The 72,089-nt window shown below is 37.6% G+C and overlaps 2 protein-coding genes across 2 annotated transcripts; one reads left to right on the forward strand and one right to left on the reverse strand.

Annotated features, from left to right (window-relative positions):
* The first annotated feature begins 17,638 nt into the window (after positions 1-17,638).
* Positions 17,639-55,080, forward strand: npas1 (neuronal PAS domain protein 1). Its single transcript, XM_060888709.1, has 12 exons — positions 17,639-18,140; positions 25,894-26,066; positions 29,571-29,809; positions 40,583-40,650; positions 42,209-42,298; positions 45,790-45,964; positions 47,625-47,737; positions 48,498-48,694; positions 50,604-50,710; positions 51,189-51,336; positions 52,061-52,173; positions 52,714-55,080. Exons 2-12 carry the CDS (start codon positions 25,972-25,974, stop codon positions 53,670-53,672), a joined length of 2,304 nt encoding a protein of 767 aa, XP_060744692.1. The 5' UTR covers positions 17,639-18,140; positions 25,894-25,971; the 3' UTR covers positions 53,673-55,080.
* A 3,473-nt stretch (positions 55,081-58,553) lies between these two features.
* Positions 58,554-65,512, reverse strand: tmem160 (transmembrane protein 160). Its single transcript, XM_060888449.1, has 4 exons — positions 65,250-65,512; positions 62,972-62,996; positions 62,356-62,448; positions 58,554-61,895 (listed from the first exon to the last, which is right to left on the reverse strand). The coding sequence occupies exons 1-4, from the start codon at positions 65,454-65,456 to the stop codon at positions 61,594-61,596; spliced, it is 627 nt and encodes a 208-aa protein (XP_060744432.1). The 5' UTR covers positions 65,457-65,512; the 3' UTR covers positions 58,554-61,593.
* Positions 65,513-72,089: the final 6,577 nt, after the last annotated feature.

Here is a 72,089-nt window from a genome sequence, read left to right on the forward strand (position 1 = left end):
AGAAAATACAGCTCATAGTTGTATCAATAGTTGTATCTTTTTAAAGAACACGTTATCTGATTATACTAAATAATGTACATTATACAGCCATAAGCATATAGGCACCTTATCATCATACCCATATGTCACTCTTCCCCAAACTGTTGGTACAAAGTTGGAAACACGCGACTGTCTAGAACGTCTTTGTATACAGTAGCTTTACAATTTCCCTTTATGAGGAACATTCCCTCTAAGAGGCACATGTTGCTAGATGATAATGCCCCGTGCACAAAGCGAGTGCCATGAAGACATGGTTTGCCAAGGTTGGCAATGAAGAACTTGAGTGGCTGTACAGAATCAATCTGTTCAATCATCCTATTGAACACCTTTGGGATTAATGTCCATCAATGTCTTCTTGTCTAACATCAGTGTCCAACCTCGCAAGAATAATAGGGGCTATAATACCAGCAAAAGTGGACCTAATGCATATTAATGCCCATGTTTTTGGAAAGAGATGTTAAACAAGCACATCTGGTTTTGAAGGTCAGCTTTACATCATGAAGGCAGTTTGAAGCTAAGAACATTCAGAGTGTTAGAAGAATCTCTGTTTAATGAACTGCACAAAACATCAAAATGCTGGGAATAAAGCAGAGATACCATGTAACATACCAGTCACAATTATCACAGTGTTGTGGAAGGCTGAACTGAAGCAGTAATACCAGCTAAGAAAAAGATCTAACCTGTTGGATGACTTGACTATTATGGAAGTTGCAGACTTCATCCTTTGTTGATTCATGACAATAGATGGCACACCTTTTGCCAATTTTTAAAATACTAGATTTTTATAAGACATCAAGAAATTGAAGCAAGTTGCTAACCACTGTGAACATATAGTCCATATATAAAGTTGTCAGTGGGATAGTCTGGATAAAGGTTAATACAAATTGGGCAGCACGTTTTTATATAATAGCTAAAGGAAGTTCTATCACTATACAGAGTAAAATTACAAATGAGGAAGAGCAAAAAGCAGGATAAGTGGGTTTATGCTTCTGCTTGTACATCCTTGTTCCCAACTAAGAACAACTACCAGACAAGCCATCAAGAGATTGAGAAAAGTGCTAGTAATCGCTCCTTTGTTAACTGTTTCACAAAATAATAAATTAATGTTTAAAACATTGTTCTGATTATTCATCTCATTTGATTAGATTCTGCTTATGTCGTCAAACTGCTGTGTTCATTTTTACTAGATGTTATCTCAAAACAAGTGGGAAACAACACGCCACATCAGAAATTAGTCCTCTTAATTAGCCCGATTAATTTTGCATCAGTTAAGTGCTTAAGAATCAAACACAAGTGAATGAATCAGCAGGCATCATTTTATTTTTATTAATTTATTATCGCATATTATTGTATTGTTTGCAAGTCTACTTTTTACTCCTAGGGGACATGGATGAATATGCTTTGCAAAGTATTATATTCTTATCTTTTTACTTGCGTTGTATTCATGTTTTGTTTTATTTCCTCTCTGCCATTTATCTGAACCAGATTCCTTTTTAGCTCACCCCAACACTCTTTCTATGTTTTATAGATAGATAGATAGATAGATAGATAGATAGATAGATAGATAGATAGATAGATAGATAGATAGATAGATAATTCTGCTCATCAGACTTGTTCTGCTGTAATCTGTCATTATATATGTGTATGTAGGAATGCTGTTATTTCAGAAGAATTTTGAATCACCAAGAGGAATTAAAATTCTTGCCAGCTTGGAGCCACAACATAGTAAGGTAAAGATTAGAATAAAAATCAGATCTTCTCCCTCTTTTTTTACTTTTATTTATTTTAGCTTCACTTGAAGTGAGGGAAATAAATTACTCTGTTTCCCTCTTGTGCGATTCATGTGATTCATAAGTATATATGAATATGTGTAATTATTTTAAATCATTATAATCTACTGTTCTTTAATGTCTTGGTAGAATACTAGGGTCTATATACATTTGACTATTTGGCTATATACTATTAGCATATGCTGTATATTAATAGCAAAATATAGAGGTTTCTATGCACATTTTAAACATCTTTATATTCCTCATAAGAATTTAGTTCTAATCAATTTCTCGTAATTCTCCAGGTGCATAGGCAATGTGGTATCCACTTTTTGGAGGTGAATCAGTACCACTATGAAAAATTGACATATTAATAGATAGATTAATATCGGATATTACATTGCACAAGAATTGTTACAGTTTCCAATAATTAAGATTTTCTGTTGCAGGCTTTTGGGTTAATATTGCTTACTTGATTTTCTACACAAATCTCCTTCAGCCAACATCTCATAAACCCCTTGGCCTGTGCCCTCTGTGGGTCAGTGGGTAACCATGGAGACTTGGTCCTATGCCCCCACCTCTGTTCCTAATCCAGGAGCAGACCTGCTTCATTGGGGATTAGAGAGTGATCAGACTCTAGGAGAGCCAAGAACCACCAGGGACCAGTAGCACCCTAACCTCTGATCTGACACACACAAAGGTTTAGGAAAGAGAGGGAGAAAGAGAGAGCAGGGTTATGAAAGTAAAATCTGTATGTATGGATTTACAATACAGTGAATGATAGAGTTTAGTGTATCTCTGGTCTCTGGTGAGTATGAGTATATACATTATCCACTCTGAGTGCTGTGAACATGAAGCCAGTATAGAGTGGATGTAATGTACAATGTAAAGTTATTTATTTATTTAATTTTTTTTGTTTTCAACTTTTGAGATTAAAGTGTTTTGTGTATGGTTCTGACAATATTGTAAAATGCTAAAATATACTGTATGTCAAATATGGCTTTATTTATTTATTACTGAAACTTCAGTAAATGGGTGATTCTTTTATGCATTTTAGACCTCAAGAGATTAGAATCTATTTTTTTTATTATTCATTTATGCTATTATATTTTTGATGCGAGAAGAACATGGTATGTGATATTGAAGCACAGGCTAATAGAGTGGAATATTACAAGGAGAAAAACAAAAGCAAGATTAGGCCTGGTATGAACAAACTGTTTCATTGTGGGGGAATAATGTTTAACCCATGTTTAACCCATGTTTAACCCTTTACCAGGGTTTTAAATATCCATATCTGACATATTTTACAACAAGCTTACTAGTTTATATTTTGGGAAATATTTTTTTAATATTGTGGGCTGGTACAAACAGAAATAATAATTTAAAGAACAGGGTTTGAAAAACATTTGTAATCTATAATAATGAAAGACACTCCTGCCATTTTTACACTTTGGGTATTTCATTCACTCACTCTCACTCATTTTCTACCGCTTATCCGAACTACCTCGGGTCACGGGGAGCCTGTGCCTATCTCAGGCGTCATTGGGCATCAAGGCAGGATACACCCTGGACGGAGTGCCAACCAATCGCAGGGCACACACACACACACTCTCATTCACTCACGCAATCACACAATACGGACAATTTTTCCAGAGATGCCAATCAACCTACCATGCATGTCTTTGGACCGGGGGAGGAAACCGGAGTACCCGGAGGAAACCCCCAAGGCACGGGGAGAACATGCAAACTCCACACACACAAGGTGGAGGCAGGAATCAAACACCCAACCCTGGAGGTGTGAGGCTAATGTGCTAACCACTAAGCCACCGTGCCCCCCGTATTTCATTCATATTAATCAAATTGTTGTTTTATATATAAACATAAAACTAAACATAGAAATAAAACAATTAGAAAGCAATTCGAAATCATGCTTTACAGTTCAAATCAGATGCTTTTTTTATTATTAAAATAAATTACCAAATTTGTAAAGACATTTATGATTTTTTATAAAATTTGAAGAGGCAGCAAATGGTTGTCACAGCTACATCTCAAAAAAAGGATCAAAAACCTCTTAACACTAACACACAGCTAAAATAATTGGGGGGGGGGGTGTTGGGAAACTTCATAAAGGGTAGAAGGATGATGGCTTATGTGTGTTTCAGTGGAGTTACATCATGCAAGATATGCCAACCAAAATGCTTAGTATTTTATACTGAACATTTACACTTATGTAGTGTACATTTAAGTATACTTAAAGGGTGAATTCTATACTTTATTCCTAATTCATCTTTTCATATTAATTCCAGTTAAAGCTGTTTTTTATTACCTTAATCCTCATTTTTACAGTAAATCCATGCAATCAAAATAACAAGCAATGTTTTTTAAATGAAAACAATAGTTTTTGTATTTCCACAAAATCAATGCTGAACTATGGGCTGTGTAATGGTACCAGAAACCCAATCTCACTGGCACGTTAAGAGAATGAATATCAGAGTCGCGGATCTGTGGTTTCACAAAAGATGTTAACAAGTCACCACTTTAGACCAGAGGGCAGAAAACAGGTCACATCTCTCAGGAACATTCTTCTTCTTCTGTTTGTTTATCGTTTGTTTGTCAGCTCTTTTTTAATCTAGCTGTGTGTTTTGCATGTAATTGGTCTCCCTTTGCAACAATTTGCTTACTTTATTATTGAACAAGACAGCCTTGGCCTAAAGGGCTTGGCTGAGTTCTTGTACAAATTAAAGTGTGCTTAGCTGTGTGATGTTGACATTTGATTTTACCGTAAAATGGCTGACTTAAATCAAATTTCACTCCCTCTGCTGGAATCAACCTTGAGATAATTTTCTGCAAATTAATGTTTTTTTTTTTTTGTCTTTTTTTTTGGCAACAGCTTTCCTCTATTTTGTGATGGTCTAATAATAGCTCCTTCATGTGCTCTGTCTGAATGTGTATTCTGTGTATGAGTCACCGCTCCAGTCAGGCTGGTAGCATTAGCCTAAGATAGGGACATCAAGTTAATTGCTTTGTATATTGCTAAGCAGTCAGCCATGTCCATTCGCATTCGCTGCATATAACATACAATCAAAGCAGCATCCCAGTCAGACACACTACACGCAATGCTAATAATGACTCACGTAATGTCCTGTCCCCCATTCTGTTTGGTATTATGTCTCTCCATGTTTATTGTGGGTCTTATTCATCAGCATGTGAGTAAATATGCATGTAAAAGCTACACATTTGAAAAATCTAAATATAAGGAAACCTGGTATAAAGAGTCTATAAGGATTAAGCCCCTTTTTAAGCCTTTTTTAAGTTAAAAAGACATCAGTTTAAAGTTTAATTTTTTGCCATCCCAATACACATATTCACTTAAAATGCATTATTATGATAATTATTGTTGTTGTTTTATCATCATCATCTTCATCATTATTATTATTATTATTATTATTATTATTATTATTATTATTATTATTATTAGCATTTACCTTTACATTTATGGCATATAGCAGACACTCATAAACAGTGTGACTAAAAGAATCTCATTTTATACAACTGAGGAGTTGTATAGATGCCCATAGTCCTAAATGCTGAGCTACCACTTGGTAGATACCTGGTTTCATATAGATATTTACATTCAATTATATATATTTATATATATATATATATATATATATATATATATATATATATATATATATATATATATATATATATATATATACACTATATAAATATGTTTATATAGGAGCAGATTTTGCTAACACATCTGTAACACTTGCTCAGCAGGGATTGAGAATCATTGTTCCCCAAAATTTACTTTGAATACTTAACTTAGAAAAAACTAAAAAAAAATATCTAAAAATGAATAAATAAAAGCAAATTACACAAAAGAAAAAAAGTAAGTCTACAGCATATGTCTCTGAGTGAGGAAGGAAACAGGAGTTCCCAGGAAAAACCCCAAAACCCACTGAGAACTTGCAAACTCTGTGAATACAGGACAGTGCTGGGAATCAAAAGCCCATTCCTGGATGTGTGAGGCAAATGTGCTCATGATGTAATGAGGTCTCCAACCTAATAGTTTCATATCCTAAATTCAAAACCTCATTTCCTAGCTATTGATAGGTCTAATATCACAAGCAGCTGTCACTGTATATCATTGTATAACAACAAATGTCATAATCAGCACTGCAACAACTTCTCAGCTTTGTCAATCATCTAGTCTCGATCCATGTCATTGCTATACTAAACGATATAGAAGTTTGGGGAATCACACAGTCAAAATGCTTGCTTGACATTTGGTTGAAGAGGACAGACTATTGAATGAGAAACGATATCCACAGGAGCAGTGAGATGGTTTTAGTTTAATGGTTCTGGCAGAAGAGAGGAAAGCTAAAGGAAGTTGTCATCCATCATGGTTTCAGATGTACTCTTTCTGATGCCACTCAGACTCCATGATTGATGTGCAGAGAAAAGAAGAATGAGTAGTGGGGGAGGATGACTGAAAAAGACAGAGCATTTTTTTCCAAGAGGTTAAGTGTAAATCCCTGATGATCAAGTTTAATCTAAAATGTGTTCACCGTATATAATTTTTTAATTGTAATATAATACATTTTGTTGAAATATATATATAGAAGCACAACGTATGCTGTTGTACACTTTTATATGCATAAAGTTTTCACATACTAGTTCAGATAAAGCCTACATCACTGCACCTGAAAGAAATACAGCCAAGGACATACTCCCAAATTTCTGGTACTAGAAAGAGCCAGAGCCAGAGGCATCAAAAAACAAAGAAGCTTTTCACCTTTAACAAGACTGTCCTTTAGCTAGCTAGGTAATGTTAAGCAAATAGCTTGTGATAATCAGTATCAAAGACACAGAGACCCACTTAGAGCTTCTAAATTCATTCCACAAGCCTATATGAGCAGCACACTGACTGATCATTCCCTTCAACAGGGCCTTGTTTCATAGATGGCTGGCTAGCATTAGCAGGCCAGCTTCTCTGTGTTGTGTTCTTATCTCATGGAGTTAAATCAGCATTGGCAGTCAGGTCAGTGATTCACAAACAATGCTCAGGGACCTATTACACACAAAACAGCCGATGGTAGTGAGCTATGAGCTTGCTTTAGTACTAAGTAACTGTGGCAGTCACATTGTACTACTAAATTAAACAGTAAATCAGTACAAAATTGTGTCTACACATTTAAGGAATCGTATTAGAGAGGATAGTATTCCCAAATTTGAAATTTAATCAATGTTTAGATTTGACTTTAAAAGATATACGATATGTTTTATCTTATCAGAGAGAATATATTTATATGTCTGGCATTTGGCAGACACGCTTATCCAGAGTGACTTACATTTTTTTAATTTCAGTTTGTACAACTGAGGGTTAAGGGCCTTGCTCAGGGGCAGCTGGGTGGACTTAGGATTCAAATTCAACACCTTCTGATCAGCAGTCCAACACCTTAACCACTGAGCTACCACATCCCAGAGAAGGGACGTGTTCAGTGCTGTTTTCTTCAAAGATGCATGTTTCTAATTGTATTTCTTTCAACTGAAGCATTTGTCTGTGTCATTGTATTTCCTTTCAGGATAAACATGTACCCGAGTTAATTCTTCAATTAACGTGAGCTAGATATTCAAAAGAGATTGGAGATTCTTGACAATCGATGTCTAATTAGCTAGGGCCTTTTAGCAAATGTGCATGGGGGTTGGGTGTAAGGCTGAGCCTCTAGTGGAATCTTCTCCAGCAGATGTTATGGATGCTGTGTTCTTCCAACAGACCTGGCTTGGAGGGAGCTATTAATCCAATGCAAATGCCAGATTGTAGATAGGCTCAGCCTCAGATGCTCCGCCCATGGGATAAGAAGCACCTGAAACCTTTTGTACACTTTTCTGTCCACAACCTTAAAATGTTCAGCATTCAGGCAATCTCACTTCAGTAGTCTCTGCACTTTGTGTGGTGTATGTTTTGTGTGAAGTAGAATCTTATATTTACTGACAGGCTATGGGAAAAAATCTGTGTTTATTCATGTGCCATGTCAGACAAATGGCCTCTTTCTGTCAAAGTTGGTGGGCCTTAACTACGTTTATTGATCAAATGTTAAAAAAAATCTAGTGAAAGCTTTTGAGTCTAGATTGTAGCTGATTTTGGGAATATAAGTGCATATGTGGAGAGAGAGCATGCTAAAAACCCCCATTCGCAGTTAGCAGAAACATCATTCACGCCTTGTGTATTTGCTGAAAATGAAGTGCATGTGTTTTTTTTTTGTGTGTTTTTTTTTAACATTTAGTTGATGCTGTTTCTGGTAAATCCTCTGATGATTTATATAATCAACAAATTGTTTTACCATGTAATGTATGCCAAGTGGGTTACAGTTCTTGAAGACAGAATTTCTCAGAATTTCTCTTTAGGGGTTAGGGAACTGGGAGACCTTTTAGTATAATGTGGCACCTGGTAACTATAGGAACCTAGTGAGCTAAAGTTAGCAATGTGTGCTACATTTGACTGGAGGTTATACCTGTTAATTCCTGACCTCTAATCAGTAAAAGCTTAGAAAACAACAAGTGACTTCAAATCAACATAAGATCATCATCGCTTCTTACCTTTGAATTAATTATGCTTTATATACAAGCATTTGCTTTAGATTATACAGCATACATACAGATTTACTTGTTAAATGTATAAGATTTTATACATCTATTGATGATTTGAGGAGAAAAATATACTCATCACTCATCTCCTGGTGCTGGCTCCCTGAGTGTTATTCAAACTATTGAATGTGGCTGTTCATTTGCACTCTTGGTTAAACATTTAATGACAAAGTTTCAGATGAATAGCAAAAGCTAAAATATGTTAGCATTTACATTTGTGTCTGTTATGCGATGGGGAGAACTAGACATTGGGTGTGAACTTGCAATGACCAAAGTTGGAAGAAGAAAAAAGGTATTCACACACTATTTTTAAAAACATATTTAAAAATCTGTTATTCTATACAAAGAACGTATAATCAATAGTGTGGCATTACATATTTAAATGCATCTATATTCAGAAGTACAGATTTATATAAAAAAGGGGGGGGGGTTTATTTATACAACTGGATTGTATAAATGTTTTCAGTAATAAAATATATGGAATTGTCCAGTGTTTAGCCATAGACATGGTGTTACTGGCAATCTCTGTTGTCTGATGTATTCAGAGTGACTGTCCCATTTATGTGGGAATGACATTGGCAGAGAGAGAGAGAGAGAGAGAGAATGAAAGAGAGAGAGAGAGAGAGAGAGAGAGAGAGAGAGAGAGAGAGAGAGAGAGAGAGATTTTGCTTGTCTCTCACTCTTACTCCACTGCCATAGGCACCCAGACGACTCTTGCGTTCTGGGAATGCTAATTCTTTTGTTTCAGCTTCTGTTTTTTTATTCCTGTCTGGGAAGTTGAGGCCATCACAGGACATGTTAAAGGCACAGGCAGGGCGGTCAGCGGCAGACACAGCCCTGCTACATCTCTCCAGCCTGACTGTGTGCGTGCGTGCGTGCATGCGTGTGTGTGTGTGTTTATGGCCAAGCTGTCCTCCCTATCCGACCCCTCCCCCAGCCCCTTATTGCCTGTTCCTTTCTCCTCCTTCCTCGTGGATGACATCATACATGTTTGTGAGTAGGTATCCATGGTGACAGTCGGGGCACTTGGGGCAGATCAGCAGGGAGCAGACACTGGTGACCTTTTTGACCTATGCTGTCTGTGTCACGGGTTGTCACCTCTGACCTCTGATCTCTCTCCTCAGAAGCAGCAACAGCACAAATCAGGTATATAATATACACATATATGTTAATAGTTTTGATTGTATTAAAAGCAACATCATGTATTGTTTATAGATATTAATTCCCACCTTTAGTTTTTCTCTATCTGTTTATTTTCAGTAACATATCAGAAATAGAACAGCAGGATGGGTTTCTGTAGAAGGGCTTCTTGCGCTTTGGTTTATTGGTTCTGTGAACATGCGAATGTGGAGAGAAACGGTTGCAGAGGCCTGCAGTGTGATCTATTTAGATAGCACAGAGTCTCCCTCTTTCTGTCTGTCTCTTTTGCCTGATAAGCATGAGTGACAGAAAGTAAATATTTGACAATGACTGGCTTTGGCCAAAACACTCCCTTTCTATTACTGTGTTTAGATAAACCCTGATTTTCATGTTTAAATAATAGCATTGCATTATTGTTTATTTTATTGTATCTCCTCACATCTAAAGGCATGCCATTTACACCCAATAATGTGTGCTTTGTCATGGAATTACCTGAAATTACAGTTCTTCCCCTCAAAAACGATTACATTTTGTCCCTGCAGTCCGCTCAGTCTCAAACATTTTATTTTGTTCCAGTGTGAACTTAATTATTTTATGTGTATTGTATTGTGTCTTCATGGCTTTTTATTAGTTATTCCAGTCTTGTTTACTGTCTCTCTCATATTCTAGGCCCGTGGCTCCCATGTCCCATCCTTCTGCTTTCTTATCTGTTTTCTTTTCCTCCCTGTTTTCCTTTCACCCCCCCCAACTCTCTCCTTTCCTCCTCCACCTCTTCTCTCTCTCTCTCTCTCTCTCTCTCTCTCTCTCTCTCTCTCTCTCTCTCTCTCTCTCTTCCATTCTCTCTCATTCATTCTCCCACTCCTCTCCCTGTCCCCCTGTGGCACACCATGTCATGTCCCTAATTTATTTATAATTAGTGCTCTTTGTCAGAATGCAGGGGGAATGTTAAAGTACATGCTGCTTCTGCCTGAGTACAAATGGCCCAGTCTTCTCTCTCTCTCTCTCTCTCTCTCTCTCTCTCTCTCTCTCTCTCTCTCTCTCTCTCTCTCTCTCTCTGTATTTTCCTTTTGCACCTCAAGCACAGCACACTTAAGTTTCCTTCTCCTCTTCTATCTTTTTCTAATCTTCTCTTTCACTTCAGTATTTCTTTAATTTGCTTCTTCCTTTCTCACTCTCTCTTTCATGCACCCTCAGAATGTTGCTTCTATTTAAGCACCCAATTGAAACTCATCTGTCTTTCTTGATATTGTTGTCACAATAAATATCAGCCATTTAAAATGTGTAAGAGAATGTCGCATGCTGACTTTTAGTGTGATGGCAGCACAACTACATGAGTATTGAGTATGAGTATGCCCATTACCTCGTATGTGAGCGATCAAGGACAAAAACCTTTCATGAGGTACTCCCTGATAAGTCATACCCTTTTTATTTTAATTTTGTATGGTGTTACTGGTAAGTGTGGTGGAATGCCATTCAATGTCATGGCAAGTTTTAATGCGAAGTTTATTTTAATACACCAGTGGACTAAATGACCAGTTCTACCTTTGATTTGTAACCATTCATTCATTCATTCATCTTCTACCGCTTATCCGAACTACCTCGGGTCACGGGGAGCCTGTGCCTATCTCAGGCGTCATTGGGCATCAAGGCAGGATACACCCTGGATGGAGTGCCAACCCATCGCAGGGCACACACACACTCTCATTCACTCACGCAATCACACACTAGGGACAATTTTCCAGAGATGCCAATCAACCTACCATGCATGTCTTTGGACCGGGGGAGGAAACCGGAGTACCCGGAGGAAACCCCCGAGGCACGGGGAGAACATGCAAACTCCACACACACAAGGTGGAAGCGGGAATCGAACCCCGACCCTGGAGGTGTGAGGCGAACGTGCTAACCACTAAGCCACCGTGCCCCCTGATTTGTAACCATTAAAATATAATTATGCCTAAATATAAATTTGTGTGTATGAACTATATGCCAGAACTAAATAAATGAAATAATCCTTAGAGGGACCATTACAGAAGTGATTTTTTTAACTAAAACTACTTTGAACTACTGATCTATTTGAACTCTGAACTACTGATCTTGAAGGTTGTGAGTTCAACCACCGAGCTGCCACTGCTGGGCCCTTGAGCAAGCCCAGAACCCACAAATGCTCAGTTGTATAATTTTTTTTTGCTCTGGATAATGATATCTGGTAAATGTAATAAGAATAACAAAGCTGCATTTCAATGAGAATAGTCTATGTTACATTCAGCTCAGCTTGAAGCGATTTACAAACAGTGGAGAGAGCCCAGTAATGGAGAACCGATTTGTTGATATTTCTGGTAATACTTTACTTAACAGCAGGCAAATTGGATGCAGTGAAATTGTTCAGTTGACAAAGAGAAAAGAAAATTGGCTATGGGCAATTTGGCTTAAGAGCAGTGTATACTTCAGTCCTACATAAAAGCCTAAGCTCTTCATGACAAATGAGAGAAACCTACATAAACATTTCTGAAAGCTTATTTCAACAGGTTTCAGCTGTCAAAGACTTCTTTTTTCAATTCTTATATTAAGCTTATATTACACCTTAGACAAAAAAAAATAATTTGTAACATAATTGACATAAGGCTGTTTAATGACATGTTTATAGTTGAATGTTTGGCCTTATCAGTAATACTTTATTACAGACTGGTGTTAATAAGGCTTTATGAGTCCTACATAAGCCATTCATGTAAACTTATCTAAGTCTACACAAACACAGCTAAAGCACAGTGTTGTCAGTTTATTTTCATACTTAACTGTCAGTATCCCAGAATGTGTTTGTGGTTTACAGGAAATGGGGTTAAAACCATGTGCCCCACATTCTTGCACAAACTGATTTAAACACTGATTTGCTATACGTTGGACTTTGAACTATTAGTGTCTTTTGAGCTACAGGTTGTAAGAAGATGTGTGCTGTAAGACTCATGAGAATCCATAAGTAAGATTCAAAGCATGTATGTTGTGCATCAAATTACCAATCAGTGGCTTGACTAACTGAAATCATCTCTTTGCCCTTGGAGTGAGGAATCACCTGGGTCCTCGCTATGCTCTCTATGTGATCTCTCTATTCGTTCTTGTGTGCTGCATCCCCCTGCCTGCCCCTCTCTTCCTCTACTCCTTCACCATCGATCCCTTCATCCCTCACTCCCGCTCTCCACTGCCCACGGCAATGCCGTCCTGCAAGCTTTGATCACAGGGCCAGGGAGGAAATAGGAAGTGGGTCAGAAAGTTGGGCTGGAGACTGCAGGAGAACAAGGCTGGCATATCGAGTAGGTGAACAGAGAGAAGGATGGAGGAAGGGATAAAAGGGAGGGAGGAGGGAGGAAAGAATGATGAAGGAGAAGGGGGGACAGGAGACACAAATCGTCAGAGCACATAACATGACAAAAATAATAAAACAAAAGGATCATGTGAAAGTCATGTGACGCGTTATTTATTTATTTGTTCAGTTTTCAAGATGGCACAAAAAGTATCACGCCAAGTAGCATAGCTGACAAATCAATACGGGTTTGATAGATGTGCCTATTATTTAAGCATTGATGATCCTGCAGGTTATGTATTTGGACTGTTTTCTGCCGCTGTCTGCATGCACTTCCCAACTCATTGAATTGCATATGTTATTTGTATTTAAAACAGCTCATTAATATTCAGAGCTCGTTAAGCCTCCTGATGTCGTCAGCTAACCTGGGACCAGGTTTGTGAGGAAGCAGCTCTGGGAGCAGCCTGGTCAGGGAATGGTGAAGGGGCATTCACATGGGAACATGAGGTTTGTGCTTGAGGTGCAGAGGGTGGATGAATGGATCGAGATTAAGGGGTTTTGGGTCAGAGGTAATTGGACCAGTGGGAGGTTAGCCAGGTACTATCATGCAATATGAGCACCCATTTATATGTACATTTACACACACACAGAGCTGGATACAAAATCGCACACAACACACAACCTGGCATGTTCACTAAAAGAAGAGTAAATTATGGTGGTAATTACTCTTTGTGCTGACAGAGCTGGTGAAAGGTACGAGATGTGGCGCAGGACAGCAATGGGTCAGTGCTGCATAGAGAATGAGAGAGTGCAGGAAGGGTCGAAATTAATCCAAATAAAATGAATCAGAAGAAGAGTTAGCAAAAGTGCTATGCTAACGTGTCTGATTTTGGCTGCTTGGATGTTCTTGCTTGTATTGGTAAAAAGGCTCTTCAGTATGAGGATGTTGTGAATAAGATTTCCAGAATAGGCACAGGATAGTCTTTATGATTATAGCAGCAGTTCTCAGGTACAAATCTACAGCATCCAGGTGAGATAGCATAACAGTTTGCATTAATCACAGAATACATTTGATTTAACATTCAGGAATACCATTTTACTGCAGTCCAGTACATAAAAAGAGTACATGACATACATTTTCAGCTGAATTACCTAGAACATTTGAGTGTGACTGATGCCAGCTGAGCTCGGCTGCTGAAATATTGACTCATTAAAGTCTTGTTTGCACATGTATGAACAATTGAGATGTGATAAGATATGGATCGTTATTGATCATATATCTGGATTATTATATTGTTTGGTTAGTTTAGAATTCTTAGCGTCCTAAATGAGCTTACATAGAGGAAGCCCTAAACTGTATAAACAACAAGAGATAAAGAATCTAGATTTATGACTGTATTGACAATGTACTGAAAGTGTATCATTTTAGAAAGTAAAAATACTTTGAGTAACGTACTTTCTAAAATCTAATGCAGCATTTTTTTTTTAGAACTGTGCCTTTAAAAATACTGAAATAATGAATTCAATTAAAGACAAAAGAACAGATATACAATATATAAATCCTGCTGAATGTCACTCTTTGTTTCTTGACATACATCTGATATTTTTTGTCTTTCAGTATATGTCAGTATGATCCTTGTAAGTGTTACAGTGGAACTGGAGCCAGTCATAGACACACTGAGGGCAAGGAAGGAACACACACTGGATGCCAGTCCATCACTGAGTTACGCACATACACACACAAATAGTTCTCTTTCTCTCTCTCTCTCTCTCTCTCTCTCTCTCTCTCTCTCTCTCTCTCTCTCTCTCTCTCTCTCTCTGTTATGCACTCATTCACCAGGTGCTCACATCTTTTGGTCCATCAATTTAAAGTAATTGTGGGAATCCTGCCTGTTGAAAGTGATCATTTTAGTTATACTGGTGTTTAAACTGAACAAACTATAGATCCTGATGATTACACCACAGTTTCTGGTTAGAGTGTTAAAATTGTGTTTTTTTCTATTATAACTTTGCGCTGCTTTGTCTCACAGGTAAAGGCAAAGAGATTACACAGATGATAACGAGATCTCTAGACAGCAGTGATCCAAGGACAGTATGAAACAGTGCTAAGAGTATGGGATCACATGTTTTTTCTTCTTGTATCTTCTGCAAACCAAAGATGACTCATGAACCCCTGTCACACAAATACATATACATTTACCTGAATAGACTGTCCCACAATATGACAGTTTTTCCCTCTCTGTCTCCGGGGTGTGATTATGACAAGCACAGATTTAACATGATTCTATATAGTAAGTGTAAGTCATTCATAAATGTGTCTGTCAGATGTGTCTATATTAAAGTGTAACTTTTGTCTTTTTAGAGTTTTTTAATAAACGTGTGATTCCACATAAACATGGATGTGCAGCAGGTTTACCACAAAAATGAATTTGTATTGAATTGCTTGAGGGTGGCATGCTGGCACAGCAGGTAGCATTGCTGCGACACAGTCCCCAGTTTGATTCTAAGCTTGAGTTAATTTCTGGGGTTTCACATGTTCTAATCATGTCCCCATGTGTGTTGGTGTGTGTGTATGTGTGTGTGAGCATGTGTGGTGAGTGTGTGAGTGTGTGAGTGTGTGAGTGTGTGTGTGTGTGTGTGTGTCTGAAGCAATAAAAGAAGTCAAGGATGAATTGCTCATACACTTGTAAAAGTACATTTACTACATAAGATCAGCTTTCTCACATGTCTGTCTCATCCTGTTTAGTGACACAGTTACAGTTTTGTATGTTTGTTATATCATAGATCCATATTTTAAATATTTAATGGAGTTTCTCAATTTCTCAATTTCTACATTCATATCTTATCTCTCACCTATATGCTACATATGCAGGAGATGATAATTTCCTGGACTAGTGCTGGCCTATATATCATACAATAATGATATTTGATCAATTAGGTATCAGAATTCATAAATCAGATTTAATTTGTAAAATATTGTGATTTATTTTTACAACTTTTATATGCTTTTATATACTTTTATAATTTTATAACTTTTATATACTTTTATATACTATTATATAAATCTACAATCTCAGATATTGTTAGGCATCCCATGTTTTGTACAAAATATGTTTTCATTTATATCTGCATTGTTGAATCAAACATTTTATATTATGTAACAGATCACTTTTCACACAAAAAGCCTAATGAAGGCTGCTTTATTTGCATGCAGGAAAGAAACAAGTGTGACACCCAAAGTCTCATGAAGAACTGTGGCAGATTCTCCAAAATGCTTTGTAAAAAATTATTTATAAAAGTGCAAAAGTTATTCATTATAGTGTTTTTTTTTTATTTTAGTGCAAAAAGGTTTACTTTCATTATATTTGCTTTAAACAGTACTGTACATACAATCAAATTTATTTCATTTCCCTCCTTTTCACTGTTAAACAATTTTTTTGTTGTTGTTGTTGACATTATATAAAAGTCAGTTTTTCAGTATTTATGTTTAAAAGCAACTTTAGTGTTGCTGGTGCTTTAATAGCAAACCTATACAGTATGTAATCATACGTCATGTGAATCATCTTTAAGTGTCCTAAGAATATGTTTTGTTTCCATCACTTACCCATATCTCGTACTATTATTTTGACTGTATGATTTCTTTCTTTATGACCTCTAAAGACCAATTCACTACCCTTTATTTTATTTTTAATCAACAGGGTATCTTCTCCATACCCCGTTCCTATATGTGTAAACCCATATTAGCTTCCTCTAAATTGAAATGATACTTTGAATTTTATGTTGAAGTGCATTAACTTCTGCTGCGTGTTCCAGTCTTTATGTTTCTTTGGGCCTTTTCATGATTGCAGAGAAAGTACGAAAATGAGAGAGAGAGAAAATTCAAAACCCAGACCACGAAGTAGACAGCCTATCAGTATTCAGTGGGGAAAGTGAGTGATGGAGAGAGAAGAGGGAAAGAGAGAGAGATGGAGAAGGCTAAAAAGGAGGGGGCTGACGTATCAATATTCTGAGAAGTGTTTGAGGGCAAGGGGAACGAACGGGGGAGGAGAGAGAAATAGCTTTCGCAAAAGCCAACTAACTACCCGAGTGAGATTATTTGCTTATATGTGTGAGTGGGATTGTATCTGGAGATCCTCTGATTGATGTGAGAGGATGCTCACTTCTTTGCGTAATGTCTGAGAGATAATGTGAAAGTGGCCACGGAAATGGTTTACATTGTGGTTCAATGTGATGGAATCCTCTCCTTGTTCTTAGGCAAAGCCCTCCTCTCTCTCTCTCTCTCTCTCTCTTCCTCTCCCTCTCTTCCTCTCTCTCTCTCTCTCTCTCTCTCTCTCTCTTTTTTACTCTGGGTGCTAATCAGCATTTGAAAGGCAGCTTTGACAGTGAGAAAGAAAGTAAGGGCCAGTCAGGAGGAGGAGGGAGGGTAAACGAAAGCGAGGGAGAGACTGAGAAAGAGAGGGAGGAGTAGAAGTGAGTGGAAGAGAGAGAGAGAGATAGAGAGAGAGACTGAGGCAGGGTCTGTACAAGCATGCCTTTTATATTTACTAGCAATTGCAGAAGAGAGCGCGAGAGCGACGAGGAGAGAGAGAGAGAGAGAGAGAGAGAGAGAGAGAGAGAGGGAGGTGGGGGGAGTGAACAGACAACTGGTGTGCATAGCTTTCCCGAGAGGAAATAAAGAGAATAAGCTCCTGCTAGGCTAGGATAGGATAGGATAGGAGAGAGAGAGGGGGAGAGAGAGAGAGAGAGAGAGAGAGAGAGAGAGTTTATCTTTCCCTCAAGTCATATCTGAGAAGTCTCTAAGCTGAATAGTAGGAGGAAAAGTGCAGAGAGAGGAAGAAAAACGACAAGAGTTATAGAGAAGGCGTGAGTGTGAGACACGCAGGTGTCTGTGCCATTGCTAACGCGCACACAGATGCAAACACACGCACACACTCTGTGTTGTGCCTGCGCTCGTGGTGGATAGCTAAGTGCGTGCGCGCGCGCGTGCGTGTGTGTGTGTGTGTCTGCCTGGTCTTTTGTGTAAACTGAATTGTTCTTCGTCCAGTCTGACCCCTTGTAACTCCCTAGAGAGAGTGTGTGTGTGAGGGAGAGAGAGAGAGCGAGCGCCTATGCGCGTCAGGGTCCTGGAACGTGTGGGTCGTGTGTAAGGTATTCTTACAAGTCCAGGGGCATCCGAGGAAAAGGAGAGGAAGGCAGCGTGCGCCCCCGCATAGCCGCGCAACACTGGACATGCACATCAGGTTAGTGCACTTTTACTTTCTGTTCTGGAAAGTGTACACACTTGTGTATAATTTCAGCACGTGCTATTTCACTTGGTTCACCTTCTGGCAAGTCATTATTTAATGTTTGTTCCATATAACAGTAGAACATTTCCTGTTCCTGACTGTGGCTGAGTTTATTCTCTGTTAGTCTCTGTGGCTTTGCTCTGCACTTGTTAGTAGCCATGTGCCTGAAGGTTTGATGGTGGGAAAGTTTGGGACTGTCGGCACACACACACACACACCCGGGATGATGATGATCGCAGCCCGCTGCTCACGGCTATTCTACATTATGTCTCTGTTAATTAATGGATTTTATAGGATTAGCTCATCTATAATGATGCCTCTTTCCATGTAAGCTACTTACCAAGAGGGAGAGGATAACACGGTTTTGTTATCCGATGCCTGTGGATTTAATCACTTGGATTAAGCGAGACTATTAAACATATTACTACTTGTAATGAACAAAACTGAACTTAGGTATTAAGCATTAATTAAACATTTTGACTGTGTGAAAAGATGAATGATTTCTGTGACTGGAGAATTTTTTTTTTTAGTTTTGGGGGAAAAAAACTCTAAAACATTATACATAGCCATAAGAGCTGCATTTAACAACATGCAGAATGTATTATTATTATTATTATTATTATTATTATTATTATTATTATTATTATTGCACTGAAACTGCTCTCAGTCCCACCTTAGGCTTTCTCCAGGCAGTCCAGTTTCCTTCAATCTTAATTGCACATAGGTGTATTGGCTACTCTAATATTTGTTATGCAAAAAAAATGTTATTATATTTTTAGGCCATTTGTTTTGATCAGTTTTAATCAGAAGCACCTATATTAAGCCATGATGCTTCTTCCATGAACGTCAGTTTCACTGTAATTTCCATTGTAAAAAAAAGTGTTTATTGCCAAATGAATCCCATTTTTTAATAAATATCTGAAGATAAGACCGGCTTTGGTATTCCTCCTGATCTAAGTAATAAAGACAAATAACAGATAAACACAACTACTTTGGTGAAAAGTTTTGTAAAGCAGCAGGCTGGAGAACAGCTTAGTGATGCGATAAAGACTTAAAAAGCTGAAGCAGTTAATCTGAGATTAAAGTGTTTACTGGTTTGTGCATGTGTGTGTGTTTGTGTGTGCGTGTGTGTGTGCACACACTCTGTTTTTTCTCTTTTTGTTGTCCATAACTAATTTTTGTTTTATTTTTTTCCCCATAAAAATGTCTCTGTTGCTCCTAAGGCTTCTGAGATTTAATCCTAAAATCATCTCCAAAAAATCTCTTTTTAACAGTTAAGGCTACTGTGTACCTTAATTTCAGGTCATATAGAATCATGAGGGTTTAGAATATACTGCTATGTAATTTCCTCCATGCTTTCCTGTACACTAAATGAGCAGTACATCATATATGTACTTATCCAGCATTATTATTGAGAAGTGGAAACTGTACAAGTGGAAGTAGAAGTGGGAAGAAGAATGTAAACACAATGATGGGGATTGTTGGAGTTTTAATGCTGTCATAAGCTCACACACAAATACACACATATACACACACACTCAGAGACACTGAGGTGAGGGAGCAATAGGACTGTTTATGGCAGATCACACCTACACACACACACACACATACATATGCACAGAATGGGACGGACAGGTTCAGTGACAGACAGTGTCAGTGGAGTGTCAGGAAGAGGCTGTTGGTGTCACACTCGGTTGACCTGATCTGTGGTCAGCCTGTCCACTGGAGCCCGCTGTGGCCCTTACATAACATCTTCTGCCATTCATAACCCGCCCTGCAGGGACACACACAGATATTTTTATATACATCATATACACTGTACTGTTCCTCCATACTCACAAAAAAAGCTGAAGCATTGTTTTCAGCCTGGGAAATACATAAAAGTGGACAGAGAACATACAGGTGCCTAAAGCTGATCAGTCACTCTCTTATATCTTGGTGTATAAGATAAATGGATGGATAGAAATATAGATGGATGGGTGTGTTACACATTGTGTATTCAGATATATTAATACATGGTATATAAATGAGATTTATAAATTGCATATCTATCACAGATCTAAATCACATATCTAAAATAAGCTATAAATATTAAAAGCAATAAAAATCATATTTTATTTATAAATTCTAACTTAAGATTGAGATTTTTTTATTAAATAATGGAGCATGTGTACTGTATTAATGCTAAGAAATATACATACACCAACCTATCTGTGTTTCAAGGTAATCTGCTGTGGTCATTTCTATGTGTTGTGTGTAATTTGTGTGTGTGTGTGCATCTGTCTGTTCTTTTACTTTTTATTGTGGCTATGTTTATTATAATGATATGTATGAAGTGTGTTTATAAACTCACCTACTAAATATTCCTTAATGCCTTAATGAATATGAAGATTTCCACTGAATGAGTTTCCATTCATGAAAAAAGAAAGAAAGAAGGCTTTAAAAGGCTCAGGAGCATTGAATATCAACAGTTTTAGGCAAAGTTTGAAAACATCTGCTTTTCTTTTCCTCTTCCACCCATAAATATCCGCAAATATACAGCTGCAAATGTTTTTTTTTCCACTTGTGCGAGTTACTGTTTATTCACTGTGAGGGGAAAAAGACAAGATCAGGAGCTCAACATGCTGATTGGTCTCACTCACTGTCCATTGCATCACCCTCATCATATCTGCAGCTGGTCAGGGGCGGGGCAGGGTCATTTTGATCTAATCGAACTGTGTATTGATTCCATTAGATAATTAATGGTGTAGGAAAAGCAAAGCCGTGAGCTCCAGCCCTGGAGAGATGAGGGGAACCTTGGAGAGGGGAATGATTGCGAAGCGCCAAGGTCGGGCATGAAAAAACATAGGAGTTTGCTCAGAAAGACAAGAGGACAGTCTACTTAAAAGAGTGAGATAGTAAGATGGACAGTGCTGACTGATCAGTAGTCAGAAAATATAAGATCCCGTCTGACTTTTTAATGTATTTTAGATGAGAAGAATAATTATCATTAGATATTTTTTTGTATATTTGGCTTTCCCTCTTAACTGAGTTTGGATACAACTAATCATAAAGGGTTCTTGTTTTATATTATTTACTACTATGTTGCATCATTTTAAATTCTGATTGGTGATGGGTCTTGGCAGCTTTGGGAAGGAGCTTTACTCTGGAGGCTTTACTTAAATTTCCCATTTTCTAGGCTCTTAAAGAAGAAGACATTATATAAAAATGAGTAAAAAATACTTTTCACCGTAAAAAATATATATTTTTTTTTATATATAAAAATCTTTTGAAGGTGATTAATCTGGTGTCCAAACCTTTGATTGGTAATGCATATTGTATGTGCCATATATCTTAAAGAAACAGGATTTTTCCATCTTCAGATACTAAATTTCTGTTCCATTTCTGATATGCTTTTCTCTTCCCAGAGTCTGATCGTACTTAGCTTATCACCTAGCTGGATAAGAAAACTGTGGCATATGTTGTGTCTTCTGTTTATCTATTCTCACAGCATTGAAATCCAGCTAGGCCAAATTTATAAAACATAATGTTAGTGTAAAATGTCCAGTTAAATAGTGAAGGAACAGACAGCACACAAGAAAGAGATGAGAGTAAAGTGAAATAGGAAGCATGTGCCTGAAGATTTGTGATAGGTTGATTGAGTATGATCCAGCTAACAGGGGAAAGTTTTGTTAAGAGTAGTGATGTGAATGGAAACAGATGGGAAATCTATCTACTACATCTAAAAACATTTAGTAGTCACTCAGCATAGGTTTAATATAGGATTTGGTACCAGTCAGTAAACCAAATCCTATATTAAACCTATGCTGAGTGACTACTAAATGTCTTTTTAAAGGCCACAGTGGATTGTAAGCTGACTTCAAACCATAGTGCCCTGTTTACATCTAGTTCAATGAACAACAGCAGTAGATCAAGATGAGTTTTATTACAATTTAGCATAAGCACCACTGCTATTACATTCTTTCGATGCCTTCGAAGTCTTCAGTAAAGTGCAAAGAGAAGAGAGTGTGGTTACTGAGAAAGATTCAACAAGTGCTTTATTTTACATGATCTGCCTGTACTCAATCAGCTAAAAGTGAAATGACCACCTGAAGGTCAAGGTCCTGAAAAAAGTTTCCACAGCTGGCTGAAAATCTGGTGGTCATCTCCATACAAGTGTGTGTGACATTTAAAAAACAAAATGGCAACGTAACATCTGGCATGTAAATATGGGGTGAATAACATTGGGATTTGTTTGTGTGTGTGTGTGTGTGTGTGTGTGTGTGTGTGTGTGTGTGTGTGATTGAAGCTGGATTGCTGCATTGTGTTCGTGCGAAGTGGCTTTAATGTGTTCATTTCCTTGTTTGGCCTCTCTGAGGGGTGGGGCGGAGCATGCTAACGAAGCTCTGACAGCTGGAGGCCCTAATTAATGATCCCTTCTGAAAACAAACAGACCAAGCTCTGCCAGACATAAACCCTGGCCTCATCCCCAACCGTTGTCCCGTCCTCAGTGTGCTTCTGTGTTTCAGCCACAGTGAGAACCCACCGGCCACAGAACCTGCCATTACTGCTCTCAGGGCCAACAGTTTAAGGCACAGTGGACATTTTAATCTTCAAAAAAAAAGAACAGCTTTACTTATTATTTGACAAATATCAAAAGAATAGGAGCAAAACCAAATTATACAGTGGTGGCAGTTTTAACCTAGATGTATAAAATACACTCAGACTCAGAGGTAGTGGTAAAAACAAAGAAGTAAAGATAAAATTTTATTTTGCTGCACAAAAAGGCATCTTCCATACAGTTCAAAGTCTACACAGTGAAGAAGCAAATTCTAGTGTTTCCTGTCACCCTTTTCTACCCCAGGTGTGGGTGTGTTCATGTTCATGCACCCGCCCTGGTTTCTGAAGATGTTTCTCTTTGAGTTATCATCTCAGACTTAGTCAGGCAAGGTCACAGTCCATTTTCAGTTCTTATCAAGCACATGCACACACACTCCCAACACTGGAACAGAAAGTTTCCATCTTTCAAGCATGTACACAGTCAATGGCTGGAACAAGGGCCTCTTGTTCTTTCTCCCTAGACTGACACACAGAATTTACTCTAAAAGCACATAACAATTATCATATACAAACACTCATGACATTTAAAATTTCCACCACTATATATATTATATATATATATATATATATATATATATATATATATATACAGTGTAATCTGGATCACATTGGTGCACATCAAATTTAGGCTTCTACATAGGCACATGCTTAAATATTATTATTATTATTATTATTATTATTATTATTATTATTATTATTATTATTATTATTTAATACCCATAAATCAACCATAGACATTTGCAGGATGGGACAAACTTATACATTTTAAAAATAGCAAGTTATAAGATAAGAAAAGTTATAATGAAAATCTTTTTCAAACAAGATTTAAAACAAAAATCATTTTACAAGATACACAAAACGTTGTTTAATCACATCATGTCAGGATTTTATTCTAAATACATTTTTGCCTGTCTAAATATTCTCACCCCAGAGGGTAGAATTTAAAAGGCTACAATTGAGCACATGTTTTTGAGTGAAAAAAGGCAAGTGTGACTTTGTAATTTATCCATGAAAAGAAAGAATTCTAAGTTGCAAAAAGAAGAAGAAGAAGAAATGTATTGCTACATAACGATACAGCAAACACAAACCGAAGACATAATCAACTGAAAAAGGTTTTAAAAGATCATTTAAGGACCCTTTCATGATTTAAAGAAGACAGAAAGAGCTATAGCATAGACATACAAGCAATAAGAGAATACTTGAATGTATTTTATCTCATTTCTAAATCATTCTGGGTGTCATATTAGAATCCCATTGAACAAGGGTTTATATTGCTTGTATGGAAACGACACTTTTGACATTATATTTGTCTTATCTTTGGTGATCAGCTACTTCACTGTTTGCTCATGGGTACGTCTTTGGGTGCGTCCATTTGTAAAGAACATGCATAGTGACACAACCAGCTACGAGGTTATAAAGTTAATTAAATGATTATGGAGGAAGGCACCTCCGCTATGTCTAAAGAATTAGTAAGGGTGGAGAGAAAGATTTTGATGATTAGATGGAGGAAGAGATAGACTAAATTCCAGAGAGGACTTTGATAGGGTTGATAACATGAGAGAGAGAGAGAGAGAGAGAGAGAGAGAGAGCATTTATATTATCTTACTTTGAACATTCACAAAAGAGAGATGTCATAGCTGATATTTTCATAGCTTATACCTTTGTAGTTTCAGTGACTTTTTCAGTGAAAAACAGCAGTCAGATATGGCTAGTAAAAAGATTACAGTCTATCATTGACTAGCTGTGAATTACACAGGTTTAGGCAACACTCTAAAACGCATTTGTTCAATTGTGTCAAAAAGACACTTTCTTCACTTATGACACAAGTTCAATCTTGACTTTGCCTCATTATATATTCACTATTTGTAATTATCTCAGCAGTTGTTTGCAAATTAGCTAACTACGTACCTTAGTCTTAGTAATTTGAATAAGAGCACTGAATGTGTTTACCACAAAGGAAATTTAGTTACATGTCTAGAATGTTGCTTGAAGGTATGATGCTAGCGAGCTATAATGAACTAGATTGGTATCTCACTAGCTACAGCTAGCATAGTAAATCCTTTTCTTGGTAGCTAAGCCACTTATAATAACTGTGAAGTAAATGCAGGATTACATTTGAAATTGTGCTTTTGTCTGATAGATATATATTTCTTTAGATTGCATTTGCTGTCTGCTCCCACAAGTTCGGTTTCACACGCAGATTCAATCAGGTGCAAAAATTCTTCATCCACAAAGATTCAGTGGTCCCCAGGCAACTCACCAGTGAAAACCTCCGGTCTGTTCTCTATCTGAGGCAGTGTATGAGCTACTTAGATCATTAACCACATCATTTCAAACCACATCATGTATATGTTCTTATTTAGTCTTTAAGCTTTTCCCAGTCACGATGAAGCAGATAGTCCAACGTTAAGCAGCTGCTAATGCAGGTTTAGCTGGGTTGAATGTCAGGTCATAGATTTCATCGACTCACACCAGAGGTCACACGGATGTCTGTGTGTGTCTATGCGTGTGCCAGGTAAGGTCAGAGAGGTGATGTAAGTCCAGGGCTTTATGCCAGAGTGGTTTAGATCAACGATAGTGCTGAGTGGCACCCAGGGCTGGCCAGAGGGTAGCAAACACTGGTGGGGTGACACCAGGCTGCTGGAGGGCAAGCCAGCCCTTTAAATGTCATACAGACTAGCCAAACACTGGGGATTCCACTGAAATGGCACTAGAAACTCTGGAAGCTGGACCGGATGAGTACGTATGGGTGTATTTGCATTATTCTGTGAGATAATTTGAGGGTTGCTGATGTTAAATAATTCATATGTATATTGCAGGCATTATGTATATTGAGATAATTTTGAGAAAAAGGTCTTTATTAGATCTCACACTTGTGCATGTCATGTAAACAATGTAAAGGAGTTTTGTGTGTCTGTTTCTATAAATATTATTTGTGTTCCAAATAGATAAAATATATATTATATAAAGTAATATAAATCCATTTTTTATAGAAAGTTTGGGACAAATAGCCATTTTGAACATTAGTAAACAAAAAATTATGTTTGTGACTTGATTCCGCTAACCCCTCTCTTTATCCCCCTTGTCTTCCATCTCCTCATTTGTTCAGCCCCTCTGCGGGAGATCTGGGTCTGACATAGCCTCGGCCGATCGCAGCCTGCATCAGCGGCGGCGCACGTAGGACAGGATGGCGGCCATGCCGTTCGTCAGTGAGGGAAAGTGTGTTAGTGTGGAGTGGGATTTCCTGCAAGGACTCCTCGCCAAGCCGCCCACCCTACCCTGGTGAGACAGCGTGTTATATATTTATTAATCATGCATGTATAGAAATTATGAATATGCATTTCTAAATATTCCTGCATCATTTCTGTTTGCAGTTACAGTTTAATCTGTTGGTAAGTCCAATAAATATGAATGTAAACTTTATATACACACAAATTACAACTGGTCCTATAAATGATCCTTCAAGCGGTGAGATCAGAAGCACATACAAAAGATAGAAACTAAACTGCTTAAAGATTGAAATGTTCCAAAAAGGTTTATTCTCCTAAATATACCTCATCTCACAAAAGCTTATTAGAACATGATCTAGCACAGGGAATCTCACTGGATTAAAAACCCTTCACCTAACTCTTACTGTAACACTGTGTCATATGAATTGTTATGAATTTAGAAGCCTGAATTTTAATCAGTTCAATTATATTAATAAGAATGTGAAATAAAAAATCACACCTCATCAAAACCAGAGAGACAATAGCAAGAAATGTCAAATAAATGCTCCATTTATAAAAAAAAAAAACAAAAACAAACAAACAAACCCAAAACTACATTTTACCACAAAATGCACTTAAATTAATAATCAGGTTTTACTGCCAGTCCTCTGGGGTAAGTTACATTCACAACCCCAGATCTAACAACACAACACAGTCAGGCCAAAATACTCTGAGATATAGTGCATGTGCATGGATAAACTTCCCTCTGTACATGACAGACTGTGTTTCGTTCCATTTGTGAGACATTAAAGAAATTTCTGTGGAATTATTAACGTCGCCTCGTCTGTAGGTGGATATAAAACTCAGCGTAATCGATGGTGCCGTATTGATTGTGCCTCTCCAGAGACGTTCTGGTGTAATAACGAGATGTTTTAAAGGGCTCTTTCACACAGAACGCTTCTGTTTTAAAGGCAGTGAGAGAACACAGCACAACTGTTGTTAGTAAACAGAAACAAGAGACAAATGTACAGATTAATAGACACATATTCTTACTCACACACAAATATGCACTTTACTTAAAGACAACATGACATTTTTTGTTCCCTTAGTTCTGGGATTCTGTCTAATGTATACAATTGATCAGTGTCAGTCTTATGAAAAAAAAACCATTTTTTAACACATTCTTTTGTCAAAATACAATGATGTCTGTACCCATCTCTTCTGGTATTTAGACTCCTATTCAGCTATCATGAAGTTATAATAAAATAATATAAGCCTTATAAAATAATCCCTGTCAGTGGTGCTGTATACTGCCTCAGGATGTGCTATATGTGGTGGAAATGACAGTAAAACCTACTTGACTTTTATTCCTCTTATACAGCAGCAGTTTGCCAGTGCTGAAAATGTATTTTATTTAAAAAACGACAGGTCATACCTTTTATTGCTTTATAGTTAAAGTAATAGCTGTCACTCCTTCCAAAAACACTAGATAAATGTCTTCACAGAACACATTATTTCATGTTTATATCTGTATTTATGAACAAATTGCCAAGTAAGTAATAGTGTACTCTCTTGTTACGATAGAAGCATTAACACATTAGAAACATGTGAAGTTAAACAAGTTAAAACAAAGAGTATTCATATAAAACTTGCAGCCGGAGCTGCTGTTTAACAAATCAGCATTTTGCACCACTGTGGTATCAACAGACACTGAGATTCATATTCAACATTCACATTCGACATATTGTTTTAAGTCAATTGTAGCATTTTAGTATTTGGGCCCTAACTAATAAACTATCAAGAAGGTATATACATTATACTCTGCACCAGGAAGGCCTTTATCCTGTAGGTAATTAGCACATACCTCTCTTTATTGTGCTTTTACCCATCCTTTGTTACACAATGCTATAAAATCTGGACACTCTACCTGAGGAAGAATAAATAACCTTTCACAATCCAGTCAAATCCCGATGACTTAATCAAACCTATCTAACCTATCATTTCTTCCCGCCTGAATAACCTTACAGATCACACATATTCTGTAGCTAAGCTCCTAGCCACTATTTACAAATGAAGCTTTTTTGAAGGCTCATTTATTTTTCCTTTCTTCTTTATACTCATACTGTGAGACACACGCATGCACGCACACTTCTTTTCTCTTTGAATTCCTCCCCTTTCTCTTTGCTGTTACATATCTACAGCCCCCCAGAATGAGAATCAATGTCACAGACATGGGGTGTGTGTGTGTGGGGGGGCATGTCGGCTCTTTCTTCCAGCACAGACACAAATTGTGGAGTCGCCGTGACAACATAATTCCCCCCACTCAGGCCCCACTGTGGGCAGGTCGATACCCAATCAGAGTGACAGGCTACCTGGCCTACCTCTCAGATGCTCCTTCTTCTCCATTGATCCCTCAATCAAGACTTGAGGCTTGCTACCCAGGAGGCAGGCTGTGAAAAGAGCTCAATGTTTGTATTCTTTCAAAAAATTAACCCCTAGAACTGATCCAAGACCAGCCTTTTCTGCAGCTTCCTGGTGTAACATCAGCAAGCCTTAACTGACTAGACTGATCTCAGTTTAGTGCAGGGCTGGAACAAGGCACAGCTAATGGAAACAGGCAGAGAACAGGCTGATCGCTCCCTCGCTGCCACTGTAGGTTAGCTCTGCTTTCTCAGCCTCGACCTGCTCCTGAGTGCTGAAGTATAGAGGAATTGTAGTGGTGTGAATTCAAAGCACTCTCAAAACAAAGGCTGAGACAAAGGCAGCAACAGCTACAGTAGGGAGCAGGAAATGTGTACATTTTGATACCACCTTCATTCATTTTTGTTGTTGTTGTTATTGTTGTCATTGATCTCACTGAGTGATCCTTGAGTCATTTAGAAATAAATCCAAGTATTTCTATGAGCAACAAGCTTCCAAATTTCTAAATGGGAAATATATAGTCTAGGGTTCAGGTCATGTGGAAAAAGAGATTACATTTCCCTTAAATCAATCTTAAAAAAGTGTAAACCAAAATAAAACTATCAGAATTCTCAATGAAGTACTTAACAAGATCCAAGAAAGTAATATTGTAGAATTCATGTTAAATTTTTCCTTTAAAAGATAATTGCTGTAATAATGGTTTGTTTCAGAATGTTGGTTAGAAAAGAAACCAAAACTGTTGCAACGAACCTTGTAGGAACACTCAAAAACCTTATAAATGTTAAGTGTTCTTAAAACTCAATAGTTGCTAACACCACGTGGTTTAAAGAATGTTACTAGCTGTGAAGTCCAGCAGGTTTTCCTCATTTAATGGGCTGTGGCAACAGTTTGTTTACTGAATAAACAAATAAAAAAGCTGAATAATGGTATATGAACCATTTTAACTTAATCTTAAATGCCATCTAAAGCCTGTAAACATCACAAGATTTGTTCATTTTTGGTTAAATCATAGGAAATGTCCTGGGTTTTGTTTTCAGAAACTAATTCAAATCTAGCTTCTAACATTTGTCTGAAAACAAATGCCTGATTTTATTCTGCTGCCCACAGAAATCACAAACTAATTATATCCTGACTTCCACTCTCTCCAATCTCTTAGTTTACAAAACCTGCGGAAAGAGAAGTCCCGCAATGCAGCTCGCTCTCGTCGTGGTAAAGAAAACTTTGAGTTTTTTGAGCTGGCCAAAATGCTGCCACTTCCCGGTGCCATCACCAGCCAGCTGGACAAGGCTTCGGTTATCCGACTGACCATCAGCTACCTGCACATGAGGCATTTTGCCAGTCAGGGAGACCCGCCCTGGAGCCCCCTGCTGGAGGGGGACAATAACTGCAACAAGGGTGAGCACTGACTACTCACATCTCTGATTGTCATAATTAGGAAATTTGCGGTGTAAAGTAAAAAAAAAAAAAAAAAGAAAGAAAAAAAAGACTAGAAAAACTATATGTTTAAAATATGTTTTGAAGTTTTATACACATTTTTCCAATATTAAAATGATTACAATTAATAAACATTTATTTTTACAAAGGTATACTGAAACCTGATTTTTTTTTTTTTTTTAGATTTTATGATGTAATGCCACTTGCTAGTTTCATAATCAATTAAAACTTTTCTGAGATTTTCAGCTTCATGTAAATTTAATCTTCCTTAATAGAGCTTCATTTCTCAACAACTTCTACATCCAAGCTTGATCATTAATCTCATTTCATACCAATTTTTTATAGTTTTTTTTAACTCACTGGCAGCAAATGCTGTTTTTTTTACACAAACAACGACCTGCTCAAACAACCAGAAGTCACGTTCAGACACATTTCATTCACTAGTATCAATACAGCTGATTTCTGTCAGTCTGAAACTCCATCTTCCATCCATCATCCTCAGTGATCATAAACTGTCTATGAGCCATTTTTGAAGTATATTAAGGGATCTATTTTGTCTTTTATCTTTTATTTTTTAGAGAATAATGGGTAATGAATCATTTGTATGTGCTGCTTTGCATTAACATGCATAAAAAATACTGCTTTCAGTAAAATATACATTTAATGCAGATATTTGCATTAAAAAGTCTCTCCATGTCCCAGCATGTAGGGAAAGAAAGTGAAATGTAAATATTTCAGTGGAATTATTAACGGTAAATACAAACAGAATTTCAAAATATCTTTGAAATTGCTATGTGTATGAGGCCCTTATTGACAATAGCATCAATCAGAGAGCCATTCACATACAAGAGCGCTATTAACAGCGGAGGTGGCTGAGAGCAAGCTGCAGCCAAACTCAATTCTAACATGACAGTGGCAGGCTGTCGATGAATACAAATGCGTTATTAATTTAAATTATGAATTTAAATGGAATAGGCTATTATTGTCTTATAGGTCGCCTGTGTATGTCACTGGGGATACTTTCACTTTAAAAATTGCAGAGATTGTAGAGTAGGGAGATGGAGTTCAGGCACACACACACAGTAAGAAAAGTAATTGAGATTGCGCCACAGGAGTAATCACTTGCAGTCATGCGGAGCTAAATACGGCTCATCTAAAATAATGCATTTACTGGTTGACTCGCAACTTTAGGTGGCAGAAAAATATACATCTAACTCTGTTTTTTTGGAACAAAAACTACAGTCACTTTCATGTAGTGTTTTTTTGTGTGTGAGGAATCATTTTTGAGACCATTTGGCATCATGGTCTCATCCTATTCAACTTATTGTTCATTTCATGCTCTGTAAACCTCATCACAAATGTGAATTGAACAATGGATCTGAGAGCCAATTAGCTGCTTCCTGTGGGCAGATATTTCTCAGAGCCGGCCGAGCTGGACAAAAGAGGGAGAGTCCTTGCTGAAGCTTGTTAACAAGTGGCCGGACCAAAGGAGTCTATTTATGTGCAACATCTCTGTTTTACTCTGTGTGTGATCCTCATTATGTCTGTCGCATTAAAGTTCCACACAGCTGCTACAATGGCCAGGCGTTGCTTTCTCCCTCTGTCTCTCTTACTCCCATGCATCCTATCTATGCAAACAAAATGACTGGTGAAAAAGAGACTGCACTCCAAAGGAGGAGGAAATTATCTGTGCAATTTGTAATTACGGGCATTAACTATGTAACGAGCAGAGCATAATTACAAGGGTTGCTTAATTGCTATTATTATAGAGGTGTAACAGCTTAGCTGCAATTAGCAGTCCGCTTGCATGGTTGTCTATTCCAGTGTTTCTGAAAGAGCGAAACCCGACTGTGAGACTCTCTCTGTGTGTCCGTGTATGTATGTTTGTGCGTGTGTGTGTGTGTGTGTGTGTGTGTGGACGACACACACACACAAAAATCACAATGTAAGCTAACAGTGGTGGCTCACTTATCCTCATTATCACATACCTACCAACACTTGATCTCACAGAAAAAGGAAGCCGTGCTTAAAGAGGCAAAACCAGGACCACATGTGCTCAGTCACTATTAATGCATGCTGTGCTTCATGTAGATGCAGGGACAGAGGGGCAGTACCAGCACATAGGGGGCAAAATTTCAGCACCATGCATACTGTCATATCCGCACACCACTTGGCCCATTTTAGTTATTCAGTTGAACAAACAGTAAAGTGGCTTTTTATATTCTGCCACAACACCAAACACGTGTTCTCCTGTTGCTGTCTGGTTGAAACACAGCCTAATACATAACAGATTCAAGGTCTAGCAAAAGCCAATCATTAAACAGCTGAAAAGATGTGTTCTTGCTTGTCAATCACATTTTTCATATTACTTATACATAATAATCCTATAACTATAATGACACAAAGGTCAATATGATTTGTCTGTACTAAAAACAATTGTCACCCATAGACAATAAAGATACAGAAGTGCTAACAACAACCTATAATCTATGACAAACTGGTCCAGATGCAGAGCAAGAAGTATTTCAGCAGACTGAACTGAGTATTTGGAAGATGACTGTAGCAGAGCCTAATAATGTAGGAAAAATCTCCACAGCGTTACACATTTTCTAAATATGAATCTTCGGCTAAAGCCGATTCTGTGTTGTGGCTGTTTTTGTAAATTATTTATCTAAATATATCTACAAGGCTTGGGGCATTAGGTCTTACTAACTCTTTAGAGAGTTTATACAGACTTCCGTTGATATTTCATTTTATTTACCCTCTCTGGTCTGATTAGTGAACTGACTGTGAGGCTTATTTTAAAAAAGTTGACGATGAAAACAGATTTTGTGAAAATCTGTCCAGAGTGATAACCAAAACTGGCAGTCTGAAGCACCACAACGAAACCAACTATCTATAATTTATAGCCATAAATGAATCATTTAAATCAGTTAAATGCTGCTCAGTCATGTTATTTGTTTATGTGGTCTTTGGTAAGAAATTAAACTGGACCTGAACGATTTTTGGCATGAAGTTTAATCTTCATTTGTTAAACCTGTATTACATGGCTTCATTTGCATATTGGAGCATGATAGGTTTTTTATTTTATGATGTAATAACCCTTTTGGGCAGCACATTATTTTAGTATTTTCTAATGATGATGGCATATCTACCTATTTCACTAATATTTTATGATATTAATTCCATAGAGTTGAGGAGACACCACCTAGGACTGCAGCGAGATAAAGGGAATAGGATTTAAGCCGATATGACCTTTACCCCACGCTGTTACGTGCACTTAGGTACTTGCACTCTGTGGTGATGTATTGTGATGTAGTGCATGGGTTTGCCAGCAGTGTAGTGTAGGAGTGTTATAACAAATGGGACACTCCTGATGCATTCTTTTTATTCTCTCACCATCTCAGTTTGATAAATTAATGCAATTGGTCAATTGGTTTCTGATACACATTAGACTTTTAGTTTTTATATATAATAATTTTATATATAGTTATTAATATATACACAATATTGTATAGTGCAAGAAAAGCACAAATAAGAGGATGGTGATAGGATGATAGGTCTAGATTTTGGGCTGTTAAACACAGGGTGTTTCTATGGTATGATTGTGTGGTATGAAATCTCACATAGACCAGTCAGCAGAATGCAGATAAAATGAATTATGAATTATGGTTGTCAGTAAATCATAAGTAGGGAAAAGTAAACCAAAAGTAGGGAGTGTTTTCCTCACAGGAAACATTCCATGAACAATTTCCAGCATGTTTCATTGAAGGACGTTTTTTTCATTTCTTGGCTACAGTTACTAGAAACGCACAGCTCCAGAATAGACACTTTTTTCTAAAGCATTTGTGTAGAGCTTTCTATATCAAACATTGCTCAAAATGGCCAATTCTCCAAAACTCTAACTAAAGTTTTTTCAATATTGTAAGCAGGACAGAACAACCAACAGTTTTGAACATTTCTTCAGTGCTTTGATTGAAGCACTAGGTTAAAACCATAGCATATTTTAAACTTTGCACATGTATATCTGGTTTAAATACGGAATAAAGCATAACAGGACATGCTGCTGTGAGAAAATAATCAACAAGTTGCCATGATGTGGACATATATTTTTTTTTATTCTAAACAACAATCTACACAATAAAGAACAACTCTATTCGCAGGCAGTTATATATATGTTTTGTTGCTGTTTGTGTTGTTTAATTAAATTGTTATTATGGTTCCTGCTATATTCCCATCTTCAGCAAACCAGAAACTCCTCCAGTAACATTGTAGTTCTTATTTATAGCTCTTTTCTATCTTAAAAGGTTTAGGTATATTTATAGAAATTCACCTTTTCAATGATGTTTAGCTTTAGTAATTTTGGGTGAGGTATTTCTTTAATTTAGCCCATAAATGTGTAATTGGTCTTTCCTCATGGCCTGACACAGTGGAGAACCATGACAAAGCACAGCTGAGAGGGGACTGAGCGTGATGCATGGCTGTAATTCCACTGCAGGAATGTGGAATCGGGTGCAGCATAGCCCCGGTTGTCCCCTGGGGCGTGATGTGTGTAGTGGTATCCCCCATCAACCTCACCACACCATACACACAGACACACAAACACACACTGGTTAGGTGGGAGGAGGCAGAAAGAGTGCAGAGGCAAAGAGAGGAGGGGGAGGCGGGCTTAGGACTGGCTTTTGTCTGCTTCCCACGTTTCAAAGCCAGTCTTGAAAAATGAATAGACAGAGGAAAATCAATTGCATGACCTTCACACAAAGTGAGAGAAAGAGCATAAGAGCGAGAGAGGGGGAGAGAGAGAGAGAGAGAGAGGACTGTGAAAAGATAGTTAATGGCGAGATTGGGGCGGTTGAGGGGTGCAATTGATGAGGAAGATAAGAGGGAAAATATTGTCTAAGATATATAGAATTCTCTTTGTGTGTGTGTATACATACATACATACATACATACATACATACATACATATAGATATAGATATACATACATTGTGTGTCATATATACAGTGTGTGTGTGTATATATATATATATATATATATATATATATATATATATATATATATATATATATATATATACAGTAACATAAATATATGTCTAGATGATAAGCTTCAGTGTCAGGATCCTGAAATTCAGGAAATTCCTGAAATTTGTATACATCACAAGAAATGGTCTCTTGGAAAAAGATTTCTGGCTGTCATTCTCAAATTATAGCTGAACACATGATTAAGTCATGTCACCCTGACAGAGGACACCCCTCCAACTCTTCCTCATACTTCATCCATTCTTTTAAATCCACCTTTATCTTTAGTTTCTCGCTACTGACTTTACATTATACAGCAGTTAACGAGGTAACCTGTTAATGAGGTAACCTGTTATCTGTTGCCTGGTAACCTGATCATTGGAAAAGGGAAAAAATCTAAATCAGTCCTGATTTTCAGGTATATCCCTCTTTAGTCCCAAAAGGTTTACCTGGAAATTTGCACAAAAGTACACAGAAGAGAATGCTTAAAAAAGGCCTCAAATTAAAGTAACCTGCATTGAAACCAACAGCCTTATTTTAATCTTAACTGATCACACTTTTTCTCTGAATATCTGCTGACAAGGTGACAAGTTGTAACTCAATTTAAGTTCTATGCTAATGTGTAATATCCTTTTCATGTCAATCAATATAATATGCAGATTGGAAAATATGTCAAACCCATTAACAATCTGATTTCTGATACTTGTGCCTATTTAATCATTTGTATTATTAGCTTAAAGGCACTTCAACGTTTTTCCACCAAAGTCACAAGCTGCTTTGGATAAAAGAGTGGCCTAGTGGCACGCTAAGAAAAACCATCGACTATTTCAGTGACTGAATTCTGGCAAACAGCCAAAAAAATACAAAAAAACATGTGCCCTAGTGAAACTGACATAAGCCTAATCAATTCAGCTTGTAATTACTGTAGGTACTGGGTGTCAAAATGTTTGCTATGCTCATGTGTCACAATTAAAATGGAATCTTTAAATGCAGTTTTCTCCCGTTTACAATGTTATAACATCAGCTGTGATACAGACTTTACTATACTATAGACTCTATAAGTTCAAACACTAACGTACACCTGACCAATCAATTCAGTTCAATGTATTTGTTTAGCGCTTTTAACAATTCACATAGTCTCAAAGCAGCTTTACAGAAGAATAGAAAAAGAATAGAAATAGATAAATAAATCCATACATTTAAAGATAAAAATTAATTTAAAAGTATTAATTTAAAATTTAAAATACTACAAATCTCTAACATATATCTCTAATGAGCAAGCCGGACATGACGGTGGCATGGAAAAACTCCATGAGATGATATGAGGAAGAAACCTTGAGAGGAACCAGACTCAGAAGGAGCCCATCCTCATTCGGGTGACACTGGACACAGTAAATAATGTAAATGTAAATAATGTCCTTTCTACAACAGTTTATAATAACAAACTCTGAGTTCACCATGTACCCAACATTAATTCCTGCCAAAGACTTCAAAAGATTGTTGATAATCACAATCACATCCCATTCCAGATTTAGTCTGCCTTTGCTGTTATAATAACCTCAACTCTTCTTGGAAGGCTTTTCACTAGATGTTTGAGTGTGGCTCTGGGGATTTGTAATCATTCAGCACCAAAAACCTTAATGAGATCAGGAACGGATGTTGAGTGAAAGGCTGAGAGGAGCAGTCACTGTTCCAGTTCATCACAATGGTGTTCAGTGAGGGTTGAGGTCGGGGCTCGGTGGAGGCCACTTGTGTTCTTCCACTCTACCCTTGGCATACCATGTCTTCACGGATCTCACTTTATGTGAAGCGATGTTGTCATGCTGGAATAGGTCCTCCAGTAGTCCCAGTGATGAGAAATTGTAATGCTATAACAAATAGCCATTCTATAACAAGTCATTCTAAACAATTGCATGATTCCAACTTTGTGGCAATTGTTTGAGGAAGAAGCACATACTGTATGGTTGTTGGTTCAGTGTCCACACACTTCTGTCCTTATAGTGCTGTAGAAAAGCATGTAGTAGAAAAGAATCTAAGAGACCGACTCCACTTTGAATGATTACATCTCTGCAGTATGAAAGGTTTGTCATTTATTAAAAACGACTCATTTATCACAGCCAACTATAGCACCGTATATCCTTGTGAAGTTTCTTCACCCACAGGCCTGAAGCTGTATAAGACACAGATATTGTGGAATGCTGAGAATGTTGAATGTTTCTTTGATTTTTTCAATCTCACTTTGCTCCTTGAATGGACTTTCCCTCTCAGTCTCTTTGCTGTTTCTGACTTTCATCCAGTCCCTTCTCCACATCCCCCAACACACACAAGCACACACGCTTTAGATGCCCATCTTCCCTAATGCTCAGCGTTTAAAGTGGCAAAGGCTTTTAAGGGACGTTAATTGCACTCAAATTATGTTCGACCGCATAAGGACTGAGTTTACGATGGAGAGAGAGAGAAAGCGGGGAGGGCACGAAGGGTGGCTGAATGAAAGCATAATTGCGCCAGAGAAGGACGTTGTGACTAGAGTCTCCCTCTCTCTTCCCCTTTCTCTCTCTGTCAGTCTCTTTTGGTCCCTATAGTGGGGGTGGGTTAGGGAGGGAAGTGGTGGTGATGGTTAGGGCATAATGAGCACCTCCCTGTAAAGAAGTTGCCAGGGGATCAGCCTGCGATTCCTATCAGCCAACTAGATTGAGCAAACTTAAGTGAAATAAAAGGCCAGTGTCACAGTTCCCATAGTAACCTCCTAACTTGGTTAATAGGATCTGGGCTAGAGGAAGGGTGAGAGAGAAGACAAAGTCATATGAAACAGAAGAGGTGAAAGAAAAGAAAGAAGCATAAGAGGAAAAAGTGAAATTTGCCATAGTTTTCTTTAATTTCACAACTTTATGATAAGTTGTTACATATTTAACAAAGATATTGTCTTATTTTATCCTATTTCTAACAGTTTTTTTAAAGCATGACATATTTTAATATTTATGATGACTGTAATGGTATTCTAATGACACTACCACAATATTTGTATTGATTAAAAAAATATGGTTTCATATTGAATCTATCTTTGATATCGAAGAAAGTCAAAACAATATTTTTTTACAGTTACTATTGCCTGGTTGTATAAAAAAAGTTGCATAAAGTCTTGTTAATTATTTATGTGATGTTGGGTTTGGAATTAAAATACAATAACACGTTTTTGTAAGTAAATTACAAAAACTTATTTAGTGTGTTGTGAATGACCATAACTGTGATACATTATACATTTCAAACTTCATAAACTGTATGATTGAACCTTTCTGCAACTTCACCCATATTTTATTAGAGTTTTGGTTCGGTTTTCTGTAAAAACAAATCTATGGTTTTCTTTTATTTAAAAAGAATTTTTATTCAAATTTCATTTCAAGACAATTCTCCTTTGAAATAGACTCATTCTAATCCTCTTCCTCCTCATCATCATGTTGATTTACATAATAATCATTGCTCTGTTTTTAGTCTTTTGGTAAACAGAAACTCATCTATCAGACAGCTTTCATGACTTATGCTCACCTCTTTATTTGTTATGTTAAGGCAGCATTGCTCATAGCCACAGCCCAAACTGTGTGTTTAGATTGAGGGTGCCTGAGAGCCAGAATGGGAACAAGTAGTGCTCTGTATAGCACAGCCCTCTGTACACACATCGAGGTGATCCTGGCCTGGGTGTGAAGCCCCTTTTGAGGCCACTGAAAGGACCAGACTCATTGATATTCCTGTTCTCAGTTGAGGAGGGGGACATCCCACTCTGACACTATGGCTTTGTCCGACAGTTGCTCCTGTGCTGGATTTAAGAGTATGAATGTGCATCTGTGTGTGCGTGTGTGTGTGTGTGTGTCTTTGTATGTATGTGTGTGTGTGTGTATGTGTGTGAGTGTGTGTGTGTGTGTGTGTGCATGAGACATCCTATCTTGTAGCAAGAAAATATAATAAACACCAGAGGTATCAAGGAAACAGCAACATTGTCACACTACAGAAGCACACTGTCATCCTGCACTTTGGAATAGACACACACACATACACACACATCTCATTACACCACCTACTGTGAAGACAGAAGCAAAGACAGAGCTAACACTTTGTAAATGAAAGGAGATGCTTGCTCGTAAATGTTACTTGTCGGATTTTCCAATTTGTTTGCAGTGTCATGACAGACACCCCACTGAAGCAGGAAGCTGAATAAGCATGTGGGTTTGTCATCTCAGTTACCCGTACTGACTCTGAAATACATTATCATTGCTTTCCCACTGTGTCTACATGACATACACTAGAGATGCTCTGTTATCTAGAACAGTGGTCTTGTTATCTAGAATGTGCGAATCGAGACACCCCAGGAGTCTATGACATATAGACAGCGGTTTTGTCATATTATTATTACTTTTTATTATTTGAAATGATTCTACACCAGTGGACATTTAGTATAGTTATAGATGACATTTAGATATTAGAGTTTTAATCCTAATTCTGTTAATGCTGTTTAGTTGAGACAAATGCTTGGAATCTACACTTTATTCCATTTTGTTTGATTTCTGCTGCTGAAAAGTTCAGGAATAAAACGTTCTGAGAGAAAATTGAAATAAATCCTTTCATGGATTTAAACTTATTTTGTTTTTAATGACCTATAACAGTTTTTACACGTTTAGAAAAGTTATTTTTTTCTAAATTATGTTGAGTTTCTGGGGGGCACGGTGGCTTAGTAGTTAGCACGTTCGCCTCACACCTCCAGGGTCGGGGTTCGATTCCCACCTCCACCTTGTGTGTGTGGAGTTTGCATGTTCTCCCCGTGCCTCGGGGGTTTCCTCCGGGTACTCCGGTTTCCTCCCCCAGTCCAAAGACATGCATGGTAGGTTGATTGGCATCTCTGGAAAAATTGTCCCTAGTGTGTGATTGCGTGAGTGAATGAATGAATGAGTGAATGAGAGTGTGTGTGTGCCCTGCGATGGGTTGGCACTCCGTCCAGGGTGTATCCTGCCTTGATGCCCGATGACGCCTGAGATAGGCACAGGCTCCCCGTGACCCGAGGTAGTTCGGATAAGCGGTAGAAGATGAATGAATGAATGTTGAGTTTCTAAATACATATACAATACTGGAGTTTTTCTTTCACTTGCTGTTGACTTTTATTTGCTGCATTTCTGAAGAAAATCTTTACTTTCACTTTAATCTTAAAACACTACATAATTCTATAATCAGCATCAGGTAGCATGAATGAGATCTAAATCTCTTTCTTGCTGTAAATGTACACTTGTTTGTAGTTTTCCTATGCTAACTAACATTTCTGAGATCAGTAAATTTGTTAGTTAGTTTTAGCTTCCTTGGAGAAAGGAGCCCTAATTTACCATCAGTAAATGAAATCAGCTTGTGATTTGAGGCAGATGTTTTTTCCTAATGAATCTTTCTTTTGAAACTTTTACTTTCAGTGTAAGTTGAGTATTTCTACTTCAATAATTTATCTTAAGTAAATTTGAAACTGTACTTGAGTGTTTTAGATTAGTAGTTTGGAATAGATTAGATCAGATTAGATTAGATTAGATTAGATTAGATTAGATTCAGGTCATCTGTTATTTTAGGCTTTAAGTCTGTAGCTGCGATGATATGTGATAAATTTAGTTAATAATTTTATGCAGCTCAGCTTATTTCTGTGTCTAGTTTTTGTTCTGATCTTTGTGTCTGTCCTGCTGTGTAGTGCGAAGAAACAGTCACTCACTGGCCACTGATATATTTGAGCAGCACCTGGGAGCACATCTATTACAGGTAAACTCTCAACATGTCTGAATCTACTGATGTTTCTATTTGGTTTCATTTACCACCTTTTAAAATCCCTTGGTAGCAAGTCATCAATCTTTATTTTTACTTTGAAGGTCAAGAATTTACTAGGACCACTAAGTGTTATGTACTAACACACACATTTATAGTTATTGCTGTGACAGCAGGGAATATTAATATGTGTAATAACTGTAAGCCCCAATATTAAAGCAAACAGTAGAGTGCTGTATTAGATACAGTTCACAATTTATATAAAAGACACTTTAAAGAAAGCTACATTAAATACCAATGATATTTTTAAACGAATAAAAGATCCTTACAGTTTTCTTGTTTAAACTGGTATTATAGTAAGTCAGAATTTCGACGGACTATTTAAAAATTCTGTGACAAATCAAGAATTTAAATTATATTGATATAACTCAATATTTGAGTATTTGAATATTTATTTTTATATTTTGACTTATTAAAATTTTTTTAGATAAGTCAAGAATTTAGATTATAAGTCAAAATTCTGAGATTATAAGTCAATATTTTAATATTCTAAATTTTTTATTATTATTTTTTTTTCTACTTGGTGCATTTTTCATTAAACGCAGGCTTTTAAAAATGTGTAGGCTTTTCTCATATTGTTGGATGTACTGCACTTTCGAATATTTTATTTCACATAATTAATGATGTGACAAATTCTGTTTGGCTTATCAACAGACTGTATCATCAAACATAGAAATATAGATTTCAATTTCTCTTAAACATCACCCAAACCTTCACTTACGTTTAAAGCTAAAACTGAAATAAATAACCTGTAGTTTAAAGAACCTCAAAAAAAATGTGTTGAAAGGAAAACAAAAGGATAACGTCTGCAAAAGGACATGAAGCAGAGACCCCACAGAAATCAAATTAACGCTTCAGGGAGCAAAAAAAAAGTGTGTCTCTTCCTTTCTCCTCCTTGTCCTCTGTCACTAATAACTACATAATTGCTCTTTATTTTTTTATCGTGTGGTTCAAGGCAGCTCGCCTATCCCACAATTCCTGACCACTCTCATTTGCATAGCGAACGAGTCCTATGCATAAATTACCGCCACTTCAAGAGTCGCCGCCAAAACAGCAGTCATTCTCCAACAAAGTGGCCACCTTCCTTGCTCACTTGTGGATGCTTGTTATTACGATTAATATTATTCTTTGAAGGAGTCTCTTAATGAGTGGCTGTATACCTTTCAGTTTTTATTTTTTTGTTGTTTTTTTTTTTATTTGAGTCGCACACCACTGTGCTTACTGCCACTTCTCTGAGCAGATTGCAGTAGGGTGATTAGTGTCTGATGATTATTCTGACAAATGAGTCAGAAATATGGGCCCCTGGCGTTTTCCTTTAAAGATTATTATATAATATTTAATTGTAAAAATGTCTCTATCTTTATTTATATATTCAAAGGAAAAAAATTGTTGTAGTAAGAAATGTTTGGTTTTGTATTTCTTCCCGAATTGTATTGTGTGTGTATCAGTGTACATTTTGGTGTCTGGAAATCTTCCTCTTGTTTTCTTTCTGCAGTCTCTGGATGGGTTTGTGTTCGTGGTCAGTCAAGAAGGACGTTTCCTCTACATTTCTGAGACCGTGTCAATTTACTTGGGTCTCTCACAGGTTAGACACACACACGCACACACATACACACAAACAAATGGTTGTCTTAACACTTAGCCCTGTGAGTTCTATCTGTAGTCAGGTATCTGTTATTCATAGGGTTTTGTGCAAAAGAGAAAAAGAAATAAACCTTAAGAAATATCCTTCTCTCTCTCTCTTTCTCTCTCTCTCGCTCTCTCTCTCTCTCTCTCTCTCTCTCTCTCTCTCTCTCTCTCTCTCTCTCTCTCTCTATCTCTGTTATACGCTCATTCACCAGGTGCTCACCTCCTTTGATTGCCTGTGGACTCTTGTACAGGGAATGTTAAGTCCTGCCATTTCGCCCAGATGCATAAATAATAACAGTAATTACTCGCACAGCAATCAAAGTGTTGCCCTAGCGAGCCGGGGTCTGTCTCAGGAGCAAATCGATAGGCATCTTAAAAGCTGCATTGATTGTAAGATGTAGAAACACACACACACAGTCTGTGAGGGGGATGGGAAGACAGATAGTGAGAAATGTGGAGAGCCAGCGAGGGAAAACAGATATGTTTAGGAGGAGGGATTGAATAGCGTAGCGGGGAAAGAAAATAAGTGATTGCTCAGAGTGAACTTATTGAGTGGGCGTAAAAGGAGGAATGGCTCACTGATTTGGCTTTTCTCCTGTGCTTTTGTTTTAGTAATATGTGTAGGTCATCCATTTGATAGCAGATTACTCAGATAGGTTTTAGGACCATGGCAGTTTATAGCTTTGCCATGCTTTGGCTCATTTGGTTATGTTTCAGACAGCACAGTGAGTCTGGACATCTGCGAGAGCAGAATGCATTAATAGAATAAGCTTTTTTCCCTATTATCCATGTGCAGATGGCTCAAAATAAATGCGCCACTCTTCTCAAACATGGCAATCCCTCTTCGGTATTTTCGCCTTACACGTTGGGTTGAGACAGAATGACAAACATGCTCAGACATCAATTAATGTAGGATCTGTTTGAGTTCGAGATCTAAATTGATCATCAGTAAGCCTGAAACCTTGTATACTCCCCTTACTCATGGTTAATCCCTGTTGACCTTTTACTAGCCCATAGGGTTCCTTAGGCAGATTAGGCCGGGTCAGGCACCTTCAGCTCTGGGCCATGTCCTCTGCTGCCTGTGGAGATAATTTGGCTGCACTCTGAGCTCAAAGAATGAGGTGCAGAGGTGGATGAGCTCCAAGAAAGAGCTTCAGTGGTAGTGGGGGAGGTGGAGGTCTGGGGCTGAGCTGCTGCTCTTTTCGCATCTCCTCTCAGCCATGCCAGGGAGGTGGAGCAGCCTGGACAGGGTGGGGAATTGATCCGGGCCTGGTTAGTATGCGGCACCTTCTCCCTCTTCTCCACTCCTCTTCCTCTCCTCTTCCTCTCTACTCTCTCTCTTACTCCCCGTCTTTCTATCTCTCTCACCCTCCATCTCTCCCCCATCAGTCAGCGCCAAACTGAAAGTGTGTTGTGGACGACTGCCCGGACGCCTCATACATATTAAAGACACTGCTATTATTTATATCATGCCCCCCCCATTCTAACCCAACCCCATCACCACCGCCGCCTTCTCTTTTCTGTCCTTATTCCTCTTACACTAACTAAAGTCTTTTCTCTCATCCTTTATTTCCTATTGTATCTGTTACACCACCCAGTTTTCCTCTCATCCTAACTCATTCTCTGTTGCTCCATTTGCGAACGGCAGACTTTTTAACTGCAGCATTGAGACAGAACCTTCCAAAATCTACACCTAAACTATCTTCTCGAAGGCTGAGCAGGACAGATTAAGTCCTCCAAGTCAGCTCTCTCATGCCCACTGTCTCTATGAAGTACCTCCACCGTTTTACCTCTCAATTAGTGAACACACGCTTCCACAACTGTTATCCCTCTCAGACGCCCACTCCTCCATCACTTTTTTCTCTCTCTTTCTTTCTTTTTCCTTGTCCGATTTCACCCAACCGGCTCCTTTTTTTTCGCGGGCATTAGTGTCCTTGAAGGCCGGCGGAAAATCCTATAAAATCCTTCAGTAAATGGATCTAATCCTGTAATAAATGGGTATGTCCCGCAGACAAGGGTGTAAGGGAGAGACTGGCTTTTTATCAAGATGGAATGAAATCTGACCCATGCCATTATTATTATTTTTTTGATCCAGAAAGGAAAAGGGATCAAGAAAAGTATGACTTTTATCATAATCTTACTCTTATCTTAAACTTTTGAAGCATTGCACTTTGCAATAGACAGAAAAAGGATGGGAGAATGCTTTAGATTTCATTTCAGGTGTTGGCGTTAGTTCAGTTCTTTCGCGCTGCTGTTATAGGAACTGTGCCAGGAGGTTCTATAACCCTGAGTTATTATGCGCTTTGACTTTCCTTATACATTTTGTAATGTGCAGCAAATAGAATATTACATGGAGGTCATGCGATGGTGTGGTTAATGATTTATGTGAGAGGTTTCTTTTATCTCTGATGTTAGTTGTCACTCCAGCTTAAAAATTGTGTGTGCATGTGTGTGTGTGTGTGCTTGTGTGTGTGTTAGCTTGTTTGTGTATATACATGTGAGTGTGTGTACTTGTATGAGAAGGTCAGAATTGTAGGTCAGTTCTGAAAACAATATAAACCATTATGCGATTCATTGTCTTTTTAAAAATTGACTGTTTTATATAAAAGAACATCAAACAAACAAAACATGTTTAAGCTTCGACATACAAGAGAAGACATTCTATAAAAACTTTTTTTTTTTAGATGAGACACTGTACCTTGGCAAATGAGTAAGATTTGTGTGCCTCGGAATGGTGTGTGAGAGTCTGTGCCAGGTGCCATGGTCTGCGGTTATTAAGAACAGTAAAAACTGATGGGATTTTCGGACTCAGCAGTCTCTTATACTCTTACCCAAAATATAAAATGCAACAACCTCAGCAAGAGTTCAAAAGAAATCCAGCCAATGCAGGACAGGTCGCTGATAAATGGAGTAAAAGACGACTGACATTAATTGACAGAAAAGACGTGTACAATAAAAGGCTGGAAATGTGAGCATATACACCGCTCTGCCATATAATTAAAAACCAGCTGCCCTCTTGTGCTGCCAAAACAGCTCTGACCCCGACTCCATAAGATCTCAGCAGGTGTTCTGTGGTGTCTGTTACTGAGATGTTAGCAGGTCCTGTAAGTTGCACGGTGGAACCTCCATAGATTAGACTTGTTTGTCCAGCACATATTCAGAAACCCCACAAGACCTGCTGGTTCAGAGATGCCCTGACCCGGTTGTGTAGCCGTTTCAGTTGGCCCTTGTCAAAGTCGTTCAGATTCTTACACGTGCCCATTTTTCTGCTTTCAACACATCAACTTCAGGAACAAACTGTCCCACCCCTTGACAGGTGCCATTGGTGACAGTGTAATGAAGATTATTGATGTTATTTACTTCACCTGTCAGTTGTTTTACTGTTATGGCTGATTGGTGTAATATTTTAAAGCTCTGTGAACTCACTGTGTGTGTTTGTGTTTTTAGGTGGAATTAACAGGCAGCAGTGTTTTCGACTACATCCATCCTGCAGACCATGTGGAGATGGCAGAGCGGTTGGGAATTAAGCCACACCTCCGCACAGAGGCAGGCTGTCAGACTACCCAGGAAAGTGCTTCAAGTTCCGCCTCCACATCCTCATTGGCTGGCACACCTGAACCAGGTAAGCTTTCAATTAGTGAATTAGTATTTCGTCGCTGTCGGGCGGAAACCTCGTATGTCCAAATTTGGTCAATTTCCTTTTTTTTCACATATCGATACCATTGGTCAGTCCCCACGTGGGTCTGTTATTTTTACAAGTTATTAACTAATCTAAAGTCTTGAAAATAGCTTGAACGCAAATCTCTTAACTCCATTGGTCACTTCAACTGTCTGAGAAATCTTGTAACTCCACCTCTTCTTCACTTCGCGAGAGATGTGCGGCATATTTCTCCTCAAGATTAAGAGTCGCAACGAATCAACATGTTTTAAAGTGATATATAAAGTGATTTTCGTGGGGCTCAAAGAAAAAAAATTGACCCCCGCTAGTTCTGGTGCCTGTCTGAGGACAGGAATTTAGCGCAAGACAATCCACTGCAACGCGGACTAAACCCTGTGCACTGCAGATAAGATAGGATTGTATCTTACAATGTCAAGGCAAACCGTTATGTTCAACCGTCATGCTCATCACTTTAAGCAAGCTGGCTGGCTTTTTGCCTCGTTATATACGTAAACATGCCGTATAACGTAGTGAAACAATAATTTGAACTTTATTAATTTTATTTTTTGGGTGAACTATCCCTTTAACTATGATTTAATCGATGTTTATCTGTGTTATTGATGTATTTTAAATATCTATTTATTACTGCTTATTATACATGTTCATTGACGTTTTAAAATGTTTTTTTATAATATAATATTTGAATTAAATTGAATGTTTTGGATACCACTATTAAATTATTGTTTTTATTATTATTTTACTGACTTTAAGTCAGCCTACTTATAGACAATGCCTCTCTTGGCAATGTGCATGTAAAACACTGTTTTTTGGACACTAACAAGTGAAAACAGTTAGGTTAGATACATTTGAGTAGGTCTGTTTTGTTAAAAATCGATAGCTGTAATGCTTCTGTGCAGAAAGAAAACCGTGAGCCACGAAGGTAAGTGTGCGAGCAGATTAGACTAATTTCCACCTATTAGACAGCCTAATCAGCTTATCATGTTTTGTATTGTATCACTTATAGCTCTTAAACCTTTAAAATAGAGTTTAGGAAGATGTATGTAACTACAGTCATTAGCTTTGGTTAACTATTGAAGCCTTTTCTCTTGTCAAAAGGCTCAATGTGACCGCAGACTTTATTGAACACTGCTGGCAGCAGCGACGTCTGTGTCCGTACCATTCTTATCAGTGACAGCATAATCTCGTATCTCCTTGCTCCCAAGTCATAAAGCTTGTATCTCCGATAAAACGTGACTTTGGGAAAATGTTGTGTTAATGTTGGTACACAACAGTATATGATAGCAATATAAGGTATAATAACAACTTTAACGATACAAAGTTTAATAACTCAAAAAAATACAGCGTTTTTTTAATTTCCTGAAAAATAATGGTTTTGGAGATACGAGGATTCCGCCCGACAGCGACGATTTGTTTTAGTTTGATTTTTTTTTGCCCTACACTCTCTTTGTGTGTTAAATTGTTGTTTGTATATTTACAAGTAGACACATTACAATGTCTAAATAAAATATCTCAGTAAATATCTCAGGAAAGCTGCCAGAGAGACATGTTGTGCAAATGTGGTATTTATGTGTGTGATGATATATTTCTGTCATTTCTCCTCCAGCCCCCTCCAGTCCTCTGTCATCCGGAGATGAACCAGCAGAGCGAGGTTTCTTTGTCCGGATGAAATCCACTCTTACTAAGCGCGGCCTACATGTCAAATCCTCTGGTTATAAGGTGAGTATAAGCTCTCATTCATCCCCAGTTTCCCAAATCCACTGTAGTCTGAAGATCATTTCATTGCCTTAACTCACAGTGGCTCTCTGTTTAAGTTATGAGAAGGCCATATGTTGCTCTTTATGTGTTTTCGTTATAAAGCAACTTCCAGTTGAACTCTTCAGGTAATAATTCAATCATTCATAAGTCAGGTGCATCAGGAGTGACAGGGAAAACCATGCATACTGATTGTATGGATAACTTAAATACATAAATTAAATCATAGAATCGATTTAAAGATTATTTTAAATCCATCAAAATAAGTATCTAGATCATGTTTAGTTGTGATATCTAGATTTATAGCAGAGCATTATTGAATTCCTCAATTATGCTTGGTGCTATATTAATGAACGTTCTCTAATACATCATTGTTTCTATGGAAAATGCTCATTCACATAGACTTGTATGGCTTGTATTGTTCAACAAATTTAATGAATAATCATCGCATGAAATTATTTGCTATTGTTTAGCAAAGAAATACATATAATTATTGATACGGTGAATAATTGTTTAAAGGAGTTGATTATTTAACATTTATGGAAGGAGTCTCCAGTGTCAGCTGTCTAGTAACAGACAGTAAGTAATGTAATCTATTAAACTAATAAAAAAATATCAAATATTCAATATTTTCATACTCTGCTTTTTGTTCTTTTGTGGTTGTGTCCTCAACTTTGACATATTTAGTTATATTAACTGTGATTCTCAATTAACTTCCTGTCAGGTGATCCATGTTACTGGACGGATTCGCTGTCGGCCAGCACTGGTTCCAGGCTCTTCACGCTCACTCCATCGGCCATTGGGATTGGTGGCTCTTGCACACACCCTCCCACCGTCCACTCTTAATGAGGTGCGCATGGAGAGTCAGATGTTTGTTTTTCGGGTCAACATGGACCTCCAGATCACCTACTGTGAGAACAGGTAAGAACACTGATCTGTCTTTGTTTTAAATGGCTGTGAAATATGAGATTAGATAAATACTGTACATCTAATGTATTGATTTTTCTTTAGAAATTGCCAACTTATTCATTTCTCACCATTTCAACTTAATCAAATTAATTTCAAAGTACTATATTTATCATGTTACAATAAATTCACAGTGAAATTTTGTGGCAAACCTAAACCTGTAACAGTCTTCTTATACCCAGGGATTCCTATATATTTATTCCTTTATATATTCATTCATTCATTCATCTTCTACCGCTTATCCGAACTACCTCGGGTCACGGGGAGCCTGTGCCTATCTCAGGCGTCATTGGGCATCAAGGCAGGATACACCCTGGACTGAGTGCCAACCCATCGCAGGGGATCCTTTATATTTATTCATTTATTAAAACAATAAGAACACCTACAACCCTAAACCAGTTTCTCCGTGTTAAACATTCTGCACCATGTTAACAGCATTTTTCCAAGTAAAATGCAAATTTCAGGGAAACTAAAATTGACAAAATAGCTTGTTATTAAGTTATATGGCTTTCGTTCTTATAAGAAACTGAATCACAAAACTATAAAAACAGTAGGTAAAAATATTTTAACCTTAATCTAAAGATTTAAAAGAGGTTTGGGATGTGCCTCTAGGGTAACCTTAAATTTTAAGGTAGAACTTTTAAGATTAGGGTTTCATTTTGAAAGAATGATCCAACATAAGGACTGTGGTCTAAAAGCTTTGAGAAACCATTTTGTAGAGATCGTAGTTAGTGAAGATAGATAGTGTACTGTATACAGTAAAATTGAAAGAAAATTCTTAAAGAAAATAATAAGACCTCTTGATGTATATTATGCATCCATGGGGTTCCTGGACCCTGCTGGTAGAACTGCTGACATAGAATGTTAATAAAAGTCATCCTGCAGAAAATACACTTTTAGAGTTAATTCAACACCTGCGATTTTGCTGTGTGGACGACTAACATTGAATCAGCTTGGATCTAACCACAATTTTGCTTAGGGAGTAGAGATTAGCAAGTTGCTAGATGGCTAAAATTTGATTATTCTTTGCTTGGATCAAGCCTTTGTCCTCAAGGCCTGTGTTAGTAATACAAATGGCTGACAAATTAAAGGGAAGACCAACATAGTGTTTTAGTTAGGTGTTTGAGCTACCACAAGCACACAGAAAAGCTTCAGTGTGCCTTGGCATATTTTGTACACACCTCTGGAAGTGTACTCGAGGGATGATCAGCATACTTCTAAAAGATATCCCCTCAGTTAGTGTTCTGATTATGATGGCCATTTAACACACCGCACCAAAATGTCCTGTAATAGTTCATAAGGCTTTAGATCTGTTGACTGTGAAGCACAGTGGTAGCTCAAGTGGTTAAGGCTCTGTTGATTGGAGGATTGGGTTTCATGTCGCAGCACTGCCGCTGTTGGGCCCTTGAGCAAGGCCCTTAACCCGCTCTGCTTCAGGGGTGCTGTATCTTGGCTAACCCTGTGCTCTGACCAGAACCTCCAATGTTGGGCCATGTGAAGAAAGAATTTCACTGTGCTGTTATGTAGATGTGACAAAATAAAGACTTCTATTCCATAGTATAGTGTTTAAATCATTTATGTGAAACCATTAATGAACGTTGTGTCCTGTGGATGGTGGAAGGTTCATCCTGAAAGTGACCACAGCCAATAGGACAGAAATGTTTCAGCTCACTTTTCAATAGGAAGGACATAAGTCAGAAGAACTTTGCATTGATTTGCAGTTACTGTAAGGTGAGAAGTTGACCCAAACCTTGGCAGCAAAACAAAATGGCACCAAAGGATTCAGTTCACACCCTTGTGTTGCCCCACCGATTTATGCTTGGTTTTCTTTCATTTGTCACCTGTTTTTATGTTTTTAATGCAGGATCTCAGAATATATGGACTTGAGCCCAGCTGAGGTGGTGGGACACACCTGCTACCACTTCATCTATGTAGAAGACGTAGATATCATCCGACAAAGCCATGAAGACCGTGAGCCTTTCGTTCTTTCCTCCTTTTTTCCTTTTTTTGTTTTTCCGCCCCTTCCTTTTTTCTTTTTTGTCTTTTGTACATTTGACTGAGTCTCAACAGCTTATAATTAGAAACTAATAAAAATACAGGGAAAGCAGATAGCAAACACAAAGACCAGCGATGGTCTTTGTAAGACCCGACATGGGATTTAACAGATGGGAAACAAAAGTTATTACAGCAGAGCAAAAAAAAGAAGACAGATCAGAGAAGATGAAGAAAATACTGACAGTTTGATTATACAAAGGCCAGATGCTCTCAGTCTCACTCGTTATCCAAAGCAATGCAAAGAAAAGCATGAAAGAGTCCACAAGCAGTTTTGCCAACAGCGCCCCCTAGCCATTATGAGTTGCATGTTAATTTCAGTGAGGTGCCTGAATTCTGTAATCCTGGGATGATTTTTGTGCCCATACCCTCTTTGTTAATGTGTGTGTTTCATCAGTGCTGAGGAAGGGTCAGGTTGTGACTGGTTACTACCGCTGGCTGCAGAGGAGAGGCGGGTATTTGTGGGTTCAGTCATGTGGCACTGTGTCCATCAACCACAAAGCACCCCATGAACGCAACGTCATCTGGGTCAACTACATACTCAGGTCAGCTCTCTAATGGCTTAATGGGAGATTTTTGTCTGCCACTGCGTCTATTTTATTTAAGAAGAGGGTCATTGATTGCCCTCTTATTGAGTTTGCACTTGTGTTTGTGTGTGAGTGTGAATGTGTGTGCGCGTGTGTGTGTCTGTGGGTGGGTGTGTATGTGGGTATGCTTGAATATGTAAAAAAAAAAAATGCTAATAAGCTCAAACAACTCTTAGTCAGTTGTGAGTGTATGTGTGCATCACAAACGTGCACACACACATAAAGCAGACAATAACCAGACAAGCAGGCTGAATTACAATGATAATTGGGCTGGCGATATATAATTACACCAAATGGATGTCAAGATTTTCTGACTGAATGGTGTTTTAGTTAATTAACACTGTAATTATGAGAGCTAATTAACTTCTACAGCACCCTGTTGGAGCAGCACTCTTAACAAGGGCTTTAAGTGTATTTCTGCATGGAAAGGAGGTGTGTGTACAGTGTGCATGAGAGACAGGGTGGGGGAGTAACGTGATTTAAGCCTCTCTGTCATTTGTGTATACTGTGGAGAAAAATACATGTTGTCTATTAATTGCTCATAGCTCTAATGAGTCATTTAAGCATATTTAATCATGGGAGCAAAAATGGCCCCTGTAATGTAACCTGATGTTCATATCTAACAAATTTTTTTTTGAATTTTGGGAATATAATCTTTTTGTTTATTTTACTTCTCGCTCAGTCGGACAGAGATGCCCGACACGCCACTGGATTTAATACAACTTCCAGAAAGCCTGAAAGCCGAGCGTCTTCGGGCAAGCTCTTCCACTCGAGAGATCTCTCCAAAGGCACATGGTATGGCATGTAATTACAATTATGGGCATATACATGAACTCCACTACCGTGGAAACAGTTAACTTTTTTGTCAAAGCAATGCAAAAATATATTGAAAATATTTAGTAAAACAGCCTAGGTCTATGTTATATCTGAGTAATAAAAGTTACCATCCTCAATAGTTTTGAGATAAAATAGATAAAAACAAACCTCTACTTTACAATTTATCTACAAAAACATTCCAAGAAGGATAATATTGTAGAGCAAAAGATGATGAAGCACGTTATTTAAAATATATATATACATATATATAGATCACATTAAGAAAGAGATGTAAAAATTTGTATGGAATGTTTTTACCATCCTTTGTAATATATTTATTTACCACTGTATAAATCATTGCAGTTTGTTATAAAATAGTTGAAGTTACGAAACTGTTGAGTTTTCACTTGCTGGATACTAAAACCAGCACCATTTTTAGTATTATTTATTTAATTATATATATACTGTACATAAACACAGCATTTTGTCTATATTATTTGAACTCTCTCTGCTTTGCAGGCCCGAATGGTGCCCACACGACCAAGGGGGGAGCTGGACGAAATGAGTCTGAGCGCAAAGGGAGAGACTCTTATACTCACACTACTTCTAACCAGTCAGAAAACAGGAGGAAGAGGCCTCACCACTCCAGCCCTGAAAATACACCTCCACAAACTAGAAGACAACTCGAGGTGTTCCGCCATAGAGAGGATAGCCTGTCAGGCTCCTCAGACTCAGCCAGTGACAGTGAAGCTGAAGAAGAGGAAGAGGAGGACAAGGAAGAGGAGTGGGAGCACAACGGCAACAGCAAGAGAGTAAAGACTGAAGTGGTAGCTTCTAAGAAGAACAGCGAGATGGGGAAAGTCCGTAACGGTCGTGCTGTAATCCAGCAGCTGAAGAGCGTCGTGACCAGCACTGCCAACTCTAGCATTAAATCTGAGCAGGAACTGTTGAATGTTGGAATTTGCTCAGCCACTGGAGGGCGTTGGAGCAACACTCAGTCCACTAGGGGTATAAATGGCAGCAGCCCCCCATCCCAAGATTCCGAGTCAGTCACCACAGAATCTCCAGCTAAGGGTCTCTTCAGCCCTCCATCACCCATCTCAGCTTCACCCCTGCCTAGGGAAGATCGTTCCCTCCACGGAGGCCGTACACCCGATTACGAGCTTCTTCAGAGACTAGCTGCAGGTGGAGCAGCCGGGCGTGTACTGTTCCACCCTCTTGCTCTCGGGCCTCCAGGGCCTCAGAGCCTTTACGCTCCGAGCACCATCCGCTACGCCCCTCCAGAGCTGCCCACCAGCCATGCTGATGGACCACGCCTGGACATCGCACCCAAATCACCTACTTTCTTTCCACACCTGCAGAGAATCGCCGCTCTACCACCCTTCAGCGGCTTCTCTCCTTCAGAGAATCCATTCGCTCCATCTCTTCCCTTCTGCATGAACGGACTGAGAGGAGCAGCAGGGACAGATGAAGACTGAGAAAAACAGACTGTAAATAAGAGAGAGAAGAAAGAGATAGGTAGCACAACACTGAAAAAAATACTAAAGGAAATGATAGGGAAGGGGTGCAGGCTTGTCATACAGTCTTCCCAGCATCCTTTCCAGGTAGCTCATGCGTTTGCACAGGTCTTCCTCTCTCTGGATATGCAGGAAAAGCCATACTGTACAAATGGAGCTCATCATACAGACACGTTCATATAAGGGAATATTTACATGAATTAAAAGAAATGGACTGTGGAGTTAAACAGAATATCAGGACAATTGCCAAACAAGAAAAAAATCCTAGGCTTAAATACGAAAGCACAGTCCCTTCATGGACTAATCACAACTAAGCCTCTTTTACAGATTTAAACGCTAGTGTTTTTTTTCTACAAAACATGCAGTATTAGTCACTTATTCTCATGAGCATACAGGAAATAAATAACCCCAGACAGTGTAACCATGTTTAAAATATTTGATATTTAAAGACTGCATACATGCAAGGCTCCAAAGCCCTATACACATATTGTGAACAAATTTACTGTCATGAACTTTAACTAACCTCTTATAGGGATTTAGGGTCATTTGGGTGGGAGGGTAAAAACACTGTCTTTCATGATCATCTATCATGTCCAAGCACTTACGTTCAAGCGTCTGGCTTTGAATATATAGCACTTCATTAATGACCACACTTTCCATTTTTCTGTAGTGTATGAAAAAAAAAAACAGTTGATATGACTGTGGTCAATAAAAAAATACTTTTTATAATAAAATAAAAAAGAAATAAAGAATACAGATGTGATCACTGAACAGGGAACGTACCCAAGTGGTCAAAACATTAAGATAAAGGCATACTACACTGCTAAACTGATATTCTGTGTTCAGATTCTTTGTTAGCAAAAGGGGTTACATGAAAAATCCTACCATTTTTATGTCTGTGCCAAAAGAATCATTTTTAAATGTAAATGGCCATAAGTTTTCACTCTAAATGATAAGCCTTTTGTGTTTTACTTATTAGTGCACATATGTTGTGAGGGAGTGAGTGAATGAGTCAGTGAATCACTGATTGAAAAAGTGAGTGAGTGATTCAGTGAATCAATGAGCGATTGAATGACTGAGAAGGTAAGTGAATCAGTGAGTCAATGAGTGATTGAATGACTGAGTGAGTCTCTGTGTGTGTGTGTGTGTGTGTGTGTTTGTGCGCATGTGCGCATTATTGGAAAGACACACGTTTGTTCTGTTTCATGAGGTTGTGGTCTCTTTAACTTTTTCCATCACTGTGAATCTAACCTTTTTATGTTGAAATGTTTGTGAAAACACAATGGTATCAACAATAAATGAAAATAAAAATCTGTAAAGATTATTGTAATGATAATACAGATGACAGATAATAAACTCTATTCCTTTACTGGAGTGTTTTTTACCTTATGTTTATAGTTAAGTTTTATGTTAAGTTATATGTTAAGTTTATAGCATTTATTTACATACGAATAAACTCCAGCTTTTAGGAATTATGTTTTTATAAAATATAGATTTTTACCAATAATTGTCTTCATGCTTTACTTACCTTACAGGAATAAAGTGATGAACAAGTGTGCTCAGGCAGTAACACAAAACACCTAATCATTATAAACATACAGTATGATTAAATACTGATTCACCCTGTACTTTGTCAACTCATCCAGCCAGAATTTGAATGCACGTTAGTCCTGCTGGGGTCGAACACTCTATACTCCATTTACCACAACAAAGATTCCAATTCACACAAATCTTAAGCTGGGCACACACTCAGATTTTGGCCGTGGTTTGGTCGTCTGAGACGAATTTTGAAAATCCTAAAAGATTTCTAGAATCCTAGGGTAAAATCTGTAGTCTTCGATCGCTGGTTTTGACTGTCAGCCGATTAATGGCCCTTACGATCAGTTATTTGCTCCGAATAAGTTCTGGCAGTGTCAGAAGATTTCTGCTACTTACCTGCGGATGACGCATTTAGCGGGACAACTTCAAACCACCTCAGGGAAGATGTCGAAACGATTCATAAAAACATGAAAGAGAGGCACCCTGTATAATATTGCTTCCCCATCCTGTCCCCTCTCCCCTTCATTGATCTGACTTTTCTACCCTGAACATTTTCTTCAACCTTAATCCGATTGTTGCTTTATTTGAGAAAGCAGAAGTGTATTTTTTTAAGGTGGCAACACTATTGCCCTAGCAACAGCTCAAAATGGTTACAGCTACAGCTAAACCACACGTGCAGATGGGTAACAAATTAAAGGTAAAACCTAAATAAATTTGTGAAGAAACAAGAGAGAGTTCAGATGTTTTGGGGAATTTATTCTGCTGACGTGGTTCGAGTCCGCTTAGAATGAAGGATGACCGCAAATCAACCCAAAGATCCTCTGACTGATCACCTTTATCCCATTTATCCTGATGGGAGTGGTCTCTCGTGGGATGACTTCACCCCAATCCACAGGACATGGAAGATTGTTAAATGTTTGATTAGAATGAAAATGATACCATGTGTGTGCTATGGCCTTTACAGTCACAAGATCTTACAGAATATGTGTCAAGTTCAGCCTTTATTTTTTTCACGTCTGTTGTTTTAGGATTTCTGGATCGTACAAATGAAGAGCTTAATTTATAAATACTACTGACTGAAGAATTCTTGAGCGTTCTTCATGTTTATCGACTGTCCTTATGACTGCCTTTAGGTAATCAGATTGAGAGTAAATAGGTTTTTGTACATTTCTCAATACAAGAATAATCACACCTACACTACAGATTTGCTAGAAATTGTTGAGGGAAAAAATATCATCCTGGACTTGTCAAGATGGCAGAAGAGATATCATCAAAACAAAGAACATGGTAGTTAATTGAATGTAGAGTCAGAGAACTAAAGTGGTCAGTCTAACTCCAGTCACAGAGCTCTAGTGTCTGTCATTTCATCATCCTCTTTATGAGTACAGTGATCTGAACAGCACTGGTGTTAATCTACATATAGATTTATAACTCTCAGCTTTGAAGCTTACTCGGTTAGAAGCCCGCTGTCAAAGGAACGGGCCGCAGGGTCGAGACAAAAGGCGGACAGAGTGATTGAAACGCGAGGCATGCGAGTTATGGCAGTACTGTTGTGTTGTTTCAAGCAACCCCAGGGAGGGGCTATGACATTGAAGACGGGTTAAGTCCTGTTTTACATTCAAGTGGCAGGCCCCAGTTCATTAGTGTGAGGATCATTCCCTCCTGACGACTAAAGGAATTGCATACTAAAGAAGTAGAGTTGTTGGGTAGAAAAGGCAAACGACGTGTCACGCTCAGTGTGTGTGTTTGTGTGTGTGTGTGTGCGTGCATGCATACAATAGCCAGTGTCAGTGAATTCCTTTAGAAGAACATCCTCTTCACTCACTCGGTGACAATCCACAATTGTCTTGATCAATAGGGTAAAGATGTCTGTTCTGTGATTGTCTCATTTTGTCCTCTCAAAGTTTCAAAGTGAACCTTAATATCTCTCTTCATGAGATGTTCTTTTTTTTCTCCAGATGCAGACCCTCATCTTTTATGAACTCTGGTCAGGTACAGCTGGGAGTGTGCGGTCTGGCCAGAGCGCGTGTTTGGGTGCTTTGCCCTTTAGCCGTGCGGAGGCCCCCGCAGACACTCTGCATGTCAAACAGAGCTGCGCAGTCAGATGCAGCCAAGGGAGGGGTGAAAAGAGAGAGGGAGATATAAGAAGACAAGGCTGCGGGCCCAATGCTGCACTGAGACACTCCCAGAATCAGTAACGAACCAACTGCGCCAAAAGCAAGAAGTGGGACTTGTAGGAGTTTTCAAATAGGGAAAGAGGAAAGAAGTGCAGAAGATTGAAATGAGGTCTGGAAAGCAGAAGTGATGCTGTAGTGATGCTACAGGATCCTGATGTGATAGGGTTCAGAAGATGAGGTTTGCAGCATACTCTTTGCCAAGCAATGATGGGTTTCGATTTTTTTTTGTTTTGTTTCTCTTTTTTTCCCAGACACTGATAAATCAAATGCTTTTGTCCCTTATGTGCACATCAACCCTAGATATGTACATGTAGTCTGAAGAAGAATTAAGGAAATGCCAAACTCATTCCTTAATACTTTCGTATGAAACAAAGCATCAACAAGGTTTTCTCTCATCCTAATCTTCTGTCATTTCCACTTTAACAGGTCACCCAAAATGATGAGACCATCACACTTCCTCTGTTCACTCCATAGTCCTGTTTATGTACATATTCATAGCCTCATTATGTAAAGCAAATAGCACTGAAGGTCATGCATCACCAGCTTGTAATCCCATGATAACCAGCACACAAAAAAAACACAATGAATGTCATTTGGCAATCCAGTTTTTGTTGTTTTTTTTTTAAATAAGAGCTGCAATCTCTATTCTTTTACATTCTGCTGTTAATAAACCGCTTTTCTAAGTGATTGCTGGTGTGAAAAAAGTTAACTATAAGCCGTTTCAGTGCTGTGTGTATGAATGTACGCTACACGACGAGCAAAATAAATGTATAAATATGCAGTCCCATTTCTGGCTACACAAATAACCTCATATATGTGACAAATAAATAAAAAATAATAAATGCTTCAATTATGCAGGTGTCAATCTTTCTCCAGCGACACAAACGTCAAGAAACGTCCGAGAAAGATTTTACTTCCATCACTGGCTACATCCTAATAGGGGGTTTCCTTTACACTACCTGCAGTATCTAATATTCCTCTTAAACTTAAGAGCATCCTGAAATTTGGAACATTGCAGTATAAGTAATAACAAGACATCTAAAATACTATGAATATACTGTGTCTAACTACAGACAACTAAACAAAGGGAAAAGAACATTTTAAAAGAATCTGAATCAAGACTCAATGGTTTTTAAATGATCACTGATTTAATGAGCAGCAGAACAAACAGCACCAACTGTCAAGTAAGCGGAAGAAAGTTTCCCTGATTGAATACCATCTGTACAACATGCACTAGAGCACAATAAGTAATCATACTCTGGAGTAATCGTACATGTGAGTATACACAAAGTATGTAGACACGGTGTGCTGTCAGTGTTAGCAGGCCCAGCAATGAAGCTACATACAAACTGTGCAAGTAATTACTCTAGCTTGACTATAAAAGAAAGAAGTACAACATCGTGGTAATATATTCTATAAAGATTGATTCTAAGCCCACGCTTATAAAAGACTGACAAAAAGGTCTGACCACTGTGTTTTGTCAGAGCAGGCTGTGTCACCTCCATTAACATACAGCTAATTGAATTAAATAAGTTCAGCTCAGAGGAATTGAATTAAATGTTTTAAAGAACGTGTGTAGAAACGTACGGGTGAGCGTCAAATACGAGGTCTGCTTCACCTGAATGCGGCTGCTTAAACAAAACAGAGAAAAAAACTTCAGTTAACACGATAGAGCTTTGAGATGAAACACAGTGTTTCATTTCTCTGCATCCGTCTTGTGTTTATAATAATATCTGAAGTAATGAATTGAACGGCTCACGAATAACAGAATGTGTACAGTTAACAGGTTAAAACTGGAAACACACGGATGAAACCACACGCGTGCAAAATACATCTGTATTTATACACACAAAAACCGTGTTAACTTATAAATGCCCTTATAAAGACTACGCTTTTCCTGAAAAGGGAGACAGTCACAATAAATGATCCACCAAATGATCTAACCTCATCTGTTGATGGAAACAACATTACGTCCACACTCGAAATAATCTCGCTTCGATCATCATCATCCTCCTCCTCGTCGGCCATCGGTCTCATCACCTGAAGTACAATCACTCAATTGCAGCTTTTGTACACATCATCATCATCTTCATCAGGGAAAAGATCACCGATTAATCCAGTCTGAAAATTCTCTTGTCTTTGGATGCAGTGAGAGCACAGTGGCATCACAGACAACTTGACAGCTGGTATCGGATTACAGCGTAAAACTAAGATTAGACTCAGGCCAATCTGACTATGGCAAGTAGCTAAACAACAACTTGATCATGTTACTTTAGTTTTAGTTTACTTTATATAATCTTTAAGCAGACTGACTGTATTTACCACCAGCTTGTTAAACCGGGGCTTCACCTGACATGCAGAAATAAAAAATCTCAGCAAGCATCCTGAATACAAACATTTCAACATCACTTCTGGACAACTGTTTAATTGTTTTCTTAACTTTGAGATATTACTAGCTTAGAAACACCATTTTGGTCATACAGCAATGTGGGTGTTTCCCAGAATATATGTACACTATATGGCTAAAGGTTTGTTGACATCTCACCATCATATGTGCTTTTCTTTTTTTTTCCTATTACACATTTGTTGCCTTTTTTTCCCCTCTTCTAATACCCTCTACTAGTCTAGGAAGGTTTTAACTAGATTTGTGGGGATTTGTGATCTTTCAGCCACAAGAGCATTAATGAGTTTACGCACCGATGTCAGTTGAATACGTTTGGGGGCATTCGGCATCCGAGTTAATCTCAAAAACGTTCAGTGGGGTTGAGGTCAAGGCTCTGTGCACTACACTCAAGTTCTTCTATTCCAACCATGGCAAATTACATCCTCATGGAGCTCACTTTGTGCACAGACGCACCGTCATGATGGAACATGATAGTGCCTCTTAGTTTAAGTTAAGAAAAATGTTAATATTACAGCATACAAACACATCCTATATAATTGTGTGCTTCCAAATTTCTGGCAGCAATTTGAAGAAGAATCAAACATGGATACACTGGTGGGGTGTCCACAAACTTTTGGTCATATAGTATAGCTGCTAAGTAGCTGACTATGGAAGGGATAATGTTTTATTTTTAAAGTCATAAGTCAAAGCCCATAAAAGCAACAACAGAAACGCTGCAGACTAAAGCAAGCAGCCATTACACACACTTTACAAACTACACTCTTAGTGTATTCGTCCCTAAAGGTCTTTTTTGATAGTTACATGTTCTACATAGAAGTGTCTGTAAAAGGAAATCACTCTGAAGAAGGCTTCTATAGAAAACATATGAGTTTAAAAAACCTTTCAGGACTCCAGATTTACCTTTTTTCCATAACAGTGTAAAACAAAGCAAATAATAAAAGTTAAGTATCACCAGTGCTTCTTACTTATGTGTAAATCCTGATTTGGAGAAATATTTTTGTTTGATTTTATCATTTATTCTATTATGTATATATCACTAAACAAAGACACGGCTTTTACAGCCCACTTCAAAACTTCAAAAACTTGTGGAAGTCATACCGATGTCTTGAATGTCAAGGTCTTTTAAAGGTGCTGTATGTAATTTTAAGTGCTTCTCTACATGTTAGCATGCAATAGTTTCTTCACTTCATGCTTCGGCCTACATTTTTTTCCAGCCCAGGTATTAGTATTAGGTATGAGTCCTGACAGACGCACTATCACTACTGCGCTGCACATTTTCCTTAAAAGGAAACCGAGAAGTCTGTGTCTGTGCTTCACAGCAGCTGCAATATCCAAAGCAGACAGTAGAGTTCTCTAAAAATGACAAACTGCTCCTTTAAGTTTTTTTTTTAAATCAATTAAGCAACAATAACTATGCACTTGCCTTAGAAACTGAAACCACAATGAAATTATTGAATATTCCTTTAAGTTATAAGTTTAAAGTGCTTCACATAGTTATAAAACACCTTAGAATATGTATACACACGCACACATACACACTAATTTATCTATATTGCAAAGAAAAGAATACTCATGACCTTGTTCCTTGTAAACTCACACCAGGGCAAAGTCCAGTTTATAGTATAACCACAAACGTCCATGTTCTTCTCAACATGAAAACAGACTCTACTGAAAATTAAGGTATGTTTTGTCTTTCAATATTTACTGACAGGATCAGAACTCGGATCCTAATGCAGAACTCCAGAGCGTAGGAGTGTCTTCATTACTTCTCTTGGCCTCTCTCGTTCATGTGGCGCCGGTCTCGCCGAGCCTTACATTCTGCACAATCGCCTCCATCGTTACCACCTTCCTCCTCCTCGTCCTCGTCATGGATAATTTCTACTTCCAGGCGGCCGATGTAGAGCGAGACGGCACACAGCCAGAAGAGGGCAGAGCTGGACACCACGGCTGTGTGAAGCAGCACGGAAGGCAGAGAGAGCAGCATGATTCTCCTCAGAGACAACAAACTGGCTATGTAGGATCCTCCGCCGAATGACACACACACTCCACCCAGGATGAAAAAAGCTTTAAAAAAAAAAAAAGATATAATACAAATACAAAATATTAATATAGGTTTTCTTTATTTGAAGCTTTATGCAAGTTATGCAATATAATAACAATTCAATACGAATCTTAAGTATCCAGCCCTGTTGAATTCTTAAATATTTACATGTACTGTGTGACAGACTCGAATTAACATCCAGCACGCGTCACTGAGATTTAACAAAGAAAATAATAAGTGTTGATAAGGCGAGGCTTTCTCCAAGGAGATGTTTATTTAACATTCATGGAATAAATTTCCAGTGTCAGCGCTTTGTAATACTCTGCAAGTCTTTCCTCTTATGCCCTAGAAGAAGGCTTTTCAATTCCCCAATAGCATGACAAGCTGATTTTTTTTGTCTTATTAAACTTAACAGAGAGAAAACAAGGTCAGTAGTAAGAAAGAAAAGGAAATAAGATGAATAGGAGAACTAATAAGTCGTACCGTATCCTGCTTCTCTTCCTACGTCACTCTGCACAAAGGCAATAACTCCGATCCCGGTAGCAAGCAAACCGTTTCGGAACCAGGACAGAAATCCTGAAATAAAACACAAACTTTTAAATGCATACGTACGACATACATATGACTCCAAGACTACTTTTTAAGGTGAAACAAAAAAAAAACACAGCTGGGTTTAATCCGTCTCATAAAATTGAGCTGTTTTGCTATTGTAGGATTATTTCTAACAGCGGGCAAAATACCAACAGCACCAAAGACTCCAATTATTCTAGCTAAATTGCTGAGCCAGTTGGTACCCATCTCAGGTTGGGGTCAGAGCACAAGGTCAGCCATGATACAGCACTGCTGGAGCGGAGAGAGTTAGGGGCCTTGCTCAAGGGCCCAACAGTGGCAGCTTGGCAGTACTGAGGCTACAACAACCCAGAACCTTAACCACTTAAGCCACCACTGCCCACTACTAGAAATGTCTACTAGATTTAAAAAAAACAGCAAATTAAGAATCTTCATTTTATTGAGACTCTTTTAAAGAATACAAACTGTATTGTTAAAACAACGCTGGTTATGAAACTGCCAAATGCTCATTTTAGACTTTTTCACTCACCGGTTTCATGTGACTTCCTCAGTATCTGTGAAAAAATCATAGCAAAAAAAGAAAAACAGAACATAAGACAGGGCCAATCCAGGTATAAAAGATGAGCATCGTACTGAAGCTTACTGTGGCCAGTGCAAACAATGACAATATAATAAACTACACTACAGAACCGATACATAAAATAGAGCTGATGTGTAGCTTTCTGTATCTAAAGTATAAAACCGATCTTAACGCAACTTAATGAAAACAAACACACATCCTACAGTACTTTCAGCTGTCACGCATCAAAGCCGGAAATCTACATGCATGCGTGTTCTTAATATTTCCGTTTTGAACGATGCTTTTATAAATCACTTTGAGTAAGAAATCTTATACGATATGATTTATAAAAGCACTACTATTAAATATGCAAATAACAAGTAATAACATGAACTACAAATGTTATGACAAACACAAGTTCCTCTGTGTAATACAGTTGACACGATTACTCACCTGCATTTACACTACATCCTCTTTACCAATGCGATGTTTATAACAAACCTTTTAAATGCTAAGTACAATACTTACTGTACTCATGCATGCACTTCAGTAATAAAAACAGCAAGCAAACCTATGAGCTTTGTGCTGCACGTTGACTTGCTTAAGTCATATTTGTTCGTTGGATTTTTTATATCCACTTATTCCTTCATTCATAAACTGTAATCTGTTTTGATAGACGAGGTTCTAATTTCACTCCACATTATAAAGATGCTAGAAAACATTACTGAACATAATTTTCTCCCCATTTGTCTATTGTCCTCATTACTGAGTACTGTATTTTATTACCAGCTTCCATTCCCACAAATCTCAAATGTAATATATGCATAGATTTGACTCAGAATGGTGGCATGGTGGCACAGTAGGGTGTGTTTCCACCTGACAGATCAAGGTTACTTGTTTTGAACTGAATCTCAGGTTACAGTACGTGTAGAATTTCTCATGTTATCTCTGTGTCCATGAAGTCTTCATTGGGTTATCCGGTTCCCTACAGAAACGTGTCAGTGGGTGGATGTCCTACAGCAAATTGTCCTTAGGTGTGAATACAGTGCCTTGTGATGGACTGCAGTAATATTCAGTGGATACACTCCACAATGCATCCACCCTGAATCAACTGAATGAATCATAACACTGCTACATGCTACATGTTACAGGCCTTACATTTTTATTTACCTCCTTGTATACAACTGATTATCTAAGAGTCAGCAGCCCAGCAATGTTTTTGTGTATTTTCTTTTGTGTATTCTCTTGTATTTTTTTTGTTTGCACTGTCTTTTGTCCTGCACGGTCTTTCTGTCTTTTGTCCTGCACTGTTTTTCTGTCTTCTAGTCTTTTGTCCTGCACTGAATTTTTCTGTCTTGTCCTGCACTGTATTTCTGTCTTTTCCTGAACTGTCTTGTCATCTTTTGTCCTGCACTGTCTTTCTGTCTTGTCGTCTTTTGTCCTGCACTGTCTTTCTGTCTTGTCGTCTTTTGTCCTGCACTGTCTTTCTGTCTTGTCGTCTTTTGTCCTGCACTGTCTTTCTGTCTTGTCGTCTTTTGTCCTGCACTGTCTTTCTGTCTTGTCGTCTTTTGTCCTGCACTGTCTTTCTGTCTTGTCGTCTTTTGTCCTGCACTGTCTTTCTGTCTTGTCGTCTTTTGTCCTGCACTGTCTTTCTGTCTTGTCGTCTTTTGTCCTGCACTGTCTTTCTGTCTTCTCTCGCCCTGTCTTTCTGTTTTGTCTTGTTCTGCCCTGTCTTTCTGTCTTGTCCTGCCCTGTCTTTCTGTCTTGTCCTGCCCTGTCTTTCTGTCTTGTCCTGCAATCTCTTTTTGTCTTGTCCTGACCTGCACTGTCTTTCTGTCTTGTCTTGTCCTGCACTGTGTACACCAGATCACACATTATGTATCTAGGACTACTTACTAAGTCTTTAGCTCTGTCTTTGTTTTATGTAGCACCACGATTCTGGAGTAACGTCCCATTTCACTGTGTACTGTAACAGCTATATATGTATGAAATAACAATAAAAGCTTCTTGACTTGATTATAGCTGTGACTCGAACTCATGACCCTCAGTATCCTAACGCCTTCACCACTACACGATCAGACCCCAGAACACTACACAGACACACGGACCCTATAAACCAAAAGATTTATATTAAACACTATTAGATATGAACGTGGGTAAAACAGATCAGTACATATTACTGTAATGTTACTACATGTGAAGGCGGACGTGTATTAATGCAGTGTATTTATATAAAGCTGTATATTACCAGCGCATCCGCCTTGTCCAGCTCAGTCACTTGTTGTTGTGTTTTTCCCCAAACTCCTTTCTCCGTCATCCAGCGACTCGGTGCTCGGTGGATCCGCCGCCCGGGACTCATCATACACCGCGGTCCGGTGACCGTCATCATCCCGCTGCACAGCGGAGACACACTGCGATACAAACGTCCACACAACCACCAGCTCAGAGACGCCATGACTGACCACAACAACACCTTTCTTTCACCTCTGACCTTTTCGACTTCCAACGAATCCGTGCAAGAGGCGCGCGCTGTGTTAAACTCAACAGAAAAACAAACAGCGCCATCTACAGGCCACGTGTTTATCTGGGTAAGTAGCTTAAACATTTATACTTCCTCAATACACACAGCTAAACTATCTATTATTGGTATAAATATAAGTATAAATACTGGTATAAATATATATATTTATATCTTATATATATATATAAAACTGTTATATAAACTGTCTATTATTGGTATAAATATAAGTATAAATACTGGTATAAATATATATATTTATATCTTATATATATATATAAAACTGTTATATAAACTGTCTATTATTGGTATATATATATATATATATATATATATATATATATATATATATATATATATATATATATTCTTAATTATTTATAATTATTATAATTTTTCTTATTTTTTTTGTAATTCATTGCATTCAATTTTTGTTTAAATAGAAAGGCCTTTAATGCAAATTAAGGAATACAGTCCACTGTAATGGATCATCATCATCATCATCATCATCATTATTATTATTATTGTTATTATTATTATTATTATTATTATTATTATTATTATTATTATTATTATTATTATTATTATTATTATTATTATCATCATCATCATCATCATCATCATCATTATTTTTATTATTGTTATTATTATTATTGCTTTTGTTGTTTTTGTTGTTGTTGTCTTGATAAACAATACAAAATAATATTTTTACATATTTTCATTATTATTATCAAATGACTCGTGCACAATTTCAAGGAAGAAAAATAAAATAGAAAATAAACAACTGTTGACACTGTTTACTTCTGGTACTGCTTGCCTTGAATAGCAGTTTTCTATCTTTTTTAGACATTTTGATTTTTGGATTATAGGTTAATCAAAAATCATCAGAGTGATGCTTTATCTTTGTTAAGTATTGACTGTTCAGGTTATCACCCGGTCACATTCCTCTCTGAACACTACATTTGACCCTGGATAAGAACAAAAACACAAAGATTAGACAGTGGCTATTTTGGAAGCATACGTGTTGATTATTTTCAAAAATTGAAAGGTCACAGAGAATGTTTGTGTCACTGTTTAACCTTTAGATCTGTTGACCTGTTCGTAAGACTGTGTATCTGTGCATGCTTTAAAAACATTGTCTTGTGTAGTGAGAGAAAGCATTAGATGCATTCGAGGTTTTGGTTATATAGATAGATTTTTTTTTAATTTTCCATATACCCCAAGATCAGTTTCTGAACCACCAGCTCAAACCAACACCTTTTTTCACCTCTGACCTTTTCGCCTTTCAATGACTCCATGCAAGAGTCATGTGCTGAGTGTGTAATGGACAATAACAAAGATACTGTAATGTTTATGATGTAATAAACAATAAATAACTGCTGTTATTATATGTTTTAAATACATCAAATATGATGTATATAAAATATGGTTTATGTTTTTGATAGTATTTCCTGCCATTAATTAAATTTTGATTAACAAATTGAATTTTTGGTTATGATCTTAAATGGTTTTGTATCTTTCAAAACTTTGACCATATTCATTCAACATATAATCTCTGAGTGAGCAGTTCTGTGGGTAGAAATGTCTCGTTGATAAGGAAAAAATGGACAGATTGTTTTGAGCTGTCAGGAAGGATATAGCAATTTAAATCATCACTCTTTATCATCACTCTTTATCAGTGGTGAGCAGAAAAGCATCTCAACATGCACAAAACATTGGCCCTATAGTGAATGGGCTACAGCAGCAGAAGACCACATCAGGTTTCACTCCTGTTAGCCACGAACTGAGATCTGAGGCAAACTAGACAGTTAACAATTAGAAAAGAAAAACAAAATCACCCGGTATTTTTTCCTTTCAAATTTCCTTTCAGTTTTCACCTGCCCTGAATCTGAACTGCATAAAAGCAGTGTACAGTTGTTCCTATTAAAATGAGTCATGCTAAAAGACAGAACTACAAGAAGTGTAAATCAGAATGTGGTAATAAAACTATATGCCCACAAGATGGTAATGTTTACCAGCAAAACCAAATAAGCATCTGCAAAGAAATATATGCTTGTGTAGTTTAGCTGTGATATAGTAGCTACTTCCTCAGTCTTATTTAAAGCTATACTTTATTACCGGTCACTATAACATGGATCTCTTTTACCCATAACATTATTTAGCATTTTATCTGTTACTATATGATAGTATCTCAAATTAAACTTAACAGGTTTTTTTACGAATTCACAAAAGTATCATTTTTATTTGACATTTCTTCAAACAAATTTATTGTTAAGGACCAATATAAGGCCAGTGACTATATTTTTCTTTTTCTCATGGCATTCACTTCTGTTATCCTGAAAGCTTGAGGCCAGAAAAGTGCACCTTCAATCCACAGAACACTACTGATTGAAAATATTTCTGATAAACTACAGTAATATAAATACTTAAAACTTGAAAATAAATTAAACTTCCAGCAAAAAAAAGTTTACTTCACAATGTTTTTGTTCACCTGTGACCACTGAAACTTCCCTGTTTCCCTGTAGATCAATTAAGATATACACAATTGTCTATAATATGTGAAATTGTCATTATAAACTTTATAACTGACTAATTACAGCAAAATCACATAAATGAGTGAAAATGATTTAATGTGTGTTTTAAGATGATCTGCATTTATTAAATTTCACATGTTTACTCCTATCCTAATATTTAGATATTACAACTTGATTGTAATTATCTTGATTACGGTTAAATTTACAATACATTTTATTCAGAGCTTCCTTTTAAGGTATTATCATGATGAAAGAATAAATAATTAATATTTCCACACATTTTTCCATACAAGATTTTCTACTGAAAGTGTCATAACAATTAAATAAGTATTTGATTTTCTCTTTCTCAGAAAAAAACATTTGCAGCTGTATATTTGCGGATATTTATGGGTGGAAGAGGAAAAGAAAAGCAGATGTTTTCAAACTTTGCCTAAAACTGTTGATATTCAATGCTCCTGAGCCTTTTAAAGCCTTCTTTCTTTCTTTTTTCATGAATGGAAACTAAAAACATCACAAGTCAAGGTTTATTGTTTTATTAATTATGTAAAATGTTTAATTATATAGCGCATGTACATTTGGAAATAATACAATCAATAAAAGGTTTAAATATGTAATAAGTATGAATATCAAAAGAAAGAATATAACAAACATATTATATTATATTATATTATATTATATTATATTATATTATATTATATTATATTATATTATATTATATTATATTATTTAACTCTAGAGTCTTACCTTAAATAGAACAGTGGTTTTGACCTTTTTTATATTAGACCTTTTGATTTTTGGATTATAGGTCAATCAAAAATCATCAGAGTGATGCTTTATCATTGTTAAGTATTGACTGTTCAGGTTATCACCCGGTCACATTCCTCTCTGAAGACCAAATAAGATAAGAACAAAAAACACAAAGATTAGACAGTGGCTATTTTGGAAGCATACGTGTTGATTAATTTAAAAAATTGAAAGGTCACAGGGAATGTTTGTGTCACTGTTAACCTTTAGATCTGTGACTCTGTGTCTCTGTATGCTTTAAAAACATAGTCTTGTGTAGCTCTGTGTGTGAAAGAGAGAGAGAGAGAAAAAGAGAGAGAGAGAGAGAGAGAGAGAGAGAGAGAGAGAGAGAGAGAGACCCTACATGTGTGTTTGTATAGTTTTTTTTGTAAGTGTGTGACTTCTTCCTGCCTGCCTCTCTGTACTGGAGCCCTTTGTCTCTGCTTTTTGGCACTCTTTGGCCCCCACTCCTGTCCTACCTGATGATCCTTTAGCGTGAGGAGTGCAGGGAGGAAGTCAGGGAGTCATGGGAAAACAGCAAGTGTGTGTGTGAAGGAAAAGAATACACATCTTTGATGTGTATACTTGTGTAACTCCCAAGTCGTATTCCACATTGTCACGCCACTGTGCAGGCCAATCACAGAGCACACAATGTATAGTCTTTGGACTCTCTTCTTATGTAACTAATACTTGGTATAAAAAAATCTGACTTTTACATTTTTTTAAATTATGGTCTTGATTTTGCCCATGAATTTTAATATAATATAATATAATATAATATAATATAATATAATATAATATAATAGTTGCTCATTTGTTGCTGCATCGAGTCCAAAGTCAACTGTTTTCTCTTGTTCACAGACAACCCAATAATAAGAAAAGAACAGAAGCTTGACATTACACGGAAACTGTTTTCGCATCTCAGCTTGTTAGGACACTACGATCGATTAAGATACAGCAGCCCTGCAGCATATAGAGATAAGGACCTTGCTCAGTGCCCAACTGTGGCAGTTTGAAGTTATTGAAGCTTGAAGCCTTAATCTTCCAGACTGTATCCCAGTTCCTAAACCTTTGAGCCATCCTTTCCCAATCCAATGCTCTTCTGACTGAACGACGTGGACCACCAGTAGAGTATTTACACAGTAATTTCAGCCTTTAATCTTTTATTAATGTGGATAACGGAGCAGTATAGATGGTGTGGATGGAAGCTGAATGACAAGGCACTTATTCTGGTCTTAAGAACAGTATGTGACTGCACTTGTAACACGTCATTAGCTTCTCTCTTGTCCTCTGCCTCTCTTCAAGCTATCTCCGGTTTCTCAGGGTCTGCACATGCCCTTCCTGTTACTTGTGTAACCAACACATAGCTGGTGCATTAGGGGGAAAAAATATGGACATTATACTAATTCAATACAATCTGTTATTGTAATTTTGAATGTTACGGATGTTATACAGCCACTAAGGCCAGCGCTGATTTTCTGTTTTTTCTTCCAAACTACCTGGTCCTTCTCATGCATATTCAATGTTTGCGGGTAGCATTGAATAACATCCCCAGTAAAACCTGGGAAAGTACCTTGAGAGAGCAGGCAAGGCCAACACACACAGACACACACACACACACACACACACAGACTCACACACTCACACAGAGACACACACACAGAAAGAGAGTCACACACACTCACTCACACACACACACACACACACACAAACACACTCACAGAGTCAGCATGATGAAGGACCAGGAAATTTCCACTCACTGTCAGTGCTCAGACCGGATAAGGAAAAACACTTCCTGTTTGTTGACACATTCCACGAGCCGAACGTCCTGCTGCATGCTACGGCTAAGACAAGCAGCATTTCACTCATTTGGAACTATCTCTCTAACTGTTTAATCATTATAAGAGTTACAAAACCTCTGTCTGCTTACAACCGCTGCAAGGAATCTTTCCTCTCATTTCCATGAGGCAAAGCACCCAGTGGTTCACTTGCTCAGCGCTGCAGACAGTATTTATGAATTTTATGCCTCTTAATGCTAATCAAAATACTAAAAATAACTGCCATAGTACAGAACCAAATGCTGATTTTATGTACAGGACTGTCCTGTACTCATACTATGTAAGTCTTTTCTAAACACTAGCACTGATCAATATTATTTACTGAGTACAGCATCTTTGAATTGAAATTTTCTTAAGTCTTGAGACATTTTCTTGAGACTTTATCCATTTTTTTCAGATTTGGATTGTTAAAAAGAAAGCTCCTGAAAAACAATCAGTGTATTGTCTCACTGATGAAAACACTAGCTCTTAAATTCCTCTAAGGTTTATCTCAAGTTCATCTCTGCTCGTCTACGTCTTATCTTCTGAGGGTTAAACAGCACTCCATACAAAACAGTCATACTGATTTCATTCCTATTGACACCTATTCATCAAAGCCAAGCCTTAAGAGAATAAAAATGAATGAATTAATTAATATAGGCTCGCGCTCTTTTCTGATTGTAAGCTGTAGTCAAGCTTTTACAGACTTTTCTAGAACATTTTGCTTCCAAGAGGCAAACAGGCAATGAAAAAAAAAACACATGAGAAACCTTTTCATGCTGCAGTCTGTTACTTGTAGAACGTCCTCATTTCTCTTTTTAAAATAATAATAAAGGTTCAGGTTAAAGCATCTTTACTTAAAAAAAAAAGTTTCAAAAGAACGTTTAAGAGAAACGAGTTCTCTAAATTGAAATGAAGTTTATCTCCAGTCTGGTTTAAGTTTTTTTTTTAGCTTTGAGATTTAAAACACAGATTGATGGAAACGTTTCCTCTTTCCGAATTCTTGCAAATGAAGCTGCACTTAGACAATAAACAGATGAGAAAAACTCCATTTCCTTTTTTACACACGCATTCATTATTTACAAAAAAAAACACCTGTTTAAATGAAATAAAAACTGTTTAAGCATTGTGACAGTTTCGAAAAGCATTATACAATATAAGGCACAGAAGTTAAAATGTACAAAATCAGACATGTTTTAATTAAATACTGCAAACTGAGAAAAATCCTTTGTTGAATATTGTTTAAAAATTGTGTATTGCATTTTACTGACCATTTCCAAGAGCAGTCATATTTGAATACGACATTATCTACATATAAAGTGCTTGTTAATGATCTGATGAACACAGAAAAGGCCATTCTCTCTCCCACTCCATCACAATACATGTCCAGTTTTGTAATATTATCAAATTAAGGTTTTTAGAGGAATTTACTTTAT

This window comes from Tachysurus vachellii, chromosome 15 (genome assembly GCF_030014155.1).
Source record: "Tachysurus vachellii isolate PV-2020 chromosome 15, HZAU_Pvac_v1, whole genome shotgun sequence".
Taxonomy (NCBI): domain Eukaryota; kingdom Metazoa; phylum Chordata; class Actinopteri; order Siluriformes; family Bagridae; genus Tachysurus; species Tachysurus vachellii.

Bases quoted from the DNA above. Each gene is read 5' to 3' on its own strand.
- tmem160 (XM_060888449.1), bottom strand. From the start codon at position 65,456: ATGGCGTCTCTGAGCTGGTGGTTGTGTGGACGTTTGTATCGCAGTGTG. The intron at 62,997-65,249 runs GTAATATACAGC...ATTTTTTCACAG, and splicing joins TGGACAAGGCGGATGCGCTG to ATACTGAGGAAGTCACATGA. The intron at 62,449-62,971 runs GTGAGTGAAAAA...GTTTTATTTCAG, and splicing joins GAGGAAGTCACATGAAACCG to GATTTCTGTCCTGGTTCCGA.
- npas1 (XM_060888709.1), top strand. From the start codon at position 25,972: ATGGCGGCCATGCCGTTCGTCAGTGAGGGAAAGTGTGTTAGTGTGGAG. The intron at 29,810-40,582 runs GTGAGCACTGAC...CCTGCTGTGTAG, and splicing joins GGACAATAACTGCAACAAGG to TGCGAAGAAACAGTCACTCA. The intron at 40,651-42,208 runs GTAAACTCTCAA...TTCTTTCTGCAG, and splicing joins TGGGAGCACATCTATTACAG to TCTCTGGATGGGTTTGTGTT.